Here is a 72,089-nt window from a genome sequence, read left to right as displayed (position 1 = left end):
AAGACCTTTGGACATAGCACTAATTCTTCATGTAGACTCCTTATTTTATTGTTTTCCTTGTTATTATGAGCAAGGTAAACATTAGCAAACATGAATATTACATGAACAAGAGTATATATCAACTACACTCAGTTTGTTAAAGTGTATTTAAAATTTAATGATCTTTAATTTTGCCATGCTTTTCTTGCCTTTCTGAACTTCTTTTTGCTAATTTTCATTTTATTTCAGATTATTCATTCACACTGGTTATGTTTCATCCTATTTCACTATAAAGAATTCACAAATTTTTGAAAAATATTTCCTTACCCCCCTAGACTCAAAATTCTTTCAGCAAATAAATATATGCCAAATATAGTAAAGTAAAACAAACCATACATGGACTCTGGGTGGAAAAGAATGTTATACCTAAATGGTTACCCACATATAAAAACATATGCATTTCATATATGTATATATTGGAGTGTGTCTGTCTGTGTCTATGTGGTACCTTTAGTTCAGAATTTTCTGGGGTCATGATTGATCATTGAAACTTTAGCTTTTATTTAGAATGGATATATTGAACAAATTAAATTTTCATGGTGAAAATTTTACGTAGTATCACTCCATTCAAATCTCACATTTCTCTGAATCGGACCTCTTCTCATTCCTTTTAATAAGTAGAATCCATACAATTCATTACTTTCATATGTCATTTGTTAAAGTATTATCCAATTAATCAGTATTTGTTCCCAGTTCTCTCTAAATATTAATCTGCTGCTACAGTTCTGTGTATATTAGTCCTTTTGTTTGATTTTTCTGGGTCCTATACTTATATCATCAGAGAAAATGGTATGAACTGTATAGTGAATTTGGGGCAAAATTTCAAATTTTTCCAGAATGCTTGGGTTCAGTTCAAGGTTCTACTAGCAAGGCTTCTGTGTGTGTCTCCCCTCTTAATACCTCCTACAGTTGTCATTTTTGCTGATGTAATGTTTGTGAGGTGAAATCTCAGAGCTGTTTTAGTTTCTATTTGTTGTATTAGAGATTTCTGCACCTTTGTATATGCTTTGACTGTCTTGTGTGAGAATGGCTTTTTATCCATCTGCTCTATATTTTTGATACCAGACTGATATGAGAAAAATTTGCTCCAAAGATTTTTTCCCCCAGTTAACTATTTCATTTCTTATTTTATTGATTGAGGAAACAGTTTTATATAATCAGTTGTTCATTTCATCTCTGGTACTCCGTATTTCACGTTTGGTCAAGAATACTTCCCTTAATCATAGTTCTCAGTGGTATCTCCTTCCTTGCTTTTTAAATTTGCTCATTTAAAATGTCACTTTTATATCCATTCTCATCTTTATTATGATATGAAATCCTGCTGTTTTGTAACTTTCTGTCATAGAGTGAATTTATCCTTTATTTGGAGTTCTTGGTTTTGATAAGTAGCATACTATTTTTAGTTGGTTCTGAGTTTTGTGTGTCTAATATTTTGTAATCAACTTTTTAGTGTTTGAAGCAGTATCAATAGTTTTTGGGATTGTTACTTTATATTGTAGTTTGGGATCTGTAACTTAGGTCCTTATCTCTTGCACTTTTTCTCCTTTATTTTGGGATTCTTTACATTTTGATCCTCTAGATCAATTTCATTATTTTACATCTATTTCTTTTGTAGTTTAATTGACATGATAGTGAATCTATAAATTTACCTATTTTCATTATTTTAGCTTACCCTAATAATCAGTGATAATTTTTCTAATTATACAAACGAATAATGGTGACATAGACTGTTGACTTTGGCTTTATCTTATATCTTACCGAAAAATGTGTTTTTATTTCATAAACGTAAACTCCTGTCTTTAAACAGGTACTGGTTACCATGTTGAGTCATCTATTTTTATATTTTATAGAATTTCTTTTGAATGAAAATGCTGTCTATTTTTTGGTATCTATTTGTAAGGCCTTGTAATTTTATCGTATTTAATATAGCTTACTCTACCAGTATTGAATCAATGTTCAGATGCATTGTTATATATCTAAGTTGTTAATAGTATATAATCTTCTAAATGATCTTGAAGCTTTTCCAATATTGTAATCAATTTTTTATTAATATTCTTACACCCATTGGTCTATACTTTAATATCTTTTCCTATATTTGTAAATCAATTTTTCAATGTTTCATAGAATTCACTTTGAAATCCATTTGGTCCTGAAGTTTTTTTCCTCTGGGAGTTCATTGTGGCTTGTGTAGTCTCATATTTTTGGTAAAAATAAATCTGTTACTAATTTTTATTGTCATGGGTGTGCAAAATACTTGCTGATAATTTTGCTTTCTAGTGTTGTGAATTCTTTTTTGATGTAATTTTGTTATTGTCTCTTTTCTTGATCAGACTAGCTGTTCAATAGCAATAAAAAACCTAACTTTAGGTATATTTTTACATCCATTTTTTGTTAAACTCTATTAAAAAATTTCAGAATATGTAATTTAATGTCAAGTTGTACATGTTTAATGATGAAAAGTTAATTTAAAATTTTCCCTAACTACTCCTTTAACTTTATCTTAAAGTCTTTTAGGTTGTCTCGTTGTAATTTCATTTGATGAAATTAGTGATGGTATTTTTGTGATTTATCTTTGATCTATATATTTTTCCAAATCCTGTTATATGAAAGTCCATTGAATCTTCAATGGTCTCTTCAAATGCACATTGAATATTATTTTGATTTCCTTACAATAGTTAAAGAATGTACTTAATATTTCTACTTTTACTAGTTTGTTAATGAGGTTATTAGCACCCCATTACATGATCACTGTTTTTGTTCCAATTCAGTAATTGCCAGAGATCAATCTCAGTCAACATTTGTAAAATTCACTTAACTACCTTGAATTTTTTCATTTATATTTTTGATAGAATTGTCTAGTTCTGAAAGGGACACATTCTTGTTCCATTAATAATAGTTGTGTGATATTTTCCATGGTAATTGTATTTTTCAGTTAAGTACTTGCATGCTATGCCACTCAGTGCCTATGTTATCACACACTGATATTTATTTTTCCTCTGTCATCTTTAAGTATAATGCAGTTTTCCTGCTTGTCTTTTTAAATCATGTTTATTTTTATTGTGCCCCTGTATGAGATTGATTGCTATTTACATCTAAAAATTTGTCAGAAACAAAATTTTGACACAGTGCCTAATTTAGACTCTCCATGAATATTACTATTAAGTGTTTTTTGTAAACAACATTGTGGTATTCTATTTTCTTATCTGTTCTTTACCTCTTTTCCATTTTGGGGGTAAATCTGTTCCATTTCTTTTCATGGCGATGATTGTTAATTTTGTATTTTCCTCCAACATATCGTCTTTAAGTTACAACTTGTAATTTGTTATTGATGTCATCTGTTCCCATGTCATTACCTCTCTACCTTGGTCTCATCTAGACTCTGATCACTGGTTCTCATTTCTTGCTAATATGCTATTTTTTATTCTCCCACTGAAGTTAACTTTTGTTACACCTGTATCTCTTCTCTCTAGTACTATTCTTCCTCTTAAATAACATATCCTAGTAGAGTTTAAAGTATTTTAGCACCAACGTTTTTCTGTATATATGTTTCTATCAAAGCTTCATTTGTTTCAGATGAAAGTACATTTCACATGATTCCTGCTTCCTCTAACACAACTTTTATGTTTGCATGCTCTTCTTTCTTGTAGCACAATCCAATTAAAATATCACTTTACCCATAAGTTCGATAAATATTCATCCATTTCATTAAGATCATCAGTTTACTCAGTTTTATTGGCATATAGTTGGGCAAAATTGCTTTTTATTTATTTTCCTTGGTTGTGCATTATCCTATCAGCCAATGGGTAATCTGATTTCTGTCATTTGTTCTTGGACCTACCCATTCTCTAGGATAAGATTACTTACCTTCAGACTGATTTTAACTCTGTGCTTTAGAGGACTTTTTACTAAATTTTCAAAAAGTAAAATTATGGTCCATAAAGGTTTCATTGAATGTTTCTAATTTTCACAATTGGTTGTTTTTCCCATTACATGTAAAACAAATTTTAGTTATTATTTTTAAAAATTATTTCCAAACTGGTTTTTCTCTCTCTGCCTTCCTTCCCTAACTACTTGAGAAGAAAGCAATTTGATATAGGTTATACATGTACAAAACATTTCCTTATTGTATTGTGACGCTGAGTACAATCTATTCCCCGCCCCCCCAAAAAAGGAAACAAAAAACATAAACCATAAAAAAGGAAAAAAATATATACTTTTATCTCTATTCAGAGTCTATCAGTTCTTTTTTAGGAGGTGGATAGTATTTTTCTTAAGTCCTTTGGATAATTCTGGGATCTTTGTTTTACTGTGAATAGCTTAGTCTTTTATAATTGATCATCCTACAATATTGGTATTACTGCATCTCATGTTGCCTTTGTTTTTCTTGCTTCATTCTGGATGAGTTAATGTAAGTCTTTTCAGGTTTTTCTGAATGCATTTTGTTAATTTCTTATATCATGATAGTATGCCATCACAATTTTATGCCACAATTTTGTTAAACTCTGCACTAATTATGCATCCCCTGAATTTCAAATTCTTTGCCACCAGAAGAACTCCTATGTTTTTGTACATATAAGTCTTTTTCATTTTTCTTGGATCTCGCAGAGTTACAAACCTAGTAATGATTTTGCTGGATCAAACGTTATGCATAGCTTTATATTACTTATCCTTTATTTCCACGTTACACCTCAGAATGGTTATACTAGTTTTGTTTTAATTTATATTTTTCTAATCAGTACTCGTTTTTACCATATTTTCCTACTACTGCAGGTAGCTTTGATTTCTTAAAATTACCAGATCTCATCTTTTGACCATTTATCAATTTGGGAGTGAGTTGTGTTTTTATAAATTTTTACTTAATTTATGTACTTGAAAAAGGAAACATTTCATAGAGACTTGCTATAAACTCCCCACCTCCCCCCCCACCTCATTTTCTGCTTTCCTTCTAATATTTCCTGCATTGGTTTTATGTGTGAAAAACTTATTTTTTTTAAATTTAATTTAATTTATTTAATGTATTTAGTTTTCAGCATTGATTTTCACAAGAGTTTGAATTACGAATTTTCTCCCCATTTCTAACCTCCCACCCACTCCAAGATGGCGTATATTTGGGTTGCCCCATTCCCCAGTCAGCCCTCCCTTCCCCCTTTTCCCTTCTTCTCTTGTAGGGCAAGATAAATTTCTATAATCCATTGCCTGTGTATCTTATTTCCTAGTTGCATGCAAAAGCTGTCTTTTTTTTTTGAACATCTGTTTTTAAAACTTTGAGTTCCAAATTCTCTCCCCTCTTCCCTCCCCGCCCACCCTCCCTCAGAAGGCAAGTAATTCAACATAGGCCATGTGCATATCATTATGTAAAACCCTTCCACAATACTCATGTTGTGAAAGATTAACTATGTTTTGCTCCTTCCTAACCTATCCCCCTTTATTGAATTTTCTCCCTTGACCCTGTCCCTTTTCAAGTGTTTGTTTTTGATTACCTCCTCCCCCTGTCTGCGCTCCCTTCTATCGTCCCCCCCTTTTTTATCTTCTTCCTCCTCCTTTCCTGTGGGGTAAGATACCCAACTGAGTGTGTATGGTATTCCCTCCTCAGGTCAAACCTGATGAGAGCAAGATTTACTCATTCTTCCTCACCTGCCCCCTCTTCCCTTCCTACAGAACTGCTTTTCCCTGCCACTTTTATATGAGATAATTTACCCCATTCTATCTCTCACTTTCTCCCTCTCTCAATATATTCCTCTCATCCCTTAATTTGGTTTTAGTTTTTTAGAAATCATCCCTTCAAATTCAACTCACCCTGTGCCCTACATATGTACATACATAGACACACACATATGTATATATATTCATACATACATATATATATTTTCATACATATATATATATATATATATGCATATTCCTTTCAGCTACTATGATACTGAGGTCTCATGAATCATACACATCATCTTTCCATGTAGGAATGTAAACAAAACAGTTCAGCTTTAGCAAGTCCCTTATCATTTCTCTTTCTTGTTTACCTTTTCATGCTTCTCTTGATTCTTGCGTTTGAAAGTCAAATTTTCTATTCAGCTCTGGTCTTTTCACTGAGAAAGCTTGAAAGTCCTCTATTTTGTTGAAAATTCATATTTTGCCTTGGAGCATGATACTCAGTTTTGCTGGGTAGGTGATTCTTGGTTTTAATCCTAGCTCCATTGACCTCCAGAATATCATATTCCAAGCCCTTCAGTCCTTTAATGTGGAAGCTGCTAGATCCTGTGTTAGCCTGATTGTTTTTCCACAATACTCAAATTGTTTCTTTCTGGCTGCTTGCAGTATTTTCTCCTTGATCTGGGAGCTCTGGAATTTGGCAACAATATTCCTAGGAGTTTTCTTTTTGGGATCTTTTTGAGGAGGCAATCTGTGGATTCTTTCAATTTCTATTTTGCTCTGTGGCTCTAGAATATCAGGGCAGTTCTCCTTGATAATTTCCTGAAAGATGGTATCTAGGCTCTTTTTTTGATCATGGCTTTCAGGTAGTCCAATAATTTTTAAATTCCCTCTCCTGGATCTATTTTCCAGGTCAGTGGTTTTTCCAAGGAGATATTTCACATTGTCTTCCACCTTTTCATTCCTTTGGTTCTGTTTTATAATATCTTGATTTCTCATAAAGTCACTAGCTTCCACTTGCTCCAATCTAATTTTTAAGGTAGTATTTTCTTCAATGGTGTTTTGGACCTCCTTTTCCATTTGGATAATTCTGCCTTTCAAGGCATTCTTCTCCTCATTGGCTTTCTGGAGCTCTTTTGCCATTTGAGTTAGTCTATTTTTTAAGATGTTGTTTTCTTCAGTATATTTTTCAGTATTTTTTTGGGTCTCCTTTAGCAAGTCATTGACTTGTTTTTCATGGTTTTCTCACATCATTCTCATTTCTTGTCCCAATTTTTTCTCTACTTCTCTAACTTCCTTTTCCAAATCCTTTTTGAGCTCTTCCATGGCCTGGGACCAGCTCATGTTTTTCTTGGAGGCTTTTGATGTAGGCTCTTTGACTTTGTTGACTTCTTCTGGCTGTATGTTTTGGTCTTCTTTGTCACCAAAGGAAGATTCCAAAGTCTGAGACTGAATCTGAGTCCATTTTCGCTGCCTGGCCATGTTCCCAGCCAACTTACTTGACCCTTGAGTTTTTCGGCAGGGTATGACTGCTTGTAGAGGAAAGAGTACTTTGTTCCAAGCTTGAGGGGATGCGCCGTTGATTTCAGAGCTATTTCTATACAGCCAACTCTGCCACACCAACACTCCTCCTTCCCCAAGAACCGCCATCCCGGACCTGATGCAAATCTTAAGCAGGCTGTTGCACTCCTGCTCTGATCCGCCACTTAATTCCTCCCACCACGTGGACCTGGGGTCTGAAGAAACTGCAGTTGTAGTTCTGTAGCTGTACCTCCCCCTGCTGCCCCTGGGGTGGTGGCTGAACCACAAACTCTTTTCACTCTGTCCCCTGCAGGTTTTCCTATTAACTTTCTCTGTTGTCTTTGGTGTTTGTGGGTTGAGAAGTCTGGTAACTGCCACAGCTCACTGATCCAGGGTGCTAGGACCTGTTCCGCCTGGCTCCTGGTCTGGCTGGTCCTGCCACCGCCCACGCTGGGCTCCACTACTCTCCACTCCGTGTGTGATAGTCCTCTTCCAGCGATCATACAGGCTGTCCTAGGCTGGATCCATGCTTCCCTCTGCTATTTTGTGGGGTCTGAAGTTCTAGAATTGGTTCAGAGCCATTTTTTATAGGTTTTTGGACGGACCTGGCAGGGAGCTCATGCAAGTCCCTGCTTTCCGGCCGCCATCTTGTCCTGTTCTATTTTATTCTATCCTATTCCTCTTAATCCTGGAGGATCATTTCTGCCCAGGAATAACCGTTTTGGTGGCAACATATTCTGATTGTATGGCTATTTCAAGAACCTCAATTTAAGGCCTTCATTTCTCACCAGGCCACACTCTAGCCTTTATCATACCCTTTTCTGTCCTTATTTATACATTTGAACATTCCCTAGCCCCAGCTTGTTTGTACTATGTTATCTCATTTAGAAGGTAAGCTCGTTGAGGGCAGAGGATGTCTAATTAAATTTATTTTTCTTGTATTTTGTCTCCTTTTACACCATGCCTAATGTGGAAAAGTTTTGAATGACTTTATATGTATAAGTGGTATTGTATTTTTTTTTTGCACTCTCAATGGATAGAGTGAGAGAGTTGCAGAGAACATAGCACTCAGTTTTTTAAAATGAATCTTTAAAAAATTTAGGGCAACTGGGAAATACATTATTTCTCAGTTTATGAAATTTATGGTATAAAGTTATTAAACAAACCTACAAAATGGCGGGGGTGGCTAAAGGACACATTTAAAATTTCTGTTCCTTTTCCTCTTTACATCAACAGTAAGCAATCTGTATCAGAGTTCACAGAACCTTGAGAAATTATGAGTATCATGACTGATTATTATATATAACTCCCTAGCCTGAATGACATACCACTTGTTTTTTTGCCTTTACTTCATTCTTAGTGTTCCTTTCCCCACAACTCCCATAATTACGGCTTGGGCCTTCTAATGGACCTCAAGAGGACTACTTAACTAATAAGTTTTATTCACATAGGGAACTTATTAGACTGACATCTTCAGTCATTTCTATTCCAATTTTCTAATGAAAACCCTCCATCTAGTGGTTACTATTCTCCCTGCAGATTCATCTTCTAAGACCACAATGATGACAAAAGATTAATTTCTTAAAGGTAGAAGAGGGACTAATTTAACCATTAAACCACTAATCATCATCTTTTATACCTACATCAAATACATTGAATACTTGTCCTTTCCTGTCCACAGATGAGCAGAAGTTAGCGGAGGAAATTTTATAGTATTGACACTGAGCTATACTTTTTTTCTTTACACTGGAACATAAGTCACACAAATCCTAAGTATTCAATTATTGATTTTACTAGAAAGACATAGCAAAACTGTAGTTCCACCTAGATTCACTGTCTTGCATGTGCTTAGTAATAGCAATAAAAACTAGCATTTATGTAGCATTTTAAATTTTGCAAAACACTTTTCATGTTATCTTATTTGATGGATCCTATCGTCAACCCCATGAGATAGTTAGTACGCATTTTACAGATGAGGAAAGACCTTTAGAGAAATTAATCGATTCTGCCTATAATCATACAGCTACAAAGAGTTTGAGACAGGATTTGAACTTCACTGACTCCAAATCCAGTCTCTCTTATACTTGAATTTATCAAGCAGAATATAGGAAGCATTAAGGTAATTTAAAAGCTTCTAATTGAACTCAACTTCAATTCAAAACTATTCATTATGAACTATGGATGCAAAGAAAAAATGTAGCAGGTCCCAATGTTGAGCCTGCTTACATTTTACCACAAAATACAGCATGTTTCCGTGTAAATAAGTACAAAATAATTTATCAAGAAAGAGAGCTCTACTAACCTGTGTGAATGAAAACAATCTCTAGTAGGTGACCCAAAATGGGCTCTGAGAAATTTGAAGGATTCTTAAGTATAGATGAGGAAGGAGTGCGCTGACAGAAAGAGACCGCGAGTGCAAATGGAAAGGAAGAGAAGTGTAAGGAGGCCAGCTTGGGCTCCATGGAAGGGTCATGGAGTGACCCTAGAGAAGTCACTTCTACAATCCTATGCTCTGATGATTATAAACCTGGGTGAGTGAAAGGATGCTGATACCCTTTAGAGAAATTGTGAGATCAAGGGATTTAGATGGTTTGGAGGGGGATATAAAATGAATTGTCTTTGGATATGCAGATTTCAGATGACTATGGGATGTCAAGGTAGAATTACCCAAGTATCTAGGAAACAAAGGTCTGGACTTAAAAATAGAAGTTAGGGTGTGTGGGTTTACAGCCTTTGTGTCTGTGTGTATGTGCCCATACGCACATAAAAATTTCAAACACCTATGAGACAGTTTTATATGAATAGACAGCAGCAAGTCCCACCTGTGATAAGACACTAACTATGATGCTAAACATGTGGTTTAACCTATTAGTACCCATACGATTCTCCAAATCTATAACTTGCAGACTGAAAACAAATCTGGATCTACACAGGGAACTTTTTTTCAATGGGAGTTTCTTATAACAATGAAATGGGGGAGTCTACAAAAAACTTCTTTAAAAAACTAGTTATCTCCATAGAGAATGTCATTAAACATGAGGGGAACTGATGCAGCAAATGGAAGCTCATAACTAGGAGAAATCTAGAAATTAAAAAACAGAACCAAAACAATGAATAAATAGAAGGCAATGTGAAATAACTCATTGGAAAAACAACTGACCTTGAAAATAGATCCAGCACAGAGAATTTTAAACTTATTGGATTAACTGAAAGCCATGATCAAAGAAAGAGCCTAGAAATCATCTTTAAAGACATTATCAAGGAAAACTGCCCTGATATGAGAATCAGAGTATCAAATGGAAATGGAAAGAATCCATGACTCAGTTCCTAAAAATACATCCCCAAAACTCCCAGGAATATTATAGCCAAATTCCAGGGTTCTTGGGAAGAAAAGATTCTAAGCAGCTCAAAAGAAACAATTCTAGTATAGTAGAACCGATAATCAGGATAACACAAGATTCAGCAGCTTGTACACTGAAGTATGAGGACTTGGATTATGATATTCTAGGGTGAAAGGAGCTAATATTAAAACCAAGAATACACAGCAAATCTGAGAATACTCCATGAGGGGAAAAAATTTGACCCTCAATAAGATAGAGGAATTTCATGCATACTTCAGAGAAGGAAATCAAGGATAATCAGGCATTTTGCTTTTTAAAAAAAAAAGTACCATAACCTCTAAAATACTGAACATATCAGCAACAAAAGGCATAGTAGCCAAATTTTGGAAGGAAAAACTACATTAATTGCAGAATAATAAAACTATAATACTAGAGGAAAAAATAAACTGGAAAGTTAAGGAGATGAATAGAATTTTAGAAAAGATAGATATGAAAGAACTTCAGAAAATACTGAATGAGAGAGAACAGAAAGTAGTATACCTATTTCTCAGCTGCACATGGGCACGACATTGACAGTAGTACACAGGAAACTCAGAACCCCATCCCAGATCTTAAACTAAATTATAAAGGACTAATCATCAAAAGATTCTAGTACTCATTTGAGAGTGGTGGATATTCTGAGGACATAATATGCAATAGGTAATGACAATTGCAATCTACTGTTTGATTAACCCAAATAACCAAACTTTTAGGACAACAGCTCACTACTTGACAAAAACTGCTAGGAAAACTTGAAAGCAGTGTGGCAAAAACTAGATTTACAGACCAACATTTCACATCATGTTCTAAGAGAAGGTCAAAACAGGTGTGATTTACACATAAAGGGAAATGTCATCAGCAAATTAGTTGAGCATGGAATAGTTTACCTGCAAAAATTGATGAAGAAGTAAAGAATTTATGGCTAAATCTGAAATAGAGAAGATTATGGGATGTAAAAAGATTACATAATTTAAAAAGTTTTTCACACAGAAAACCAATGGAGCAAATATTAGAAGGAAAGCAGAAAATATGGGGGGCGGGGAGGTGGGGAGTTTATAGCAAGTCTCTATGAAGTGTTTCCTTTTTCAAGTACATAAGTAAAAATTTAAAAAACACAATTCACTCCCAAATTGATAAATGGTCAAAGGATGAGATCTGGTAATTTTAAGAAATCAAAGCTACCTGCAGTAGTATGAAAATATGGTAAAAATGAGTACTGATACGAAAAATATAACACTTCCTAGCTGTGAGACCCTGGCCAAGTCACTTACACCTGTTTGCCTCAGTTCCTCGTCTGTAAAACCAGCTGGAAAAGGTGATGGTGATGGCAAATCATAATAGTACCTTTGCTAAGAAAACCCCAAAGAAGATCTTGAACAGTCAGACTTACTAAAACAACTGAATAACAAGGAACACCTACTACAGCTTGAGAGTACCCTCAGGCTATTGCTTGGAGGAGAAGTCACCTGGTTACAGGCCAAACCAAGCAGATATGTGGGAAAATGCCAGTCGTGAGATAACCTCTGACCCTCCTTTGCTCTCTGAGATCATTTAGACTCTATGAGCCTTAGTTTGCTCATCTGCAAACTCGGGATCAGAGCACCTCCTCACAGGGCTGCACTGAGGACAAAAGGAGACCATGCAATTAACAAACCCTGAAATTCACAGTCTAGCTACTCTCATTAGCCATGATATCTTTTGAAGACCTGGATAAGATCAAGGCCGGGGAAGGAAGGTCCTTCAGCCAGACTCACTCTCCCTTTATTTACCATGAGAGAAGTTCACTGGTTCTCACCTCACCTCTCCTCCAAGGGCAAACTGACAAAGCTCAAATAAAGGAGTAAAATGAATAGGTCCCTGGGTCCTGGGTCCTCACTATTACTAGGGTTTTTTTTTTGGTAGTTGGTAGATGGATGGAAGCTAATGATCAAGGAGATCTTTTGCTTCACCTGAGAGCTCCCCAGACCAAGGAAGATGGAGACCCACACTACTCAAACATACTGAAGAGGGACAGCTTTCTGAGATTGGGAAGAGGGAGGGGATAGTTTGGGAAGACCACTGGTGGGTTGTCAGCACAACACCTCTTCAATGTCTGCCAGTCAGACCACATTGGAGTGGACTGCAAATCCAGAATCTAAAGGAAGATAAGGAAAAACACTAAAAAACACATGGCAGGTTTTTGATCTATAAGTAAGTCCCTTGACTCTTCTGGAAATGAGCTGTCAAGAGATTCAGAAACGTTTGCCAGCAAAAAGGAGGAGGAATCAGACAGCAAACAGATTGAAAAGGTAAAAGCTTTGAAAGATCTGAGAGGACAGTAGATTCAGACTCCTATCTTCTCATCTTCCCTATTTTGGAAGAGGAAAAAGAAAGTAGAAGCTTGGGCACAGGGAGAGTGGAGGAGAAAAAAGGGTGTAATTCACTAGTTGGGAGAACTCCTAGAGGCCATGGCTCCATCTGAGAATTATTAACTTTTTACAAGCCCCTTAATTTCAGGGTTGAATTTAGGTCCTCGCTGGCAAGAAACTGGAGAGAAGGAAGAAAAGCCTTTGTGAGCTGACATCTTGAGTTCTCCAAGCAGAATTCTGGACTCCATTTTCATTCCAATTAAGGATTTTCCTAAGAGCCTTGTAATCCCACAGATGGGATAAAACGCCATAATAAACTTTTTTTTACATGTTATTTATATGAACTCTTTAAAAATCGGCTTTCAGGTGCTTCTCAATCTTGAATATAACATATATCCAAGAGCCACATTTTCTTAAAAATGTCATAATACTTTCAAACTGGATTTTGAAATTAAGCCAAAACAATTTTAACAACTATATAATCTTCTCTGCACATAATATAAATGGAACCTAAATGTTCTCTATGTTTGTTTGATGCATACTTAAGCATGAAATTGTAGTTATAAGTGATCCTTGTATAAATAAAACATACACAAAGTATGAAGAGCTTAATAGATAGCAAAGGCAAATCTGCCCCAAAGTCCTTACCATCCTCACTTAAATAGTCAACTCATAGATAGGATAAACAGTCTATTACCTTTTTGATTGATGGTGGTTTTACCTTCTGGTAAACTTGGAGCTCCTTCAGCTTTTTACACAGCTCTGATAGTAATCCTGGGACAGCTGGTTCAGAAATGCAAAAGGCCAAAATTTCTAGGCAAGGCTCCAGGAGCCACCTCTCCACAGACCAAAGGGCCATTTGGCTTCTCAGAATTGCATCCTTTACAGAAAATAGGTACTGCCAGCCATCTTTATCTATTAGGAAAACAGGAATCCCTGCAGTCAATGAGCAGAGTACTGAAGAAAGTTAACTCTCTACTCATCCTCAGATGGCATAATCTTGAGGCCCTTTACCATCCTAGCAGCCAACCTCTGAACACTTGCCACATGATCAGTGTACATTCTGAAGTGTGGCACATAGAACGGAATCTACTCAAGATGTGATCCAACCAAAGCAGAGGACAGAAGGATGATTACATTCTGAGCTTTGGACCCTGTGCCCTTGGTTTTTTTTTTTGTTTTTTTTTTATTTTTAGTTTACAATACTTGGTTCTACATAATTTTGAGTTCCAGATTTTCTTCCCTCCCTCCCCCCTCCCTCCCCAAGACAGTATGGAATCCCATATAACTTCCACGTATAACTTTGCATTGAATTAATTTACACACTAGTCACGTTATGGAGAAGAATTGTGATCAATGAAATGAATCATGAGAAAGAAGGAACAGGACCAAAACAAAACCAACCCAAAAACAAAAACAAAAGAGAGAAAAAGAAAAAAAAGGGGGAAAAAGGCTAGCATGAAGTGTTCCTCAATCTACATTCATACTTCATAGTTATTTCTCTGAGTGTAGATAGCATTCTCCATCATGAGTCCTTTGGAGTTGTCTTTTTACCTTGTGTTGCTGAGAAGAGCGAAGTCTGTCAGGGTTGGTCCTCACAGAATCCATATATCTGTGGTTGTGTATAATGTTCTCCTGGCTCTGCTCCGCTCGCTCAGCATTATGTTGTGTAGGTTTTTCCAGGTTGTTATGAAGTCCGTATCATCCCCATTTCTTATAGCACAATAGTATTCCATTACCTTCATATACCACAGCTTGTTCAGCCATTCCCCAATTGATGGGCATCCCTTTGATTTCCAATTCTTAGCTACCACAAAAAGAGCTGCTATAAATATTTTTGTACATATGGGTCCTTTTCCCGCTTGTGTGATCTCTTTGGAATACAACCCTAGAAGTGTTATTGCTGGGTCAAAGGGTATGAACATTTTTATAGCCCTTTAGGCATAGTTCCAAACTGCTCTCCAATTTTACCTAAATTAATCTATCTATTCAGTGCCATACCAATTGAACTACCCTGTGCCCTTGTTAATGAAGGCTAAATCTACACTAACATTCTTGGCTGCCCAATCATCCTGATGAATCCTGGTGAACCTGCAGTTCACTAAAATCTTCAGATCTTTTCCAGATGGACCATTTCTCCCCTCATCTTATGCTTATGAAATAAACCTGACTTTTTTGAATCCAAGTATGAAACTACAATTATCTCTACTAAAAACCACCCTTTCAGATTCAGCCACATGCTCTGGCCCGGGGTGGGAAACCTGCAACCTCAAGGCCACATGTAGCCTTCTAGATCCTTGGGTGTGGCCTTTTGAATGAGTCCAAGTTTTAGAGAACAAATCCTTTTATTAAGGGGATTTGTTCTGGGAAGTTTGGATTCAGGCAAAGGGCTGCACTTGAGGGCTTAGAGGGCCACATGTGGCCTTGAGGTCGCAGGTTCCCCACCTCTGCTCTGGCCAGTCAAGATCTTTTTGGCTTTTGCTCTTTCATCCCACATATTAGCCATTACTTCCAGCTTTGTGTCATTCACAAATTTGATATAAAAAACTATCTGTGTCCCCTGATTGGAAGGGATGGAAGTTGGAGTAAACAGCTCCCCAAACCTTCATTTAAAGAGAGGCCCCAGCCCAGTTCATCAGCTCTGCACTCCCTGGACTAGACTCCACCAAGTCCCTTTGTCAGGTAGGTTCCCCCTCCCACCGACTCCTGTTTTCAGCATCATTCTGTGTGATGTCTTCATTGTTAAACTGTAGGCTATATGAGGAGAGGGAATATTTTCAAAAATATATATGCGTGTGTGTATACACACACACACACACATTTGTATCCCCAGCACTTAGCACAGTGCTTGGAACATAGTAGGCACTTAATAAATGTTTACTGACTGACTGATAAAAACACTAAACAGTTTAGGACCAACCATAGATTTCTGGGTTCCTCTACTGGAGAACTCTCCTTACTAGATGACATCAAAACATTAATACCTACTGTTTTAACCTGGCCATTCAATCAGTTCAGAATTTATCAATTCATATTGTGACCTAGGCCACATCCCTCCATCTCAGCCACGAGAACAGTATGAGAGAGTTTATCAGATGCTTTCCTAAGATCTTGAGAGGTTAGAATAATCGAATGAATTTAGTGAGAGGAAGTTTGTAAGAGAGATAAATGTAATATGTACACTGTTTCAAATATCAACTCTGCAAATAGAGGATAGCAATTAAAAATACCCATTAAAAAGGCCTGGGTAAATGTTAGTGGCCTGCAAAGTCAATGAGGTAACAGGATGATGAAGCAGATGAAATAGCTCAAAGTTATGTCTTAGACTGCATTAGAAGAAGAAGGCCACAGTCAGGTTGCATTTTGCTATTGCTGGAGGAAACTGAATATTTTGTTCAGTTCTGAGCATCACATTTTGGAAGGACAGTGACAAGATGGAGAGCATCCAGATGAGTGTGATCAGGGTGTAGAGGAGAGAGGACCATGAGAGCATGACATACAATGATCAGCTGTAGGAACTGAAGATGTTTAGCTTGAGGAGAAGACCTAGGGGGACATAATAGCTGTCCTTCAACTATCTGAAGAGTTGTCATTCAGCAGAAGGCAAAAATTAAATGAGCTAGTATTTGTAAAAAGTTCCTGGCACACAATAGGTGCTATATAAAAGCTTATTATCTTCCCCTTTTTTCTGGACTTCTTGTCCCCACAGGGCAAAAACAGGAACAAGGGACAGAAGGAAAAAAGTGATAAATGGGAGGTGAAATTTGCCTCTAACCTGGGCTGTCCAAAAGTTGAATGGGTTCCCCTTGACTAGACTTCTTCATGCAAATGCAAAGAATGACTACTTGTTGGGGACAGTGTAAAATGAATAATGCCTGTGCGGGTAAGCACAGGTCAGGTTAGACGGTCGCTGCGATCTCTCTCAATGCTGGACTTCTGTGAGTCTTAGGCCTCTGTCCTAAATGCCCAATCTGCCACTCCTCTCTAATTCCCAGCTTCGTGTTTTTCCCTACTTGAGCTCTTGTTCCTTCTTTTCTATCTGCAAACTTTAGGAGGTACAGAAAGGTGTGGCTTACCTGGAAGCTCCAGTGTCTGGACAATCTGCTCTCGCTGCTGGCAGAGGGTGGCTTGGCTCGACACACAGTCCTCTGTCAGGCTTGGGAAGCATATCTGAAGGAGCTCTCTAACACTGTACCGAGGGTGACTGCCTGTTTTTTCTTCTGCATTGTCTATGGAAAGCAAATGAGAGTGAGGTGGAAGAGACAGCCTAATGACAAACTCCTAATGCATCAGTCCCAGAGAGAAAGGAGGAAAAGCAACTGACCACATTTAGTTTGTCCTGCTGGCACAAAAGGGTAGTTGAGAAGTTTGGCAATTTGCTGAAGAACAACGGGAAAGCCTCTAATGCCAACAGAGTTCAGGAGAACAAAGTCAAACTTTCACCCTGGGAGCAGATGAAGGGGAGGGAACGTGGTGAGGTTAGGTGCTTCTAGAAATTAAAATTTCAATGCTTTACTTTTTGATTTTCTCTCCTCCAGGGGAGATGAGGCTATCCATTATTTCCTCTTTCTTTGCTGTGGGACCTCAACTGCTGGTAGCTATAAAAACCCTCCCCATGTGGCCCACAATGACGACAATCCTGGCTTTGTGCCTATAGCCCGGCAATGACAGGCAGCAGTAGACCTGTAAACCTTGTGAATTCCTCTGAATTATGGCCAACTAGTTACTGTGGTACTGCCATCAGCAGGAATCCTGAGGGGTTTGTTGGGTTTGAATATAAATCCTTATACTGGTATGTCTCATTTCTTCTGTATTCCTACCATCACACCTCGCACACCTCTAGGGATGTAACAGATGCTCAACAAATGAGTGACAGATACAAGGCTATTGTTGCTAAAAACTGCTGCAGCCTAGACAGAGCTCACACAATTTTACTTGCCCTTTACAAAATAAAATACCAGTACCCTAGGAGGGTGGCTGGTGGGGAGAAGTACCTATTTAACGTAGTAGTAATAGTGCTAAAATGAGCAATTCTCAACAAAACAAAACGAAATGAAAACCAAACGGTATTTTAACCAAAAGGCCAGAAATGATTTGGTAGACAAGAAGGGACAGTTTTGCTTCTAGAGAGCAGCTGTTCACTTCACCACTCATTTCCATTCCCCTGACTCTGCATCTCTGAGGGTGAACAACTTATTTTTGAGGAGTCAGGGTTCTACTAACATGTGGAACATATTGATGAAATGGGTTTGGTTGGATTAGGGCTTAGTTCAGTTGTCTTCTATCCTCAAGCTCCCTGATCCTTCATTAGTCCACCTTGGAGCACCATTCCCTCTCAGTTTCCTTTCTTTCCAACCTTCAAGTTCAAAGCCTTTTCATTAACAGAAATCTAATAAAATTTAAGGCAATGTGTGACCACTATCTTTTCTCTTGGAAAAAAACCATTTCTTTCACAAAATCTTTCCTAAATTAGAGAGGATTCTACAAAGGTGATTAAGAACTCTACTTGTTTAGAATCACATAAATGAATGTGTTTATTTAGACATTAGGTTTTTCAAGGCCATTCATAACTATACAATTAGTTTGGACTACAGAGATTAGGATAAGAAGAGGACTGAGGGGCAATTTTTTCCCTCCTGCTTTCAGAGAATCCCATTTTTCTCCCTATAGAACAGAGGAGAGGAAATTTATCTCACTCGAAGTCCAAGGGACAAAGTATGAAGCATCCTTGCCTCAGCTCTCAAGGCTGTTGTGCAGACGTCGCTCAGCTGTTTCCAGAAGCTGCTTGCAAGTTTTCCATAGTTGGCACTGGGTGCAGGCTAGGTCAAATGCAGCCATAGCTGGGGGGCTGAGGTCTTCCAGAATGTCCCTCAAGGTAGCAGTGGGTTCCATTTGTGCGCTGCTTATCCAGAAATCTTCCTGAAGGATGGGGATGTGGTCTGTAGACATGCTAAGCAGTTTGTCAAATAGAGTAAAATACCATACCTGGAAAAGGAGTAGTAAAATAAAAAATATAGGACATTGAAATGAGCATCATTAACCAATTACCATTTGGTAAGCACCATGAGGCAACATGATAGGGATACAAAGACATAAAAGGAACAGTCCTTGTCTTTAAATAGCTTACATTCTACTGCAGAGAAACAACATATACAGATAGAAGAAACATACAGATATTAAGTATAAGGTAGTTTTCTTCTCTGAGGGAAAGGCACTAAGAGTTGGGGAGGGGGAGACAAAGAAGGTAGCAGATTGTGCTTGAGGTGAACCTGGAAAGGAGCTGGGGATTCTAAAAGGCAGAGGTGAGAAGGGAGAGCACTCCAGGCACGTGGACGTACTCCCACCATAACAAAACCCAGCCAAGCAAAGGCAGGGAGACAACTGTAGAAATACTGTGTGGGAGGAACAGCAAAGAGGACAGTGTGTGAAGGAGAGAACTCTGGACTAAGGCATCTAAGGTATATTAAGGTCAGGTTGTGATGTCAAGGGTAAGAGGTGTGTACTTTCCTGCACTGTAATCATGACTAACTGGGAGGTGCTCTGAATACAGTTTTATATACCTGCTATATCTGCAGCTAATGCATTAGCTTGGGTTTCCTGAATTTTCTCTTGGATTTCTTTTCAGATATACCTTTTCTCCCATTCAAGTAAATGGAACAAGATACAAATCAACTTTGCGTATTCCCTGACTGAGATAACTCTTAACGTCCCCACAGAATGGAGAAGCCTCCTCATATGTTTCAACAATCTGGCTAGCAGCTGTTGTGGGATTGTAAGACCAACACAACCCTAACAACAAGCACACCGCAAAAGCACAGGTTCTTTTGATCTGCTTAACTAAGGAAAGCTACGTGAAGGGATTTGACAAGCTTACTTTAATTCAGCATACAAATATCATTCACTTAGTTCAAGGGAAGAGACCAGCACTCTGAACTTCAGAACAAATTGCAAACAAACTACAAACATCAACAGACAGACCAAGTATAGATTCATAGTTACCAACATCTAGGTTCAGCCCGGGAGCTCAGAAGAAGGGCTGGCCCAGAGTCACATGCACCACCACTGCTGTGGGTAAGAGCTCCAAAGAAGAGACAGCCAACCCCTGGTTTTATATCTTTTTCAGCGTCAGGGGTGAGTCACACATGCGACTCAACCACGTGACCTAAAATCGTCGCAAAGAGGCGACTTAAACCCACGTGGTCTAAAAGCCTCTGCTGTCCCAGACATGTAAACTAGGCCCTCCCTGGAGTTAGCCCCACCTTGGGCCCCACCTTCATTGCCAATCCATACCCACATAGGTTTTACATCTAATAGGGCTTTGGGCCTGGGGCTTAGCACTTAGTAAGACTCAATGAAATACACTGAATTATTCAAAGCAAACAAAAGCTAAACTCTTCAAGGGCACTTGTTGAACTAAGTGCTAAGGAGCCCATTTTGCTTACCAACACATCATATTCTCCAGATAGCAATGCAGTTCATCCAAGTAAAACAAGCAAGTAAAGAGCAAACACCATATTTAACAGAGTGCCTTTTCCCTTTGGATAACATGGAAAGTTTAATTGAATGAAACTCCACTGTAATCATGAGTACCTGAAAACTACATGCATACAGCTTTATCTACCTAGTGTCTCTGCAGCTAATGCATTACCTTGTGTTTCCTGAGTTTTCTCTTGGATTTATTTTCAGATATATCTTTTCTCCCATTAGGGTCAATGGGGCAAGAAATAATTCAACTTTGCAAATTCCCTGAATGGGAAAACATTTAACTTCCCCAACAGATCCAGAAAGGTCCTGATACTCTCCACATACCAATATAGTCCATCCAAGTAAACCAAGCAAGTAAAGACCAAGCACCATATCTAACAGGCTGCCTTTTCCCATAGCATATGGGACCAGACCTCTTTCCTTGCCTCTCCCTCCTATCCTACCACCCTTTTTCCAGGTCTGCGATAAGCTCCCGACCCCTCCATTCCAGGGGTTTATCTCTGGGTTACTTGTCTAGCTAGACTTGCATTTCTGTGAGTCTCTGTCAACAAGAATAACTCACTGTAAATGAAGAGTGCTTGGCCTCACACACGTAAGGGACTTGAAGCTGAGGACTGATTGTGTGTCTATACTTTGTTTAGTTCCAGAAGCTGTGGTGCAACACCAACTCCTCCTCCTGCTACTGCTGCTGCCACTGCCACCACTCCCAATGCTGCTGTGAACCAAGAGTCTGTACACAAAGCTCTGTCCCCTGCAGTAAATGCTTCAGAAAATGCAAGTGCTGCAGATCCCCCAAAGCTCTTAGGCCTTGACCTCAATGGCAGTTCTTCAGACCAGTTAGCAAAGGTCCAGGAAATGGCTGCATTAGAAGAATGTGCAGAAGAGAACAGCGACAGTGGAGGAGAAGGCCAGTAAAGAGAAAGGTGGAAGACACTGATTACCTGAAGGTGATCACAGTCTAGGAGAACCTGGACATGTTGCCTTTTAGCATCATTGTGATAACTTTAAACAAGATATTATAATAGACCCCCAATTGGCCTCCCCACCTCCAGTCTCAATTCTCTTCAGCTCATCTCTCTACCAAAATAACCTTCCTCCTACATAGGTAAGACTATGCTACTCCCTTGTTTGCAAGTCTTTATGGCTGCCTGTTATTTTATTTTTATTATTTTTAATTTATTTATTTTTAGTTTTCAACATTCACTTCCATAAGATTTTGAGTTCTAAATTTTCTACCCTTCCCCAAGATGGTATGCAATCTGATATAAGCTCTACATATACATTCATATTAAACATTTTCACATTAGTCATGTTGTAAAGAAGAATTAGAAGCCATGGGAGGAACCACAAGAAAGAAGAAACAAAACTAAAAAAGAGAGCAAGTAGTATGCTTCAATCTGCATTCAGACTCCATAGTTCTTTCTCTAGATGTGGACAGAATTTTCCACCATGAGTCTTTTGGAGTTGTCTTAGAGCCTTGCATTGCTGAGAAGTTAGTCTATCAAAGTGAGTCATTGTATAATATTGCTGTCACTGTGTACAATGTTCTCCTGGTTCTGCGCTCCCTGTCATTTTAGAATAAATTGAGACTTCCTAGATGGTCATTGAAGCCTTTCCAGTCTGACTTTAGGTTACTTTTCTGGCTTTATTTCATATTGCTCACCATCACACATTTTGTTTCAGCTAGTCTGGACTAGTAGGTAGGTCCCATGGTCTCTTCAGAATAGACATGTGGGATGAGTGCAAGCGAAGAGCTGAGGATGACACTGAGGCTGGGAGCCTGGGTGACTAGGAGCACCTTCAATCTTGGACATGTTGAGCTATGGGGCATCCATATCCAAGATGTCCAGAAGGCAGCTGGTGAAATAGGAATGGAGCTCAGGAGAGACGAGGGCTAGGTATGTGCATCTGGGAACCATCTGCATAGAGACTGAACCCACGGAAGCTGATGAGATCCCCTTGAGAGAGAGGGAAGAGGTCCTTGGGGGATCCCCACAATGACACGGATGACTATCTGGCAAAAGAGACCAGGAAGGAGCATTCAGACAGGGAGGAGGAAAACCAGGAGGGGGTGATAAGAGTCAAGAAAGATGAGGATGGAGAAAATTAAATTTGCCAATGAAGAGATCATCAGTCACTTGAGAGGGCCGTGCGGTCTTTTCCTGCATTCGTGGTGAGATGACTTATTGATGACATATCCTTGGTGAGGCAGTAGACCATGGCAAGAGGAGGTCCTAGATCCCCTGGGGGCACCATGATTACACCAGATGTAAATTGGCAGTTTTGTTGCCTACTACCCAGTTCCAGGTCATAGATCTGCCAGGGTCTTCTGAGAAAGGGACTTGTTTAGGTCCTTATTGAGATGCCGCAGTGGGTAGAACACTGGGCTTGTAATCAGGAAAACTCATCTTTCTAGCTGTATGACCCTTGGCAAGTCACTTAACCCTGTTTGCCTCAGTTTCTTCATCTCTAAAATGAGCTGGGGAAGGAAATGGCAAACCACTCCAGTACCTTTTCCAAGAAAACCCCAAATGGGGTCACAAAGAGTTGGACATGACTGGACAACAAGAAGATTCTTCTTATCCTTTATAGTTAAATGACTTGAGTACAAATGATACCAAAACTGAATTCTCTTCTAACTATATCGTATTAGATGTAATTATCCAAAATAGACATAATAACGGAGAAAGCAGGACTGGCTCAAAGCTTATTGGCACCACAGGCAAAGTGAACATTTATGCCTTTAATATTTGCCATTTGGGGCACCCTTTAACATATACTACTTAGGGACCTTATGACCTGGTACTGGAAGAAAACAAGACGTTTTAGCTCTCTGCTGAATCCAGACTTAATAAAATAACCTGTCATTAAGCTAAAAACCCAAAACTCCAACAAAGCAAAAAGCACTTGGTTCAAGAGAGAGGGAAAGAACACAAGTTAATTAAGTTTCTCCCTAAGCAACAACTCCTGCCAATAGAACTACTTTTAGGAGAATGAGCCCAGAGCCTATACATGTTACATATATCCTATTTAATTTTTACTTGATTTTGATATTATTTCATTACAACTGCAAAGACATTGGTAAGAGAACTGCCTGAACTTACATCTCCAAATTAACCTCTTGTCCTGATAAAGTTATGAGTTTGGTCAAGTCAATGCCCCAAAGAAATGTAAAATAGTAGTCACACAGGTCAAATACCAGAAAAAGGCTAAATCTGTGCTTTTCCAAATATAAACGGAAGTTTTTAAGAAATTTTTGCCACCAAAAAATACCAGTGTGGGTCAAAATTTTATGCAACATTTGACCTCCTATTCCACTAATCCCTGTGATTTAGATTCCCCATCTGTCAAAATGAAAACTCACATTCCCTGCTCTCTCTCCTCTTTCTTATACTCATCTAGCTCAGCTCTAGCTCACTGGAGTCCCTTTCCTCCTCTGCCCTGCACTTTATGACCTCTGATCTCCCTACTGTGTTTTAATAAATTCCCCGTTATGGTTGTTTTCATCCTCTGACAGTTTTCATTTTCTGACATTCACAGAAATGTGGCTCTCTCCAGATGTGGGTCTGCAAAGGGCACAGAAGATTATATTTAACCTAAGTTTTGCCAGTTTAATCTAAAAGGCTATAAACTAAGAAGTAGATTTGGAGGATGAAAAGTGCTGATGCATGTCTACCAACTAGGTATCAGAGGATAGTGACAATGAGAACAATGGACAAAATACATACATATATATATATATATATATTCAAAAAATTATAGTAGTCTTTTTATGACAGTAAAAAAAAACAAAACCGGAAACAAAGCAGATGCCCATTAATTAGGGAGGGGGGGTGACAATAAATCATCACATATGAAAGTAATTGGACATTACTGTAGCATAAGAAATGATGTCCAGGTACTGTGCTAAATTCTGGGGATGCAAACACGAGCAAGCAAGCCAGTCCCTGCCTCTAACAAGGGAAAGCAAAATGTAAAAGGGAGCCATAAAGGGAAGGGATGTGAGCACATGACATGGAGATAGCCTTGAAGTGACTAGATTGAAATAAGGTGAAAGTTCAACACAACCCAGAGTGGCTTGTTGAATTTAATTTATTTTAGAGGAAGCTGGATTCCATTAATTGCAAGAGATGAGTGTAAAAAGAGAACATTATATTAATTCTGTAGACAGACCAGGCAAGGTTATGTTTTAAATTTTCTTAATAAAGCAGTATGTCAATCTGACAGCCATTTTGTATTACAATGTTCATAATTATTTGAAAATAGACTCTGAGGGGGGCGGAGTCAAGATGGTGGCTGCAAAGCAGGGACTAGCATGAGCTCCCTGCCGAGTCCCTCCAAAAAACTATAAAAAATGGCTCTGAACCAATTCTAGAACTGCAGAACCCACAAAACAGCAGAGGGAAGCAGGGCTCCAGCCCAGGACAGCCTGGATGGTCTCTGGGTGAGGTCTATCCCACGCGGAGCTGGGAGCTGGGGGCTGGGAGCAGAGCAGAGCCCAGCATGAGCTACTCGGACCAACCAGACCAGGAGCCGGGCGGAATGTGCCCTACCACCCTGAATCAGTGACCTGCGGCAGCTACCAGACTTCTCAACCCACAAACACCAAAGACAGCGGAGAAGGTTAGTGGGAAAAGCTGCAGGAGTGGAAGGAGTTCACAGTTCGGCCACTGCCCCGGGGCAGCGGAGGTGGGGCAGCTACAGCTGCAGTTGCTTCCAGCCCCAGGCCCACCTGGTGGGAGGAATTAAGTGGTGGATCAGAGCAGGAGTGCACAGCCTGCTGAAGAGCTAAGCCCAGTTCGGGTTGGGGGTTCTTGGGGAAGGAGGAGTGCTGGTGTGGCAGAGCTGGCGCATCACCCCCCAAACATGGAACATAGAACTCTTTAGTCTACAAGCAGTCATACCCCGCTGAAAAACTCAAGGGTGAAGTTAGTTGGTTGGGAATATGGCCAGGCAGCGAAAACACACCCAGATTCAGTCTCAGACTTTGGATTCTTTCTTTGGTGACAAAGAAGACCAAAACATACAGCCTAAAGAAGTCAACAAAGTGCAAGAGCCTACACCAAAAGCCTCCAAGAAAAACATGAATTGGTCCCAGGTCATGGAAGAGCTCAAAAAGGATTTGGAAAAACAAATTAGAGAAGTAGAGGAAAAATTGGGAAGAGAAATGAGAAGGATGCGAGAAAACCATGAAAAAAAAGTCATTGACTTGCTAAAGGAGACCCAAAAAATACTGAAGAATACACTGAAGAAAACAACACCTTAAAAAATAGGCTAACTCAAATGACAAAAGAGCTCCAAAAAGCCAATAAGGAGAAGAATGCCTTGAAAGGCAGAATTAGCCAAATGGAAAACGAGGTCCAACGGACCACTGAAGAAAATCCTACCTTAAAAATTAGATTGGAGCAAGTAGAAGCTAGTGACTTGATGAGAAATCAAGATATTATAAAACAGAACCAAAGGAATGAAAAAATGGAAGACAATGTGAAATAGCTCATTGGAAAAACCACTGACCTGGAAAATAGATCCAGGAGAGAGAATTTAAAAATTATTGGTCTACCTGAAAGCCATGATCAAAAAAAGAGCCTAGATATCATCTTTCAAGAAATTATCAAGGAGAACTGCCCTGATATTCTAGAGCCACAGAGCAAAATAGAAATTGAAAGAATCCACCGATTGCCTCCTCAAAAAGATCCCAAAAAGAAATCTCCTAGGAATATTGTCGCCAAATTCCAGAGCTCCCAGATCAAGGAGAAAATACTGCAAGCAACCAGAAAGAAACAATTTGAGTATTGTGGAAACCCAATCAGAATAACCCAAGATCTGGCAGCTTCTACATTAAGAGATCGAAGGGCTTGGAATGCGATATTCCGGAGGTCAATGGAGCTAGGATTAAAACCTAGAATCACCTACCCAGCAAAACTGAGTATCATGCTCCAAGGCAAAATATGGATTTTCAATAAAATAGAGGACTTTCAAGCTTTCTCAGTGAAAAGACCAGAGCTGAATAGAAAATTTGACTTTCAAACACAAGAATCAAGAGAAGCATGAAAAGGTAATCAAGAAAAAGAACAAGAAAAAGAAATTGCAAGGGACTTACTAAAGTTGAACTGTTTTGTTTACATTCCTACGTGGAAAGATGACGTGTATGATTCATGAGACCTCAGTATTAGGGTAGCTGAAGGGAATATGCATATATATATATATGTATATATATATTTATGTACATATATATCAGTGAATGTGTATGTATGTATGTGTATATATATACACATATACATATACATATACATATATATGTGTGTGTGTGTATATATATATATATATATATATATGAAGAGAGAGAGAGAGAGAGAGAGAAAGAGAAGACGCAGGGTGAGTTGAAGATGAAGGGAAGATATCTAAAAGAAATAAAATCAAATTAAGGCATGAGAGAGGAATATATTGAGAGCGGGAGAAATGGAGAGATAGAATGGGGTGGATTATCTCGCATAGAGGTGGCTAGAGGAAGTAGTTCTGTGGGAGGAGGGGAGAGGGCAGGTGAGGGGGGAATGAGTAAATCTTGCTCTCATCAAATTTGGCCTGAGGAGGGAATACCATACATACTCAATTGGGTATCTTACCCCACAGGAAAGAAGAGCGAAGAAGATAAAAAAGGGGGGATGATGGAGGGGAGGGCAGATGGGGGTGGAGGTAATCAAAAACAAACACTAGGGTCAAGGGAGAAAATTCAATAAAGGGGGATGTGTTGGGAAGGAGCAAAATATAGTTAGTCTTACACAACATGAGTATTGTGGAAGGGTTATACATAATGATACACATGTGGCCTAGGTTGAATTGCTTGACTTCTTAGGGAGGGTGGGTGGGAAGGGAAGAGGGGAGAGAATGTGGAACTCAAAGTTTTAAAAACAGATGTTGAAAAACAAAAAAAACAACAAAAAAGTTGTTGCATGCAACTAGAAAATAAGATACACAGGCAATGGGGCGTAGAAATTTATCTTGCCCTACAAGAAAGGAAGGGAAAAGGGGATGGGAGGGGAGTGGGATGACAGAAGGGAGGGCTGACTGGGGAACAGGCCAACCAGAATATACCCCACCTTGGAGTGGGGGGGAGGGTAGAAATGGGGAGAAAATTTGTAATTCAAACTCTTGTGAAAATCAATGCTGAAAACTAAATATGTTAAGTAAATAAATTTAAAAAAAAGAAAATAGACTGTGAAGCATTTTTTTGAAATATCTTGAATTCTTCAGAAGACATGCCATGTCCAGACAAAATAACGATAATAACATTAGCAAGTGACTTGTCTGAAACACTCCAGTGAACAAGCAGATACAATTAAAGACAGAACTTAACTGTGATTTATTCATGACTGTAAAGTCATTTGGGGAATTTTGTTTTAAATTTCCTCCACTGGAAGAAAATTCACTCCATTCCCAAGAAGTCAGTCATCTCTACATTTCCAGGAAGTGGCAGGTACTAAAACCGATATTCGCTCTGTAGCCCACCTGCTTTGGTCTTTTTAACTAATGCTTGCTTAACAACAGAAACTTTAGGTAATTCCCCAATGGTTAATTTGACTGTTTTCCCAAGCTAGAGAACTAGACCACCAAAATTTTACAGATTGAAGACTAAGTGGTGTGTTTTTTTTAAAAAGTAATTTATTTTTAACTTTACGACATTCAATTCCACAAGATTTTGACTTCCAAATTCTCTCCCCCTCTCTCCCTAAGCGGGCGTGCAATCTGAAAATAGGCTATACATATACATTCATATTAAATTTTTTAAAATATATTTAGTTTTCAGCATTGATTTTTCACAAGAGTTTGAATTGCAAATTTTCTCCCCATTTCTACCCTCTCCCCCCACTCCAAGATGGCGTATATTCTGGTTGGCCTGTTCCCCAGTCAGCCCTCCCTTCTGTCACCCCACTGCCCTCCCATCCCCTTTTCCCTTACTTTCTTGTAGGGCAAGATAAATTTCTACGCCCCATTGCCTGTGTATCTTATTTTCTAGTTGCATGCAACAACTTTTTTTTTGTTTTTTTGTTTTTGAACATCTGTTTTTCAAACTTTGAGTTCCAAATTCTCTCCCCTCTTCCCTTCCCACCCACCCTCCCAAAGAAGTCAAGCAATTCAACATAGGCCATATGCGTATCATTATGTATAACCCTTCCACAATACTCATGTTGTGAAAGACTAACCTATATTTTGCTCCTTCCTAACCTATCCCCCTTTATTGAATTTTCTCCCTTGACCCTGTCCCCTTTCGAAAGTATTCGTTTTTGATTACCTCCAACCCCATCTGCCCTCCCTTCTATCATCCCCCCTTTTCTTTAATCTTCTTCCTCCTTTTTTTCCTGTGGGGTAAGATACCCAATTGAGTATGTATGGTATTCCTTCCTCAGGTCAAATCTGATGAGAGCAAGATTCACTCACTCCCCCTCACCTGCCTTCTCTTCTCTTCCTACAGAACTCTTTTTCTTGCCACTTTTATGCGAGATAATTTATCCCATTCTATCTCTCCCTATCTCCCTCTCTCAATATATACATTCATATTAAACATATTTTCATATCAGTTATGTTGCAAAGAAAAATTATAACCAATGGAATGAACCATGAGAAAGAAGAAACAAAACAAGAGAGAGAGCAAATAGTATGCTTCAATCTGCATTCAGACTCTGTAATTCTTTCTCTGGATGTGGATAGCATTTTCCATCATGAGCCTTTTTGGTTGTGTTAGAACCTTGCATTGCTGAGAAGAGTTAAGTCTATCAAAGTTAGTCATCACACAATGTGGCTGTAACTGTACGATGTTCTCCTAGTTCTGCTCCCCTCACTCAGCATCAGTTCATGTAAGTCTTTCCAGATTTTCCTGAAGTCTGCCTGCTCATCATTTCTTATATCACAATAGTATGCCATTATATTTACATACCACAACTTGTTCAGCCATCAATTTCCTGTTCTTGGCCACCACAAAAAGAGCTGCTATAAATATTTTTGTACATGTGGGTTCTTTTCCCATTTGTATGCTCTCTTTGGGATACAGCCCTAAAAGTGGTATACACTAAATGGTCTGTTTTTAAAAGAGGAAATAGCTGCCTAATCAATTTAGACCCAAATTCCTGGGACCTAAATGAAATCAGAGTAACAATAATCCTGTTTATTACTTTAAACTTTAATCTCTCCATTGGAGGAGGTTCTAGTCTACAGGCCAAAGTTGGGGGGCAGGCGCGGGACAACACTCTGATAACCCGCAAGACAACTCAAGAAGGAGGAGAAAGGGCTACCTAGTGAGTGGGGAAGGTTTCACACGGGGGAAGCCCGAGACTGAGAGCTGGTCGAGAAGGGGCCATTCTAGACACGACTTTTTGAAAGCATAAAAGACAGACAGCAGTTGCAAAGCTCTGCCCTTGTCAGGTTTTTGCCCATTTTCCTCCTACGTGCCCAGCCCCAGGACAGGTGCGCCGAGGAAGGCACGCATGCAGGCTTACAACGGAAAAGTCGAGAAAAACATGCGAGGCCAGCGCCGGACGCCTTGCCCAGATCAGTGCCCGGAGTTAAGGGCAGATGATCCGGCGGTCTGGAGTGGCCTGAGCTGTCACTGAGGGGGCAGAGGGCGCGGGACTGGGGGCTTTCGGGCAGGCAGCGGCGGGGGGGTGGGGTGGGGGGGTTGGGGTTGGGTGCTGTATCCCCGCAGACCTGCCCTAGCCCATTCGTGGGTAGCACGAGCGGCCGTGAGGGGGCGGGGCCTGAGAGGCGGAGCCTGCCGGAGTCCTACCCCCCGCGGCCCCAAGGGAACCGGCTGGGGGACGCGCCAGCCCAGTGCTCGTTGCCTTCGGGGGAGCCGCGGCAGCCGAAAGCAGTCATGTCTGCGGTACAGGAGAAGGTCGCGGCGCTGAGCATCTCCGCGCTCTACAGCCCCGAGCACAAGCCCCCAGGTGAGTGCGCAGGGGCCGAGGGCTGGGCTGGCCGCCGGGGATCACTCACTGGCCTCCGCCGGCGGCTACGCTCGCTGCCCCCGGCCATTTGGCGCTGATCCGGCCGCCGCGCCGCGGGGGGCGGGGGGGTTCCTCTCCTGCCCGAGCCTCGCGCCGCCGCCTCCGCCCCACCCCCACTCTGGACTCGCGCTTTTTGCCACCCCCCCAGAGCTCGCGCTCCCTCGCTTGGGTTTCCTGGCCCGGGCTCGTCCGGCAGCCCGGAGGAGTGAGACAAATTCGGCGTCGCGTCCCCGCTAAGGACTCCGGGCAGGGGAGAGGAGGCACTGATCCCTGCCCCCAGTCAGGCTGCGTCTGCTCAGCCGCTTCACCTGAGCGCCCCCCACCCCACAGCCGGGACCTCCCAGGGCCCCCCCCCCCAACGATCTCCCCTCCTGTTCTAGGACGCGGGGGCGCCGGCCGGGACGGGGCTGGAGGGGCCCCGGGCCAGTCTGGACCCGTTATGGCCTTTCGGGCAGATTCTCCTGAACCTTTGCGACGGCCGCCCCCACCCACCTTCCTAGAAACCCCCCTCCCCCTTTCTGGCCGCCACCCAACCTCTCTCTTGTGCGGGGGTGCAGCTTAGGAACCACCTCGCCTCCCCGCCTTGCAGGCGTCCTCCCTTCCGCGTATTGAACTGTGCCTTGATGTTGATAATAATTGCGGGCTTATCGATAGGGCTCTGAAGTTTGCAAAGGATTTTATTAACTCCTTAATTAGGCTGAATAGATATTTTTTTTATGTTTGTCTCTAAAAGTAATGCGAATCCCTAACCCTTAGGAATAGTTTTATTCTATTTCCAGCGCCTCACTGGCAGTAGGTGCTTAACGAATACTTGATTGATCGATGAGGAAACTGAAGTGCAAAAGTCAGTGCTTTCTGCTGTGCCAAACAGCCTCATTAAAATAAAGCACTTTGTACTAAGCTATTCCTGCCTTGAATCTATTGGTATTCACCAGCACACAAAAATACCCCTGTATCCCACGAGAGACCATAAGCTCTTGGAGGGCAGGGACTTTTCGGTTTTTTGTCTTCATGTACTTGGTGCTCGTCGAACTGAATCAAATCGAAGATCCCGATAGGCTGGCTGTTTGCCTTGGTCAAGTGACTTTGTATTCCTCATTTTGGGGGAAGGAAAAAAATAATACTGAGCTAGATGGTCTTGAATGAACTTTCTCCTGCCTTATTCTAGCGAAAATAATGCCTGCTATTCTGTACAGCATGGAATAAATTGACATTCAGGTGCCCCAATTGCAAATATATCGTATTTCCAAATAGTAAAGAAATAGAATCACCGCTTTCCTTTTAACCAGGTGAACCGAGTTTTCTTTTCTGTCTCCGGTCTGGTTTAACCACATAGTTGATCTCTATCCCTAAATAAGTCTCTCATTTGCAGAGTACTCATTAAGATGAGGTTTTCATGAGGTTTGTTCCTTCTTATGGAAGTTATGGCCTTCCTTACAAGCTCACGTCTGGGACCCTAATCTGGTATTTGGCCCTTAATATTTGTTCACTATCAAAGTCGTTACCGGAAAAAAAAATGTTTTGTGAGTCTTGATTTTCTAAGAAATGTCTTTAATAAGGCATTTCTCCTATATTTTAAGGAGATTCAGCTGTTGTAAATGATAGAATTTAGTTACTGAAACACTTCTGCTGCATCCTATGCCTTAAAACTAATATGCTGTTTGGAAAGTTGTAAGAAATCTTCATGTTCATTCCCCTCCAAGGGAGGAAGGATGGTATGCTAACAAATCTTAACCTGATTTGAAAAATGCTGGGTCACTCCATTTGCCATATGTAGTACAGGGACTGGGTTTGGGGTTAGTAGGTAAGAGAAAATGTGTTATTTGGGTAGGTTTTTTTAGGCTCCCTCACAAGTGCCTAAAGGTTGAGCCTTTGGAAGACAGTATAGCCCCTGAAGACCAGGTACAGTGGGCCCATGCTCAGGACTGCCAGGTTGTGAGTGCTTTCTTGTGCCTGGCTTGTGCTGTGCCTCATGGGGCAATCATTGGCTTGTAGAGTGTGTTAATCACATTTTCACTTTTTGATACATAACAAAACTTCAGTCTGTGACTTGAGCAAAGCAATAGGAACCAGCAATTCTTGGTCTCTTGCTATTGGTTCAATGAGCAAGCATCTTTGCCTTTGTTTCTTCACCCTTTTAGAAAGAAAAGACTAGTAGCCACTCTAGTCTAGAGGGGCCACCGAGGGGCTCCTTCCTTGACTTCTCAGACTTTTTGATTAGCACCCTCAAGGAAAGTTCTTGTGTTTTAGATGAAACAGACCTCTCATTTTTTAAGGGGCTGAGAAATTGTAATTTGTAATTATATTTATATGTTTTAATATGATATAAAGTATGTTACAATATACTCTATAAATCTGAATGTCTCTCGTTTCCTTTGCTAGTTATGTTTTTCAAGTTCAGATTCTTCTGATTGTGTGCCTATGGGTTTCTGCTTTTTTGGAGCGGAGGGGGCTGGAAGGACCTGTAAAAATGCAGATCTTGGACTCATCTCTAAATGTAGACAGAATCTCTGAAAAGATGGCATGTTACCCATTAATGCAGTAATGTCATTCCTTGAATTTGAACAGTGTCACTTTTCTTGGGAACCCAGAGGGCTTCCCATGTGCTCTCTCTTCCCTGAGTAAGGTGAGGACCATGGCTTGCCTTTGTTGTGATTTCTGTGTGACTCGAACATGTTTAAATGGCTGTCCTTCCTAGCCATAAGTGCTTTTTTCTCGAGTCTTTCTTTCAGAGCTATAACATTTATATAAAGTATCCCAGTCTTTACGACAAACACCCCCAAATGCACACCCCTTTGTTGGCAGGGGCGATTGGTGAGTGCCCAGCAAAGGCTTTCATCCTCTCTTCCTAGTTAGGACTGGTAATCCACAGCGTTTCTAGCTTTGTATAAGCCGTTGTATGGTGAGTGCTGCCAGATTAGCCCCTTTACTGAGGGGACCACTTTTTTCATACCACTCAGTTTCTGTGGTCTGTGGGATTGTAGAAAAGGAAACCTTCAGGCTGAATTTGAGTCAGACTGGCCTCCTTCCCTGTTGCATTTCCCATTTTGGGCATTGATTTTATGGCTTATGTTGAGGTTCTCTGTGAGGCTTTTGTTTGATCTGATGCTTTTCTGATGGAAGAAGCAACATGGCATATTAGGAAGAGCCCAGGACTTGCAGTCCGGAGACCTGGGTTCAAAGTCTGGCCCTGTTCCTTCTACGCTCTGTGACCTTGGACAAGGCATTTCATTTCCCTGGCACTCAGTTTCCTTATCTAGACTGTATCCAATATTTCTTCTAGCTCTAAGCCCTAGGAAAGGGTAAATAGGAGAGAAGTATTTAGTTATAGCTAGCTTTGACCCTTGATCTTGGCCCAATTTATAATGCAGTGGAGGTTTTTATTTTCTTAATGTACTGTGGTATTAAAATGAGTACCTTCGTTGTCTGAGGCCCCCAGTGTCTGTTTTGGTATAATGAGGTTTGGAACACAGCAGTAATGTTAATGTTTTGGTTAGAGAGATATGTGGTTATGACTCAGGTGTTAGCAATGACAGTGTCCACATCAGTCCCTCTATCCTTGGAACTTGGGTAGAAGGAGCACTGACTCGAGAAGGCCTGGAGTCAAGGGGATTACATGAGTGTCTGAATGAGGAGCTGTCATTTCTGTGGGACCCAACCTGGGTGAGTTACTTAGCCTCTGGATCTCAGGTTTCTCATCTGTAGAATGGATTGGCCAAAAGGCTTCTAGATCTATGATCCAGTGACCTGGTAGGACCTTCTGGAAGGTGTCCTCTCTGGCCCAGAGGGTTCTGTAGAGTTGAAACCAGGCAGAGGTCCACATGGAGAGCAGAAGGAGCTGCAAGTCCAATTTCTGACCTCTCTAAAGGAAGGCTTTGGGAGGAGTTTAGTACTTCCCCCTCTAGTCAGAGGGGAGAAGGAGGCTGAGGGAGGTGGTATGCAGGCTGGAGATTAGGAGTGTTGAGCTTATCCTAAGAGGGCATCTTGTTCCCTGGAGTTGAAACCCAGGAGAGCAGCAGCTGGAAAGGGGAGAATACAGAATACAAAATTATATAGAAACCTGTCTTCTGACATGGTTAAATCTTGGCCTGCTTCCCATCTTGTGCTGTAGACATGCCTTAAATTTCTTGGGAGTGAAATCCTCAAACCATATAGAAAGTACATGTCATGGGACTGACACTGAATTGTAAAACCTTTGGCTAGTATGTATTTAATATGATAATGAAAGACTGGGATTGGAATTTTGATGGTAAATGTTCTTCTCCTTTATGCCTTGTTTCTGGCCTCCTGAAAAGTCCTGTTTGATGTGGGATATATCACACTAAGGTGCATTTTAGCCGAATGTGGGTTAATTTTTATTTGATATTAGATGATAAACAAGAGGAAGGCTAAGTAATTTTGTGGATGGGGTGTCTGTGCTCGCCTGTTGATGTGAGTGTTGAGAAAACAGGTTATCCTGGTGTGGGTTTGGGCATCTCCGTTGGCCAGATCCATTGTGCATTAGGTATTAAAGTATCTGCAGGAATATGACCTGGTTTGGCTCTGTAGGTGGTAGTGCTTGAGTTGAAACATCCCAGAATGCATTTGTTAGGAATTGTGGTCTAAGTGGGGAGAAGATCTGAAGGGACTAGACTGTTTTATTCCTGGGGGACTAAGGAAAAGCTTTTCTTCACAAGTGCCTGTCTTGCCCTAACCTCTTCCTTAATCTTATGTCCATCTAGCTAGCTAGCTATCCCGTAGAAAATCTTGCTTTTTCACCTTTAAGGAACAGGTTGTGAATAAACGCGGTTTATCCTTTGCCTGTTCCATTGTACAGATTGGGCCTTAAAGTAGACCCTGCCCTTTCCCCTCTCTATTTTCTCACTGACCTCAGATTGGTAACTGTGTGCACTCCATTCCCTGGCCCAGCCCAAAGATCCCCAGAGAAGTGTCACCCTGGGGTTACCGTCCCTGTGGAGAGTGCTAACTCTAGAGTCTATTTCAGTGGAAGTCAAAAATAAAGTGGTTTAAAAGCCTGGATTTGGAGAAGATTGAAGGAAGTGAAGTGGCTTGCCTTATTCTTTTTCCAGTCTTCTTTCTTTTTTCAGATTCTTTTTCCAGTCTTCCTCCACCTCGCAGTGCCTTCACACTTCTGTCATACGTGTCAGTTTGGGGAGCTGTTCTTCTAGAGTAAGTTAAATTCTCTTAAATAAAGGCTGCTGTATGGCCCGTCCCCAAAGTGATACAGTTGCCATTTACATTGTTTCAAAAGAAATGTAACAGACTTGTGCTACATTGATACCCTTGACCCTGCTGCATTCTTCATCTTGTTTATGGAGGGTTTATAGGAGGACATGAGTAACCAATCACAAAAAATACATAAGGTAAGTAGCCATGAGTGGGTTGCAATCTACACTATTGGACATCTTGTCCTCATTGCCAATGAGGCAGTTCCTCAAGTGCTACCCTTTGACTGAATCCAAACTTCACAGGACAAATCCTCTTAAAAAAGGATTTGTTCTGTGAAACTCATATTCAGTCAAAAGGCCACACCCGAGAACCTAGAAGGCCACAGGGCCCCCACCCCTGGATTAGAGTCATTGAAGCATTCTCCAGGATTCATACTGGAAACTGCTAGACATAGTTTTTCGTTTTGTTTTCTTTTGCTTTTTTGCTAGACATGGTTATGCAGGTATTCATGGCGAGTATTTATTTGGTATGGCATTGTGAAGTGTTTTCAGCCTTTAAATGTGGTTTTGATTCTTGAAAACCATCTTCCTAATGTTTCAGGATGTAAAGTTAGCCTTTGGTTGGGGTGAGGATTCTTAACGAAACAAGGAAACGAAACAAAAGAAAATAAAAATTCCAATTAAAAAGTTTTTGCATTACTAAAATTGGGACCATCAATTGGAGGGAAAAAAACTTGGCAACTTATGTCTTTGATAAAGGCCTGATAGGCAAGGGAATGATTTTCAATGTTTGATATATGGGGAATTGATACAAATGTAGAAGACCAAGTGACATTCCTCAGTGGATAAGTGGTCAAAAGATACTGACCAAGAATTTCTAAAAAGAAATTACACGCTATAACAAGCATAGGAAACATTGCTATAAATCATTATTAAGAGAAATATAAATCAAAACTGCCCTCATTTAGTAAGGTCTCATTAGTAAGTTAGTAAAGCTGACAAAAGATGAGAATAGTCAGTATTGGTAGTTTTGGGAAATCAGCCACATTAATACTCTGGTGGAGCCATAGGCCAGTCTGGAAAGTAATTTGGAATTATGCTTAAAAGGGACTAAAATGTTTGACCTAGAGATCCCCCTAGAAGGTACCTGCCCTGAGGAGTCAAAAGACACAAAGAAAGGTCCCACATCCGCCAGAAGATTCATTGGAGATAAGGGCTAGAGCTGCTTTCGTGGATACGGGAAAGTGCCTCTACCAATGCATTTTCTCTGCAGGATAGTCATAGTCATGTTTTTCTGTGGCAGCGAACAACTAGAAACAAAGGTGCCCGTTGATTGGAGGAAGGCTGCCCAAGTTGTGGTAATCGGATGTGCTGTGAATAGGGAGGAAATTCAGAGAGGCACGGGAAAACTTCAACTGAAGTAAAGGGGAATCAGCAGAACCTGGAAAACAACATGTACCATAACTCCAGTAGTGGGAACAACCAACCAACCCAGACACAGTGACCTGTCGTCCATCCTAATGACCAATCTGGAGGAAGTCCCCTTTGCTCTTTTTTTTTGGGGGGGGGGGGCGGGCAGAGGTCAGCATCTATGGACATGAAATAGTGAAGTGAATATGCTGTCAGACACAAGTGATGGTTTCACTAAATTTTTTTCTTCTTCTCATTCTTCGTTTTAAAGGGATGGCCCCTGGGGTAGGGAGAGGAGGATGTGATAGGAAAACAAAGGCATCAAAAAGAACAAGATTTTTTAATATAAATAGCTACAAAAAGTTAGTATTTTTTTGCTTGAAGTGTTCAAAATAATGTTAGCTTTGGGTATGTGAAAAGTTTATAGGTAAAGGGGTGTGTGTGTGGCCAGTAATTGTCCCTAGGTCTGGCTGTCCTTTCTTTCCTGAACTCCAGAGCAATGTGCTAAACTTCTTCAGAACTGAGCCCCAGACAGACAATTCAAACACAGTATGTCCAAAGCTGAGCCTCTACTACATCTCCCAACCACCTCTTCCTTCTGATTTCCTTCTGTCTATCAAGACAAGAATGCCTGTTCTCCAGTCTTTACAGGCTTGGTGTTGGTTGTAATTCTCATTTACCTCAGAATTAGTCACAAACATTTCTTAAGCATCTCCTCTGTGCCACTCATAGATAATGAGGACAGAGTCCTGGTCCATCACTACATTCCATATCTGCCCTGTCTCTTACACTCTGTCAGCTTCTCTCTGCTCCCTCTAGCCTCCTCTTTGTGCAGCCACAGGACTAACCTCGAAGCACTGAGCCAGTCTTGTTCTTGTGGTCAGAGATATTCAGTGGCTCCCTATTACTTACCAAGTCAAATCTAAGCCCTTTTGCCTGGCATCGAAGTTCTTCCATTGCCTGGCATCCTTGAAGTCCTCTTGCTTTACTCTCTACCGTAACCAAACTGGATAATGCTCTGAGTGTGCACACCCTATACATTCCAGCCTCAGTCCTGTGGTAACCCTCTTCCATGCCTGGAGTGCCTTCCCTTTCACCCAGTTTACCTGTTTAATTCCTCCATGTTTTTAAAAAATTTTTATAAGGTTTCTTTTTATTTTTTAAATTTATTTATTTTTAGTTTATGACATTGATTTCCACAAGCTTTTGAATTTTAAATTTTCTCCCTTTCCCTCCCCTTCCCCTCTCCCCAAGATGGTGTACAATCTGATATAGGGTCTCTATATACATTCACATTAAACATATTTTCACATTAGTCATGTTGTAAAGAAGAATTATAACCAATGGGATGAACTGCGAAAAAGGAGAACCAAAACAAAAGAGAGAGCAAATAGTGTGCTTTGATCTGCATGCAGACTCAGCAATTCTTTCTCTGGATGTGGATAGCACTTTCCATCATGAGCCTTTTGGAGTTGTCTTAGAACCTGGCATTACTGAGAAGGGCTAAGTCTATCAGTCAGTCATCGCACAATGTGGCTGTAACTATGCACAGTGTTCTCCTGGTTCTGCTCCCCTCACTTAGCATCAGTTCATATGTGAGGTTCCAGGTTTTTCTGAAGTCTGTCTGCTCCCCATTTCTTATAGCACAATAGTATTCCATTACATTCATATACCACAACTTGTTCAGCCATTCCCCAATTGATGGGCATCCCCTTGATTTCCGATTCTTGGCCACCATAAAGAGCTGCTATAAATATTTTTGTACATGTGGGTCCTTTTCCCAGTTGTATGATCTCTTTGGGATACAGCCCTAGAAATCCTCCATGTTTATTAAAGGCTAACTCACATGCTACCGCTCTATGCCTTTCCTTATTTCTTCCCACTACCAACCTTCTCTTTCCAACCTCCATAGATTGTTCTCCATAGTGGACTTAAATGCTGGACTTAAAGTTAAGATCATCTGAGCTCAAATCCTACTTCAGACACTTACTAGATTTGTGGCTCAGAGCAAGTCTCTGAGACTCAGTTTCCTCCTATGTTAAACAAGGATGATAATAGCACCTACTCATGAGGCTGCTGTAAGGATAAACCGAGACTCAGTGTTATAAAAAGTTAGCTATTATTATTGTTACTGCTCTTATCCTATCTAATATAATTAGGGCAGCTAGATGGCACAGTGGATAGAACACTGGGCCTGGAGTCGGGAAGACTCATCTTCCTGAGTTCATATCTGGCCTTAGACATTTACTAGCTGTGTGACCCTGGGCAAGTCACTTCATCTGTTTGCCTCAGTTGCTCATCTGTAAAATGAGCTGGAGAAAGACATTGCAAACCACTCCAGAATCTCTGTCAAGAACACCCCAAATGGGGTGAGGAGTCAAGATCAGATTGAAATGACCGAACAACATGATTGTTGTGTATTATAGTTATCTTCAGTTGTGTCTTATCCTACTAAGCTCCATAAGGGCAGGGACTATTATCTAAACTCTTTATTTAGAACATTGCTCTGCATATTGTAGGTGCTTAAATGTTTGGATGATTATTCCTAGCATAGAATTATAATCTCAGAACTACAAGTCAGAGATAACAGAGATCACCTAGTCCATCATCAAGTTCTGCAGCCTTTTAGGTCCTTGGGTTCGGCTTTTTGACTGAGTCCGGGTTTTACAGAACAAATCCTTTTATTAAGGGGATTTGTTCTGTCTGTGAAGTTTGGATTCAGTCAAAGGGCTGTACTTGAGGACCTAGAAGGCAACAGGTTCCCCAACCTTGACTAGTCTAATACCTATTTTTATAGATGAATAAATTAAGATGCAGTGAAGTGACTTAGCCAGGGTCTCCCAGCCTTTGTCAGGTCTCATGACTGTTCAGTATTCTTCCCACAATACTAGGTCTTCAACTCCCTTGTCGAAGACCAAGCTAAAAACTAATCTGTCCTCGCAGCTGGTCCTGAAAGGTGACTTTGCAGTTGTCCTTGGTTGTCTGCCCTTAATCTTAGTTGCTGTGTTCTTTTCACTGCCAGGCTTCAGCGTGGCACGGAAGTCCATTGGGGCCACATATATTTGGAGCAGCATTGTAAACACCCTTCAAACAGAAGTGGAAGTCAAGAAACGAAGGCACCACTTGAAATGGCATGATGACTGTTTTGTTGGTTCGGATGCTGTGGACCTTCTCTTCTCTCATCTAATTCAGAATAAGTTTTTTGGAGATGTAGATACTCGTGCCAAAGTTGTGAGAATATGTCAAGCATTAATGGACTACAAAGTGTTTGAAGCAGTCCCGACCAAAGTCTTTGGAAGAGACAGACAGCCAGTGTTTGAAGACAGTAGCTGTAGCCTTTACAGGTTCATGGCTGTGCCTGACCAAGAGGATGTTCAGTCAGGAAAAGAGAATAGAGTGTGTTCACCTTCCAGGTTTGTGGCGAGTTCCTCAGTCATTTGGGGGTGAGGTGGGGAGGGGGAGTTAGACTTTATCTCTCTTTTCAAAAAAAAGGGGGTAGTTGTCTTTTTGCTCCTTTTCATTAAGATCTTGGGCCTGTGAGTGATCTCTTAATACAATGAACTCAGTGAACTTTGTATTTAATAAACATAATATTTAAGGGAAAAGTTTATGAAAAATATTTAAAAAGTGAAATTATTTTTCATAAAATGTGTTTGGCTTTGGAAGGAGTTGAAATTTTACTGGGTAAGTAAAGCCTAAATTTGAATTTTCAGTAGGATCAGTGAAGTAGGGAGTCTTAAGTATTTTCGACTGCTAAGATGTACGACGGTAACAAATGTATTAGAAACTTTTTTCATTAGATCACATCATTTATCTTCGTAGCTTCCAAAGCCGCCAGCGTGAGAACTAAGATACCAAAGAAAGAACTTGGGAGGTGGGTTAGGGGAGAAGCACACTTTCTCTGGGGTACTTAGAAAATGCTCAGCCCTGGCTCAATCAAGGCAGCTCAGAAATTGGGTGAATGAGGCGATTGCTTTAAGCTTGAGGCCACTGCCCATTCCGCCATTCTTGTACTAGAAGCTGACTTTTCAGTTCTCAAATGAATAAAAACCCAAAAGACCAGTGAGCAGAGCAGGATGCAGTCAGTGCAGCTTGATGAAGGTGGTTGTATTCAGTCTGTAAGTACTGATTTCTGAAATTAGATCTCTTGCTTTAAGATGTGGGAAGACACCATTATTTAATTCATCTGCTTTGAAATCAACAAGTTTAGAGCATCTGTGGGAAAATCTGAGTTTAAAGCCTGCTAACTCCCCCCGTGTAAATATCTCCACAAATTTGTCTCCTCAAGGTAAGCTAAGATGATACATGTTGAGAAATCGAAAATGCCTTTAAATAGGATTCGAGTTATTTTTTCATTGTTAATGTCATCTGCTTGATATTTTCCTAGTCTTTTATGAGAAATAGCTCAGAGAGAACATTGTGTTGAAGTTGTTTGTATTTTTCAATTCTAATAGAAGTCTATTATCTCTTTAAAGCATAAATCAGTGAAGCCATTCTTGAAGAATACTGGCTGGTGCTATATTGGCTGGCAGAGTCAAAACTGAAGTCTGTTTTGCACGCATCTTTGTTAATTATAACTTAATGAACAGCAGTTAATTATAACTTAAGTGCTTTCTCAAATGTAAATATTTTCTTTTCAAATTCTAATAGGTGTAAGATCAACTAAAATGCATATCAGAATCCTATCCCAGTTTCAGTTTCAGATTCTTATTCTCTGGCTTACTAGTTTACTTGTCTGTCAGTAGAATGCAGCATCATGACTTTTCCTCCCTCTAGCAGAGTTGTAGAAACCCTGAGTGGAATAATCTGCAGCCAGTAGTTCAGAGCTAATTTTTAGTTTCAGTGAATCATTCTTTCTTCCAAAGTCTTTATTAGCATGAGTTATGTGACTTGATCTCTTATCTGACAGATTGGACAACTGGAATTCTTTACATTCTTTGTACAGTAGAAAGCAAAGTCTATTCTACTACATGTTAAACAAACCGCTAATTGTTCCCCTTCTTAGAAGAGAGCATTTTGTAAAGTTTATATATCTTTCAATGGCCACTAACTTATTGACTTGAGTCTGCTGAGGAAATATTGGGGTGACCATTTGAATTAGCAATCATTGGTTGTTGCTGTTTTCCCTGTGTAGTCATTAATGAAGTATGGCGAAAAGAAACCACTGGGCGCCTGCTACAGCTTATAGACCTCCCTCTCCTTGAGTCCTTGCTTCAGCATCAAGAGATGGTACCTGAGGTTCCTCATCCTGAGGCACAACCAGATGAGATCAACACCAGTAGCTATTTGGACCGATGCATTCTCAAGGCCTATAGTGACTCACGGTATGTAGAAATGTTGATAATTTTAAGAGTATTTGTCTGTGTGACCTTGGGCAAGTCACTTAACCCCGATTGCCCTGCCAAAAAACAAAAACAAAAAAAATTTTTAAGAGTATTTGTAAGTCATACGTAGAATTCCAAATAGTTACAGCAGCTTACCCACTCCTTGGCATAGTCACAGGTCACTGGGCATATACCTGTAATTTGATTTACTCTCATTGTCACCAACTTGCTTTGTGACTTTAGGTAACTAATACTCAGAGTTCTAAGTTTCCCCAAGTTCTCACTTTCTGATTTCTGTTCCACATATAGATAATTCCCTAATCAAGCAAAGAAAGTTGTGGTCCTTGGCCATCCAACTTCGTCTCTTACCATAGAGGTCAACCTGGCCTGTTCTTAGGCTCTGAGCAGCCTCCAACAACAGTGATGCTCTTAAGGCAATGAACTACATTGGCTGAATTTTTGAAAAATTATTTCTACAATCACAGTTCAGTTTTACCAAGATTCTTAAAGTAAGATTTGAACTAAGAGAATTTCATAAATTCCTAACAAGTTTTACATTTTATTCCAGGATTCATTTGAAAGTAAGTTCTTAGGTTATAGCATTCAACAGACTTATTAAAGCACTTGATACCTGGAAGGCGCATTGCTAGGTGAATCAGGCATGAAGGTAGCCCTTGCCCTCAAACAGCCTACTGTATTTTACTGGAATATCAGTCAATTCTTAACTTTTTTTTAGCCCAGTTAGGAAGGAGGAACCTGACAGTTTGTAATCAACCCTTTGAATGCCATATATCAATGAATTTGTTAACAGTTAAATAGCAAAAGATAGTTGACCTTGGTCAATTAGGTTAACTCTAACTTGGTATCTTTTAATTAACAGTATAGGGATAGTTAATAATAAAAATGCATAATTGAAGTCTTAATCAGAGTAACTTTCTGTATTTGTCTTATTTGGATACAGAATGTTAGTATATAATTTTGGACTGATCTAGGCCAGTGGTGTCAAATTCAAAAGAAAGCCACAGATTAACATTATCTATAGTGTATTGTATTTTTATTTATTTCATTAAACATTTCTAGTTACATTTTAATCTGGTTCAGTCCCACTTAGAAAGTTGCACCTCCCCTTGAAATTTGACAGATACCTCCAAAGATCAATCCTTTCATTTCATAGATGTTACAATCGAGGCCCTAAAGTTAAGTGACTTTTTAGGAGTCAACAAATTTACACCAAAATCAAGAAACATTTATTGAGTACTTACTATATTCATGGCCCTGTTCTAGGCTATGGGGATATAGAGACAAAAATGAAAATTGGTCAGTACCTTTTAGGACCTTGAATTCTACAAAGCTTACAAACCAAATTAATGTCAGAACCCAGATTTCTTCACTTGTGGTCCTTTTTCTCCTACTGACTTTGACACATAAAACATTCAAATGTACAAAAATATTATTTTACTTTTCGTACTGGTGCTTTTAAAAAAATTACTTTCTATTTCTGTCTGAAGTTAACATTTTGAATAATCATTTGACAATTAGCTTTACAGAAAACTTTACCTCTCCTCCTAGCAAAAATAAGGACCATAAATTGTACCAGAAGCTCTAGAAAGAAGCAGCCTGACACCATGGAAAGAATACTGGACTTGGACTCAGTATCAGGAAAATCTAGTCATAGCTCTAGACTTTGGGTTTCAGTTTCGTCATCTGTAGAGTGAGAAAGTTGGCTTGTGACTTGTAAGGTCCTTTCCAGCTGCAGAATGTTGGGAATTTTCTTTGTGTTGCCATCTCTTAGCATAGGTGGGAGTATCTTGATCTAGTCTAAAGGCCTTGTCTGTTCCAGGAGGCGCACAAGTTTTCCAGCAGAAGTGTACAGTGGAAGCTTGTAGAATATCCGAGCTTTTCCCCTATCTCAGTGGGCCCATGATGTCACCAACAGAGCCACCCTCAGCCTGGCCATTTTACTCTGTCCATGCCATTTGTGCCCACATGCTATAGACACTTGAGGAGCATGGGGCTGTCATTGGTCACATTACTGGCCATTATTGCAATGTGGCCTCATCTGTTTTTCTGAAGTCCTCCAGCCCTCTGTGGACAAGAAGCACTGTAAGCAGTAACGTGTTGCTGCGCGTGTCTTGCTGCCTGTTTTATGTTGACCATCTGTCTCTCCATTGCTCCTCGGGTCACCTGCAGTTTTGATTCTTTGGAGGCTGTGACACAGCATCACTAGAAAAATACTGATATTTTTTAAAAACAGGTTTGGGCTTTCGGGAGTAAGTCGGCATTGCTAAATCATTGCACAATTTCCCAAATTCATTCTAGCCTACTCTTTTCCTCCTTTTGATTTTGGTTAAAATTCGTTATCCAACTGTGGTGTCTGTCTGAGATGGATGTTCTGGTAGACCCGTTCAGCCAGCTTTCCGTAGAACTGCATTTCACAGACTCGACCTTAAGCGTTCTTCATCCACTTATTTTTTCTTTGTGTTAATTGTTTAGAGCAGTGGTTGTTAAAAACATAATTTCACAGGCTTTGTAGGGTTCCAAGGACTGATGAAATCAGCATGATGTCATTCACTGAACCTTTAGGAGAACACTTTCTCTTGCAGAGAATCCTTCTTCCATTTGTATTCAGACATTTTCCATGACACTGGCCCATGTCTGAGTCTTGTTTTGCTTTGTATTGGCATTGCTTTGCTTGGTATTAATATTCAGTGGATCATTCAGCATAGTAGTTACTTAACAAATGCTTGTGTTATTTTTTTAATAGCGAAAAAACCCAGTGGGATCTCAAATCTTTTCTCCTTATGCCCAATAGGATCTCAGGTTTAGAGCTAGAAAGGACCGTTGAGGTAATCTCGGTACTCTCACCTAATCCCCTCTCGTGGTAGACTGGGAAGTGGAGTGACTTGTCCCTGTGGTCTTCTGTAAAGTGTTGAGAGGACCTCCCTGTTCCTGTCTTCTTCATCAGGATATGCCTGAGTTCCTGATGTCTGGAGTATTCTTTGAGTTCTTAGAGAGTTGTTAATGTAGTCATTAGTTATTGGCATCTTCTTGATTTCCTGTTTGCATGAATACTGGCCATGATTTTCTCCTGGCAGCCTCCTGGTGCCCCCAGAGCATAGATTTGCTCTGCCTCTAGTCAGGGGGATCCTATGCACTCTCTTTCTCTTTCTTGATATTTCTGCTTCCTCAGGCTTCTCATAAAGTACCATCCTGCCCTTCCAGCTATGGTAGGCCCATTGTCATGAATGAACAGATGTTTATTACATTATAAAAATGTTGTCAGAGCTTCCTTATTTTTATCAGTGTTTTGCCCTCTCATTATATTTTTAAATGCTTATGGTCTCATCTGGTTTAGCCAGACATCTGGCCAACTTTCCTGCAAACTTGCTTTATTCCGCCATGGCTTCCTTTTCTCATCTCCCACCATTCTCTTGTGTACATTCTTCTAGTGGGTTTAGTTGCTGACCTCATGCTGCACACTGCTGCTCCATTTGCTTAGCTCAGGCAGTCCTCATCCTCATGGCAAACTTTATTTGAACTTGCACAGAAGGATTCAGTGATAGTCTTTCTCAGAATTTTTTTTAATAAAAATTGGTTTCCCCACTTGAGGGAAAAGGAGCATGACTAACTTGTTTAAGCTGGATTACAACTTTTTAAACTGCATGCTATGCTTTTTCATCTTACCCTTTTAATTTGGCAGGTTTTAATCTTTGCTCTAGCCAGTTGAAGAAGTTTGACTGTGCATCAACAGTGAGTTCAGAAATGACTCCCACACTGCTAACCAGTTGTTTTCTGTCAAGGTATAGGCAATTTCCTTTCTCCCTGATGTTCAGTGCCTTCTTACTCTCTTCGAATAAAATATTCATAATATAAAAGCAGCATTTTTGATCATCTCCCCTTATATTTACCTTTTGCCTTGATGTCACCATCTAAAAATATATTAATTTAATTTTGGAGGCCTTATAGAGTTCTTCATAGGTTCATCCTTCATACTTCATTCATTTTTCTCCTTTTTATGACAGATGAAATTAGTATTTAAGCTACATTTATCTTTATGGTAGATATTTTTTCCTTATTTTCATAAGTACTTCAAAGCAAAATGGCCAAGTGTCCTATAAAATGCCTGTTGCTATTTGAAAGGTGATAAAGCTGTCTCTTTATGAGCCTTTCCAAGAAGCTGTGAACTTCCTTCCGCTGAGCTCTCCCTTCGTTATTTCCTGACTTCAGTCATAGTAAGACTATCAGTATTAAGAGGATCCCGCTCCTTTTGTAGGATGTTGACTTAGAGATCTCACACTTGGAGGACCAACAGTGAAAATGTTTCTTGAGAAGGTCAGAATGGTGTGGTTCTTGGCATCCACTGTGGGCTTTTTAGCCTCTCTGCTGCCATCCTTGCAGAAGCAGAAGAGGGCGGCAGCCTAGGACCAAGGCACCTTTGCACTTTTCTTTGGCTGTCCGGCAACGTACCAACCAAGGATTTAGCACTCAGTGGCTTGGCTGTTGCTGGTGAACCTCTCTAAACTTGGCCAGGCTGGTTCCCAGACAGCAGCCAGTCTGCATCAGGAGCAGATGGCCATCCTTCCAACAAGAACCTGAGCTCCGCTGGCATAGCAGCCCACCGTGAGGTGGTCTCAGGAGAAGAAAACTCTTGTGTACTTACTCAGTCTTGTAGTTTTTAACAGTATCTGCTTTTCTAGGGATGATGAATGGCTCTCCGCAGCGACTGACTGCTTAGACTACCTTCCAGACCAGATGGTGGTGGAGCTAAGCAGAAATTTTCCTGAGTCACCAGAGAACAGAGATGTGTGGAAAGCACGCTTATTTTATGCCATTAGTAAATACTACAACAGTAGGGAACCTCTGTTAAACCACTTATTTGAAATCCACATGGAGATTACAGAACTCCTAGGTAAGCAAAAACTTGATAGTCCTTGTATTTTTGTCTTTTACAGGAGAAAAAAATCAATTTCTGGATGAATGGTTTTTACTTAAACTCTAAAGCTGACATTGTAGATAGACCTAAATCCACTTAGAAAATGGCCCATTAAAATTCCTACATTTTAATAACAGCTCGTAAATTTTGGTGACTGAATTAGGGGTGATTCAAAATGATCTAGATATTGAACAGCCCTTAATGAAGCAGAAAGCACATTTGATATGGCAAAACTAGCTCATTGTACAGTCGTAACTTCCAATCATAGTTAGTAGTGGCTGGGTACCATTCATTCTGTGTTTTTGAACATACCACATAAGCTGGTATTGCCTTCTTATGGATAATGGATTTATACAACGTATTTAAGTAGGGAAAGAAGGTTGGACAGAAATCCGGAGACCCTAGTTGGAATTTTAGCTGTTACTGTGTGGCATGGGATAAGTCATTTGGTGTTTGTAAACCTCAGATTCCTCATCTGCAAAAGGAAATAATATTTCAACAGGGTTGTTAGATACTTTCATAAAAAACTTTTATAGTACTTTGGTAAAACTGTAAAAATAGTACTGTAGGAATGTGAGGAGTTATTTACATAATGCATGATATCTTAAACTATTTTATTCTAAAGGCAGTAACCCCCCCAAAAGACCCAGCCCAAGCATTTCAATAAAAACATAAAAATAATGCGCTCCAAATTCTTCATACCTCATTTTTAAAGGCATGTATTTAATAACCAAAAAAATCCTGTGTGCTTTTATGTTTTGCAGCTGATCTTTTTCTTTTAGAATGTGGTTGCCAGTGTTTTTATATAATTGGTACAGGGTATTTAAAAGTTATTGGTGACATTCGCCTAAGCTTGGGTGACATAACACTCACCATCTGGCTTTCCATCCTTGAGTGCTGCTGGATGGAGTAATCTCAACTAAACTCTCTCTTCAGTTACTCCCCCCAAATTAATTCTCTGTCATTTCCCACCTTCTCTCCTCAAGCCTCCCCCCACCACACTTCCCTCCACCTTGAGCTGGAGAAAGTAAAAAGCCATTCACTTTGAGTCCCCTCCTTTCCCCTTTGCTGTCTTAGCCCTAATTTCCCTTTCCTTTAGTCCAGTCTTTTTTTTTTTTGAATGAAAAATCCATTTTAATATTTCAATTCTGAGTCAGGTGAGAACTGACATTCTGGGCTTAATGGGGTGAGGAAGGAAGAGGCAGCTCTTGAGAGGCCTCAATTGACTGCAAAACTGCGGCTCACAACAGGAAACAGCTCGAAGAAGCCCTTAAAGAGAGTGAGGGTCTGCAACACACTGGAAGTACATGCCATCTCATGGATGGAGTGCATGGCCAGCTGGGGGCTGCCCAAATCAAGCACCCGCAGCCCCAGACGAGCAGCCAGGATGGGCCCAATGGTTGAGCCACAGCGGGGATCATTCCGAACCATGAACTCCTTGTGGAAAAAAGGTCGGTGGTTTTCTTCATGTTTATCTGGGTAGTTGGGGTGCACAGCGTGGGCCATGTCGGCACTGATCATGTAGGATTTAGGCACGGCCTCCTCAAATGCCGTCACATTCTGCGGTGAGGCTGACATACGCCGAAACACCAACTCCGTCAGCAGCGACTCTGCTCCTTGTGCACTCTGGGATCCTACCTCCTTGAGGTCATACAGTGCAATTATTCGAATGTGAGGCTCAGAAGCAAGAGAAGCTGGGGCTGAACAGGAGTCGATCAAAGCCTGGAGGGCACAGAAGCAGCTGTGCAGGTTGTCCAGGCGGGGGGCGAAGATGAACTCCTCATAGGTGCCTCCTAAGACTGCAGGCTGAGTGTCTGCAAGACACAATTCCGTTTCCAGGATGTCTTCAGGGTTCTGCTCCAACTGGGCTGAAAGCAGAGACATAAGCACTGACTGGTGTCAGTCCACCTGGGTAGCAGGAGACCCTGAATCAGGCATTCCCTTCTCCAGCTCCTCCTGGACCGCAGTGGCCAGAATGGGTATTAAGTGGGTCTCAGCGTTGGGACTGAAGTTCTCATTGACGGTCTGATGAAGATGAATCGCCAAGTGTGGGATGCGCGGTATTGGCCTCTCCATGTGCACCAGCCACTGCTCAATCTGGTCTGAGGTAGGATTCTTGACAATGACTTGTCCAGCCAAGGTGAGGTCACGGTCAAACTAGGTGCTCCAGATGCCACCCCCATATGTTTCTACACCAACCTGCAGGAAGCCTGCCTGATTCTTTTGGGACCTGTGCTTCACCCTAAGGGAAGGGCTGTCCGTATGGGCCCCAATGAGGCTAAAGCCATTGCCTGGGGAATACTGGCCCCCCGCTCATTGCAAACGCGATGATGGTGGAAGAGTTCCTGGTCACAAAGTACTTGCTTTCAGGCTGAAGGTCCCATTTCTCGGTCTCTTTGAGCTCTTGGAAGCCGGCCTGCAGGAGTCTGCTTGGACATTCGGCCACCACATGAAAGGGGGAGGGTCCTCGGTTCACAAACTTGATCAGCTCTCTGGCTGTGGCCTGAACGGCTTCCTTTCTGGCCAGAGACATCACTGAAGCCTGCATGACTCCTGCCTCTGGCTTTTACCATCCCGGCCAGACCTCGACTCCCACAGCTGCTCCAGCTCCCGGCTCCGGGCCCCGCCCTCCCATTCCGGAGCCGGGCAGTCTGGAGCCCTCTGCTGCCTGGGAGAAGCTAGGACAGCCGGGTGCGTGGGGTCCTCCTGCCAGGTCCGGGCTAGTCCAGTCTTTAGTCCAGGCTTCTTCACACCAAAACCAGCAACCCCTGGACCCCATCACCTCCTGCCTCCACCAGCCCCCAACCTTTTTACTAGTTCCTTCCCTAAAACATACCCAACCTCCCTCACCCTTAAAAGACCCTAATATGATTCAGCCATTTCCCTCAAGCTGGCATTCCAGAGCTGTCATCCCTTTCACAGTGGAACTCGGGAACAATGGCCCAATTTTGTATCCTCTTGCTGTTCCGCCCTTCTGTCTGTACCACTCTCCCCAGTGGTGTCCTCGCCCCCTTGACCTATCTGTCCGTCACTACCTTTAGGCTTTCGTGGTTCTTCTCCCAAGCTTCACTCTGACATCACCCTCTCCCTCCTGAACTTAAAAACATATTTTTACATGTAAACATGAGCCCTGCAGCAAAACACAAAAAGAAAGTTCAATATGAAACTTACATCTTAATTTCATACACAGCTTCTTCAAAGTATACAAGGAATTCTACATGTTCCCTTCAAACTTGTCTTGCTTGTACGTGCTCTCTTCTAGACTCTTCTGTGCATTTTTAAAAATGGTACAATGGCCTTCATTTTGTGCCATCGTTGCTACTGACCCCAGGTCGCTTGGCCAGTCCCCTCAATTAAAAACATAGGAAAGAAAGGGGAAAACAAAACAAAACCCTGTGACAAATAAGCCAAGTGAATCCACACCGTAGCAGCCATGGCCAGAAGTATGCCTCTGGTCCTCTCTGCTCATGGACATTTCTGCCTGGACATCCTGGGGGCATCTCAAACCCTACATGCCCCCACGGAAGAGAACTTATTCTCATCCCCCCATCCCCCTTTCCCTGCAAAGTTCTTTATTTCAATGGCGCCATCCTCCAGTTGCCCTGGAACTCATCCTTTCCTCGTCTCTTGGCTGTCAGTTGTCACATGTGGTTGCTTCTACCTCAAGACCATCCTAACCCAGGGCTCTTCCTTCCTCCAGGACATCTTAGACACAGCTGCCAAAGGGATTTTTGTCAGCATAGGCCCAGCCATCTCTGGCCTATCTTTTGAGCCTTACTATACATTAGTCCCCTTCCTACATGCCATGGCCCAGCCAAACTGCCCCCTGGCTAACCTTCCATGTACAACCCTCTGTCTCCCATCTCTGTATCTTAGCACCAGATCACCTCCCCATTTGGATGGCACACTTCCCTCTCCCTCCTAGAACCCCTGGCTTCCTTCCAAATTCAGTTCAAGCACCGCCTTCAAAAAGTATCTCCTAATTCCACCCTTGGCGCCTTAAGGTAGCTAGTGCTTTTCTCTAAAAAATTATTTTAGGTTTATTTCATATATGTTTTGATATGTAAATGTTATATCTCTTGAGAGAATATAGGGTCTGTATAAGAGCAGGGAGTTATTTCACTTTTGTCTTTGTATTTTCAGTGCCTAGCAGTACCTGGCACATAGTAGGTGCTTAATAAATGCTTGTTAATTGATTAAATGATTACAGTTTCAATGACTTAAAGGTTTTCTCTTTTCTCTTGAGGGAGAACTATCTAGCATGATGAAATTCCCAATCATAGAAAATGCTTTTAAAAACCTTATATAAGCTAAATAAATGTAACTTTAGTAGTGGTAAGTTTTTCCCTGGTACAAATCATCATTCTTTAAATTCTATCTTAACTATACGTGTGCATGCTTTCCTTTTGCATCACTTGCTTTCCGAATATAGATGTGGTTTTCTGCAACAATTATTTTCCAAAAGAATGCATAACAAAATAATTCTTTTTATGCTGGGTATAGCTCAGGGTGGACTAATGGTTGTGTTATTGAAGCCAAAATTATGAGATCAGCCCCTACTTGATTGCATGAACACAGATGCTACCACTAACTATGAATTGTAAATTGCAACCATGGGGTCATTGGAAGGAGGGACTATTATAAATCTATCATTTCTTGGAAAAATAAAATAAGTCCTTTGCTGATAGTAAATTAATAGCCTCCTCTTCATATATTAAGTATCCTCTGGTAGACTGGGAAAAGTATGTCGATTTGGATTTTAAGTTTAGAGTACGGTAAAGTACTTTTAAATTTCATTTGGATTAACTGGGAAAAACTGATTAAACAAGCTCTCTAAAGGGGGGTTAGTACCATTGCCAGAGGCACGGAATCAAACTACTTTAAGTCTGTTTTTTCATGGGGGTTTATTAAGGAGCCACAATTCTGTTGTCCTCAGCCCCGTGGATACTCTCTTAGGGTGACTCACTGGACTTAGCCTTTTATCCCAGAGTTCCTTGATGTGATTGGGAAGAAGCTGTAGAGACAAGATGGATGTGAAACCTGTGGGTTCACAGGTCACCGTAGCTTGGTGCCCACAGAAGACTCACTGGGAACTCGGGCTCAGAGCAGGCTACATCTGCCAACCATCCTGCACACCAAAAGAGCCCAGGTCCTCAGCATGACCAGCCAAGAGCACATAGAGGACTTCCCCAGCCCATCCCCCTTGGAGGAGGAGGAGGCTGAGAACACTAGGGCTTGGGCATTGGGAGATTCTGTGAATATTTGCTGAGTCAAGACAGACAAGGTTGTGAGATCGAAAGTGCCTTGGTCCTTTCTGCCATTCCATCTCAGTGATCTTTTTTACTTCTCTCCCTCTCCCTCTGTCAGAATTTAGGTAAGCCATATCACAGTGTCAGGTATAACATGTAATAAAAACTTAGTTTCACTTCACTCCTTCAGAGATTTAGAACTGCTTTGCTTTGATAGCGTGGCAGCCTGACAGCACCAAGCCTCTTGAGTGTCAGTCCCGGTGAGACTGGGAAGTCTGTTAGTGTTGTGACGTGGGACAAATCATTTTGCCTGTCCAAGCCAGTTTGGCGTGTACGGTGGAAAGAGCCCTGGTTCTGGCGTCTAATGATGATAATAACAATAAACAATAAAAGCCCCCATTTACATAGCGCTTACTCTGTGCCAGGTGCTGTGCTCAGCTCCTCACGACAACTCTGGGTGGGAGGTGCTTTTATCATCCCATTGTACAGATGGGACCTAGGTTCCAAGCCTGACTCTGGTGTTTACTTGAACAAGCCCCTTAACTTCTCAGAGCCTCAGTTTCCTTATCTGTACAGTGAGGGTATTGGGCGAGATGGCCTCAGAGATCCCTTGTGCAGATCTTTGTTTCATTCTGCTCCTGGATAGTGGTGTGAGTGGGGATACCAATGATCATGACTCCTGTAGAGGGCGATTGTGAACAATGACCTTTGTACTCCAAAAAGGAACTTCTTGTTGTTAAAGGCATTGCTTTTTAGGGGTAAACGTAGTAGTTTCACTTAGGAGATGACTTGGTTTTCTTCTCACCTTCCTGTAGTTTGTAAAACTAATTTTCTGCCTTGGTTAAAGTGAATGGGAAGACAGACAGAGCATTAGAAGCCACACAGCTCTGCCTGAAGCTGTTGGATTCCAGCAGGAGAGAGGAACTTAGAAGACTGTTGTACTTGATGGCTGTGGCAGCTCGTCCTTCTGAATTTAAGTTGCAGAAAGAGGTAAGTCAGGGCCTGTGGGTACGACTGGGCCTCCACCTTCTTCACCAAGTGAGAGGAAGGCAGCTACTTCAGTGATCATGAATGCAGAGCCAGGAGGCACTAATCCTCTTCTCTCTGTGTGCTTGGATTTTTTGTAGAGTGAGAATCGGATGGTTGTGAAAAGAGTGTTTTCTAAAGTGATTGTAAACAACAAAAAATTATCTAAAGACAAAATAGACCTTTTGGTGCTGTTTTTAGTGGATCATCAAAAAGATGTTTTTAAGGTAAGTTCTGAAAGAGGCTGGACTGAGCTGAACCCTGCTAGAGAGAGTCGAGACGAAAGGCTTGAATGCTATCCATTCTGTCTCTTAAGATCCCAGGACTGCTACACAGAATCGTCAGTGACAAACTCATGGCCATACAGAGAGGAAGAGATCCAGATAGAGACATAGGTAATTTGGAGGTGACTTTCTTTGTGGGGCAGTAGAAGCTGAGACACTGCACCAAATGAAAGTGACTTACTGTGGGGAGGTTTGTGTTTATTGAATTGTAAGTTTCAGATATTTACTCAGTCAACATTTATTAAGTACCTTTCATGTGCCAGGCACTGTGCTAAACACTGTAGGTATAAAGAGAGTCCCTCCCCTCAAGGAACTCACAATCAAATCGGGGAGACGGTAGGCAAAACAAATATGTACAAACAAGCTACATGCAAGAATAGATAGGAAATAATTAACAGAGGGAAGGACCTGGAATTTGGAGGGGCTGGGGAAGGTTTTCTGATGAAGAAGAGATTTTAGTTGGGCCTTAAAGGAAGCCGGGGAGGTAAGTCAGTACTCAGAGCAGAGGAGGGAGAGCCTTCCAGGGAAGGGAGGACGGCCAGAGAATAACCGGAAACAAGAGAGAGCTTTGTTTGTGGAACAGCCAGGAGGCCAGTGTCGCTGGATTGAAGAGTATGTGTTGGGGAGCAAGGTGTAAGAAAACTGGAAAGGTGGTAGGAGGGGGCTAGGTATGAAGGGCTTTGAATGACAACTAGAGCATTTTGTGTTTGATCCTGGAGGTAATAGGGAGCCACTGGAGTTTACTGAGTAAGGGGAGGACCTGGTCAGACTTGCTTTAGGAAAATCACTTTGGTGGCTGAATAGGGGATGGATTAGAGTAGGGAGAGATGAGGGAGGGAGACAGACCCACCAGCCGTGATTGCAGTACTCCAGGTATGAGGTGATGAGGGTCTGCACCATCGTGGGGGCAGTGTCAGAGGAGAGAAGGGGGCATCTTCAAGAGATGTCAGAAGTGAAGTTGACAGGCCTTGGCAACAGCTTGGATATTTCGAGGGAGTGTGGGGTGAGATAGTGAGCAGTCCAGGATGTTTTTGAGCCTGAGGAACCTGGAGGATGGGTTTTCCCTCTACAGGAATAGGAGAGGTGGGGGTTGGGGGTGGGCACTTAAGGGGAAAGGTAATGAGTTCTGCTTCAGTCATACTGAGTTTAAGATGTCTACTGAAAATCCATTTTTGAAATGTTTTAAAGGCAATCAGAGATGTGATATTGGAGGTCAGCAGAGAAATTGGGTGAGGATAGATAGAGTTGAGAGTCAGCTGTATAGATAGTAATGAAATACACAAGAGCTGATGAGATCACCACAGGAAGTGTAGTGCAGAGGGAGAAGAGAAGAGGGCCCAGGACAGAAGGGTTCTGTGGGACACCTGGGGATATAGGGAGTGGTCTAGATGAGGTTTCAGCCAAAGAGAGGGAAGAGAACCAAGAGGAGGGTCCCAAAACCCTAGAGAGAAAGAGTGTCAAGAAGGAGAGGGTGATTCAGGGAGAGTTCAAGGAGAATGAGGATTGAGAAAAGCCCATTGGATTTGGCTCTTAGAGATCATTGGTGACTTGGCAGTTGGGTGGGATAATAAGATCGAAAGCCAGATTGTTAAGGGGTTAAAGAGGACAGCAAGTGGGGCACCTATCGTAGGTGGCCTTTTTGAGGAGTTTAGCCACAAAAGGCCTAAGAGACGAGAGTGGGGAGGGAAGGATCGAGTGAAGGTGTTTTTTAGGATGAGGGAGACATGGGCATGTTTGTAGGGAATCAGCCAGTAGACAGGGAGAGATTGAAAATAAGTGAAAGAGTTGGGAGGATGGGAGCCGTCTGTTGGAGGAGATGGGGTGGGATGGGATGGCTTGAGCAGGTAGATGGAGCCTTGGTGAGGAGTAAGGCCACCTCACCGTGTGGGACAAGGGTAAAGGAGGAGATGGTGGCAAAAGGTACTCGACTGATCACAGATGAGGAAAAGGGGAGAAAGGGGAGCTCCTGGGGACTGATCTCAGTTTTTTCTGTCAAACATGAGAGGAGGTTCTCAGCTGGGGCAAGGGGGAGCTGGAGCCATGGGTGGTTTGAGTAGGGATGAAAAGGTTTAGAAGAGCAGGTATGGAGAGCTTGTGGAGTTGGAAGGACACGGACACAGCCCCACCCCCAGCCCCACCCCCAGGAGAAATGGCTCAACCAGACCTAGTCAATCAAGGCACAAGTTTAGGATTTGATGGCTGAAGGCTTAACTTGTTTCTAATGAGATGAGAGAAGTTTACATATTATTTTATGAAATATTGCCTGAATGGCATATTTCTATAGGTAAAAAAAAAACGAACTTCCTTGAAAATTTCTCCCTTTTGTTTAAGGTTATGTTTTCTGCCAGAGACATGACCAAAGTGAGTATTACAGCAGTGCCCAGAAAACCACTAAGGAAGAGCTTTTATCTTTGCTAAAAATGATTGATGAGGACTCCAAATTATCTGCCAAAGAAAAGAAGAAATTGCTGGGTCAGTTTTATGAGGGTCACCCAAACATCTTTGTTGAATATTTTGGAGACAGAGTTTCAAATATTTTTATATAATTTGTGTATATGAGAGTGATTGTGTATATCTGCAAATAAAATGTATGATCTATATTGTGAGTTTTGAAATGTTGCTTATTTAAATATGAAACTGTGATAAATAAAATATTTGCTTTTATACATATACCTTTTGTGTGTCTGAAATTTTTCATGAAGTCATGAAGTAATAAGCAGGATGTTTTTGGCCATGACTTTTTAAAGGTGAATCGATTTAGAAATACAGCTCCCCAAACAGAAGGTAAAATAGCCAAGACATCCCCCTAGCTGCTCAGTGGTAAGGATGGTCATGGGAACATCCTCCTAAGAGCTCAGGCCAAGACATATCTTGACAAGGTGCACAGAACTGAGAATGGAAAAGAATGGGATCCAAGTTCCCATCTTCAAGACATCTTGGAGGGTACAAAGTGCTTTGTTCACAGGGTACTTGTAAACGTCATAGTCACATCTTCCAGTATTTATTGACTACTCTTTGCTAGACACTCCTGCCTGGAGCCAGAAGCACCAAAGTGCCCTGGTCCCCAATATCAAGCAGCCTGTGTTCTGTGGAGGTGGGTGTATTGGGGATCCTTGAAGACTTTGGCCTTTGTTTCCTTTGATTAATTCAGTGTCTTTGATTGAGTCTTACTAGGTGCTAAGCCCTAGGCCCAAACCCCTATCTATTAGGTGCTAAGCCTATGTGGGTATGAATTGGTAACTAAGGTGGGGTTCCAGGTGGGGCCAATGAAGGGAGGTGCTAACACCAGAGCTAATCAGAGGAGCCTAACTTCTGGTGGTTCAGATGATGTTTGATGATGTCTGAAACTGTATAAAAAGGGAGAACAGAGCTATTTGTTTAAGGCTCTCAATCCTGGAGGCCCGGAACTCTGGGCAGCTGCTGTAAGGGCCTTCTGGCTGAACTCAGATGTTGATGGTTTTCTTGGTAACTATGAATTGTATTTGGTCTGTTGATGTTTGTAATTTGTTTGTATTTGCTCTGAAGTTCAGGGTGCTGGCTTTTTCCCCTGAACTAAGTGAATGATATTTGTATGCTCAATTAAATTGAGGTTGTTAACCCCTTAATGTTGCTTTCCTTAGTAAAGCAGATCAAAAGAACGTGGGCTTGCAGCGTTCTGTGAGCTGGTTGTTGTTGGTTTTACACCCCCCGCACAGCAGCTGCTAGCCAGATTGTTGAAATGGTGGGGAGAGCCACCTGGTCCCAGACAAGTAAATACAAGATATCAAATGTGTGTACATATACACACAAAATAAATACAATTTGGAGGAAATGAGAAAAGGCCTCTTAAAGAGATGGCATTTAAGGCAAGGCTTGAAAGATTCCAGGGGAGGGAGAGCTTACCCAACATGGGCTTGTGCCAGGGCACCAGAATGGGAGGGAGAATGTCATCTTCCAGCTGAAGGAGGCAAGTCTGGCTGGAACATAGCATCCAATTAGCCTGGAAGGACAAGCTGGAGCCAGATTTTGAGGAGCTCTCAAGGCCAGATGAAGGCATTTCATTTTCTCTTAGAGGCAATGGACAGCAACCTAGTCAGATAGGAGCAGTTTTGGTGGTTTGTCAGAGGTGGAGAACGGATGGTTTGAAGAGGGGAGGAGTGGAGGCAGAGAGATGAAGTAGGGGGCTATGGCAGGCATCCAGGTAAGTGATAAGAGCCTGCACCAGGGAGGTTTGGTTGTAAGATGGCCAAGGCTTGGCCACTTATTGCTTATGGGGAATGAGGGTGACTGGTGTACAGAACCAGGGAATTTAGGAGGGGAAAAGATGGGTTCTCTTTGGGACATCCAGGCAAAGAGGGCTAGCAGACATACAGCAGCAGAGCTGGAAGGAGCTTCTGACACCAGCCAGTATAATCCCCTTCTTTGACAAATGAGAGATGATCTTGGGAAAATTATTTCAGAGTTGGGACTCCAAGCCAAGTTTCTTTATTCCTCGTCCTGTCCTTTACCTCTATTACTAGTGTTCTTACTCTTATTAGTAAGAGTATTACCCATTTTTAACTTGCTGCTCACACCACTTAGGAAATTGTGGTCCTGGGCCTAGAACTCAGGTGTTCTGACTGATAATACAGTTCTTGTCCATACCCCAGGCTGTAGAGTTCTTTCTAAGAAACGAAAACCAGAGGCAAGTATGAAAATGAAACATGCTAACAGGACTTTTTAAAAATTGCCTTTGATTTTTTTTTCCAAGAAGCTATTACAAAAATACTCATATCTCAGCATTATGAAGACGGAATACTCAATTGCTAGTCTTGTTGCATTCTTAAGATTCCAATTAATTATAAAAATAACTAAAAATCTGGTAAGATTCTAGAAAGCAGGTGTAAAATAGGCGACAAATTGCTTTAAAATATTAACCTTAAAATTTTTTTAAAAAAGATAAATCAAGACTTTTCTCTATGAAATAAAAAAGAACAAAGGAACTGAAATTAAGAAGGGAAAACATCATTTTCTTCCTAGCTATGATACATCACACACGTCTCCTTTGATCTTAATTATGCCACCGGTAGAAGTAGCTTCCTTCTATAGTTGTGGGAGCAGCCTGATGCCCTCAAGGGACCTTCCTGTCACTGTAATACAGTTAGTCCAAATTCAAACTTGGGTCTGTCCTGATTGTCATTCCTACGCCTCTGTATACCACAGTTACCTCCCTGACAGGGTATGATGATAGTGCCTGACGTTAAGCTCTCATGTTCCTTAGTCCTTATGGAGCTGAGGCTTGGACTTTATATTAAAATCCAACAAGGTACATTCATGCCTCATCTTAAAAAAGTATCATGTACTTGTCTGTCGAAAGGTAGATGTTTACAAAGCAGAAATGATTGTACGTGACTTTGCAAGCCGTTAGGTAGTTCCCTCCCCTGCCAATGGATTTTTAATTTTTTTTCTTATATCTATATATTTAAAATTTATTTATTTAACATAATTAGTTTTCAGCATTGATTTTCACAAGAGTTTGAATTACAAATTTTCTCCCCATTTCAACCCTCCCCCCCCACTCCAAGATGATGTATATTCTGGTTGCCCTGTTCCCCATTCAGCCCTCCCTTCTGTCACCCCACTCCCCTCCCATCCCCTTTTCCCTTCCTTTCTTGTAGGGCAAGATACATTTCTACGCCCCATTGCCTGTGTATCTTATATTCTAGTTGCATGCAAAAACTTTTTTTTTTGTTTTTGAACATCTGTTTTTAAAACTTCGAGTTCCAAATTCTCCCCCCTCTTCCCTTTCCACCCACCCTCCCTAAGAAGTCAAGCAATTCAACACAGGCCACATGTGTATCATTATGTATAACCCTTCCACAATACTCATGTTGTGAAAGACTAACTATATTTTGCTCCTTCCCAACCCATCCCCCTTTATTGAATTTTCTCCCTTGACCCTGCCCCCTTTCCAAAGTGTTTGTTTTTGATTACCTCCACCCCCATCTGCCCTCCCCTCCATCATCCCACCCCTTTTTTTTTATCTTCTTCCCTCTTCTTTCCTGTGGGGTAAGATACCCAATTGAGTATGTATGGTATTCCCTCCTCAGGCCAAATCTGATGAGAGCAAGGTTCACTCATTCCCCCCTCACCTGCCCTCTCCCCTCCTCCCACAGAACTGCTTCCTCTTGCCACCTTTATGCGAGATAATCCACCCCATTCTATCTCTCCCTATCTCCCTCTCTCAGTATGTTCCTCTCTCATCCCTTAACTTGATTTTATTTCTTTTAGATATCTTCCCTTCATCTTCAACTCACCCTGTGTCCTCTCTCTCTCTCTCTCTTTATATATATATATATATATATATATATATATATATATATATATATATATATATACACACATATATATACACACATACATATATACATACATACACATTTACTTATATATATGTGTATATATATATATATATATATATATATGCATATTCCCTTCAGCTACCCTAATACTGAGGTCTCATGAATCATACACATCATCTTTCCATGTAGGAATGTAAACAAAACAGTTCCACTTTAATAAGTCCCTTGCAATTTCCGTTTCTTGATTACCTTTTCATGCTTCTCTTGATTCTTGTATTTGAAAGTCAAATTTTCTATTCAGCTCTGGTCTTTTCACTGAGAAAGCTTGAAATTCCTCTATTTCATTGAAAATGCATATTTTGCCTTGGAGCATGATACTCAGTTTTACTGGGTAGGTGATTCTTGCTTTTAATCCTAGCTCCATTGACCCCCAGAATATCGTATTCCAAGCCCTTCGATCTCCTAATGTAGAAGCTGCTAGATCTTGTGTTATCCTGATAGTGTTTCCACAATACTTGAATTGTGTCTTTCTGGCTGCTTGCAATATTTTCTCCTTGACCTGGGAACTCTGGAATTTGGCTATGATATTCCTAGGAGTTTTCTTTTAGGGATCTTTTTCAAGAGGTTATTGGTGGATTCTTTCAATTCCTATTTTGCCCTCTGGTTCCAGAATCTCAGGGCAGTTTTCCTTGATAATTTCTTGAAAGATGATATATAGGCTCTTTTTTTGATCATGACTTTTAGGTAGTCCAATCATTTTTAAATTATCTCTTCTTGATCTGTTTTCCAGGTCAGTGGTTTTTCCAATGAGACATTTCACATTGTTTTGGTTCTGTTTAATAATTTCGTGATTTCTCATAAAGTCATTAGCTTCCATTTGCTCCATTCTAATTTTTAAGGAATTATTTTCTTCAGGACCTCTTTTTTCATTTGACCAATTCCGCTCTTCAAGACATTCTTCTCCTCATTGGCTTTTTGGGGATCTTGTGCCATTTGGGTTAGTCTATTTTTAAGGTGTTATTTTCTTCAGTAATTTTTGGGTCTCCTTTAGCAAACTATTGAATTGTCTTTCACGATTTTCTTGCATGACTCATTTCTCTTCCCAATTTTTTCCTCTACTCCTCATACTTGATTTTCCAAATCCTTTTTGAGCTCTTCCATGACTTGAGACCAATTCATATTTTTCTTGGACTCTTTTCATGTAGGATCTTTGACATTGTTGTCTTCTATCTGTATGTTTTGCTCTTCTTTCTCACCAAAGTAAGATTCTATGGTCTAAGGTTTTTATGCTGTCTGCTCATTTTCCCAGCCAATTACTTGACTTTTTATCTCTTTGCCAAGATAGAACTCTGCTTCCAGAGTGGAGAGTGCTCTGTGTCAAGCCTCAGGGGTTTTGTGCTGCTGTTTTCAGAGCCACTTCTAGGCACCTCTAAATTTTCAGTTTTTCTGAGATGGTTTGGTCCAATTAGAGGTGTTTGCACCTCTCCTGGCCTGTGCTCTGCTCTGTGAGTGACCTCAAACACTCTTCTCTGATGTGTAACTACCAGAAGGACTCCCTCTCTACAGCCACAAAAAGCTTTGCAACACCAGTGCTCCTCCTCCCCCCAAGGAGCACCACCCAGGACTGTGACCCAGATCCAAGCAAGGCAAACCAAGAGATTCCTGCCTCAGTGCCAGTAAAGAGATCCTTGCATTCTCCCTCTGATCAGCCACTTGATTTCCCTCCACAATCTGTGGGTCTGGAGCTCAGGAAGCAGCCACCGCTGCTTCTGCCACTGCTGCTGCTGCAGCCACATCTGCCACCCTGGGGGCTGGGGCTGGACCACACCCTTCTCTTATCCAGGTCCAACAGGGTCTTCCCACTGACCAGCTAGGTTCTCTTTGGTGTTTGTGGGTCAAGAAGTCTGGAAACTGCCATAGCTCAGTGATTCAGGGGCCTGAGGCCTGCTGCACCTGGTCTGCTCTAACCTGGTCTGTCCCATCAAGGCCCATGCTGGGCTGCACTCCATTTCCAGCAGGGTGCAATAGACCCTTCCCAGCAATCATCCAGGCCATCTTGGGCTGGAGACTTGTTTCCCTCTGTCATTTCATGCATTCTGTAGCTCTAGAATTTGTATACAATGATTTTTATAGGTGTTTGGAGGGATTTGGGGAAGAGCTCAAAGAAGTCCCTGTTTTCAGTCTGCAATCTTGGCTCCACCCCTGATTTGAATGTTTAACACATTTCTCACCTCTGGTGGTAAATGATTTGTTCACAATGACCCTGGCAAAAATGCTTACTTAGTGTGACTGAAGTACATACTTCATTGCCCATGTGGAGAATGTAATACATTGGTAAAAGTGACAAACTAGGGGTAAAATACACACACACACACACACACACATACATACATAAATACAGATACACACAAATGCATATATACGCACACATGTGTATATGTCAATATGCACATATGTCCCTAATGTATGTATAAATGTGTATATGTGTGCGTATATATACATGTTTATTTGTATATGTGTGTATGTACATATACACATACATGCATATACACATACACCTAGATAATATTTAATAAAAATCTATTTCATAGATTCTATTGAGATAGCACATCAACTTATATCCCCACTGAATTTCTTACCTCAGGTCATACATGTGTAATCCTGGGGGATAATATCAGGTTATATTAAGTAGAAGTATATACACCCTCACATTAAATAAGGCATAGGGTAGCATGCTTTCCTAAGTTTTGTTCTTCACTTTGACCCATATTGTTTCCTTTTTCTTTTTTTGTTTACAACATCTCTAATTTGCATTCTTCTTAGATTATAGGATCAGAGATTTAAAGCACAAAGGGACTATTAAAGGACATGGAGTGCAAGCCACCTATTTGTCTCAACAATCCAGTTAGCAGCTGCTGTGGGTGGTGTAAAACGAACAGGGGGGTGGAGCCAAAATGGCAGCTGGAAAGCAGGGACATGGGTGAGCGCCCCACCTCCCAGATCTTTCCAAACACCTATAAAAATGGCTCTGAAAAAATTCTACAACTACAGAACCCACAAAATAGCAGAGGGAAGCAGGGCTCCAGACCAGGACAGCCTGGATGGTTTCTGGGTAAGGTCTATTGCACACAGAGTTGGGAGTGGAGCAGGGAAGAGCCCATCATGGGCTTCGCCCAGACCAACCAGACCCGGAGCCAGGTGGAACAGGCCCTAGCACCCTGAATCAGTGAGCTGTGGCAGTTACCAGACCCACAAACACCAAAGACAACAGAGAACGTTAGTGGGAAAAGTTGCTGGGACAGAGTAAAAGGAGTTCGCAGTTTTTCCACCACCCAAGGGGCAGCAGAGGTGGTGCAGCTACAGAACTACAGTTGCAGTTGCTTCTGGCCCCAGGCCCACCTGGTGGGAGGAAGTAAGTGGCGGATCAGAGCCGGAGTGCAGAGCCTGCTTAAGATCTGAGTCAGGTCCAGGTTGGCGGTTGTTGTGGGAGGAGGAGTGCTGGTGTGGCAGAGCTTGCTGTGAGAAATAGCTCTGAAAACAACAGCACATCCCCTCAAGCTTGGAACAAAGTACTCTCTACTCTACAAGCAGTCATACTCCAAGGAAAAACTCAAGGATTAAGTAGTTGGCTGAGAACATGGCCTACATTAAAAGCCTTCAAGAAAAAACATGAACTGGTCTCAGGCCACAGAAGAGCTCAAAAAGGATTTGAAAAAGCAAGTTAGAGAAGCAGAGGAAAAAACAGGAAGAGAAATGAGAATGATGGGAGAAAACCATGAAAAACGAGTCAATGACTTGCTAAAGGAGACGCAAAAAAATACTGAAAAACATACTGAAGAAAACACCTTAAAAATTGACTAACTCAAATGGCAAAAGAGCTCCAAAAAGCCAATGAGGAGAAGAATGCCTTGAAAGGCAGAATTAGTCAAATGGAAAAGGAGGTCCAAAAGAGCACTGAAGAAAATACTACCTTAAAAATTAGATTGGAGTAAGTTGAAGCTAGTGACTTTATGAAAAATCAAGATATTATAAAACAGAAACAAAGGAATGAAAAAATGGAAGACAATGTGAAATACCTCATTGGAAAAAACCACTGACCTGGAAAATAGATCCAGGAGAGAGAATTTAAAAATTATTGGACTACCTGAAAGCCATGATCAAAAAAAGAGCCTAGATATCATCTTTCAACAAATTATCAAGGGGAGCTGCCCTAAATTCTAGAGCCAGAGGGTAAAATAGAAATTGAAAGAATCCACCAATCGCCTCTTGAAAAAGATCGCAAAAAGAAAACTCCTAGGGATATTGTTGCCAAATTCCAGACCTCCCAGATCAAGGAGAAAATACTGCAAGCAGCCAGAAAGAAACAATTTGAGTATTGTGGAAACCCAATCAGAATAACACATGATCTAGCAGCTTCTACATTAAGGGATCGAAGGGCTTGGAATACAATATTCCGAAGGTCAATGGGGCTAGGATTAAAACCAAAAATCACCTACCCAGCAAAACTGAGTATCATGCTCCAACGCAAAATATGCATTTTCAATGAAATAGAGGAATTTCAAGCTTTCTCAGTGAAAAGACCAGAGCTGAATAGAAAATTTGACTTTCAAATACAAGAATCAAGAGAAGCATGAAAAGGTAAACAAGAAAGAGAAATCACAAGGGACTTACTAAAGTGGAACTGTTTTGTTTACATTCCTACGTGGAAAGATGATGTGTATAATTCATGAGACCTCAGTATTAGGGTAGCTGAAGGGAATATATATACATATATACACCCACACACACAGAGGGCACAGGGTAAGTTGAATATGAAGGGATGATACCTAAAAAAATAAAATCAAATTAAGGCATGAGAGAGGAATATATTGAGAGAGGGAGAAAGGGAGAGATAGAATGTGGTAAATTATTTCACATAAAAGTGGCAAGAAATAGAAGTTCTGTTGGGAGGGAAGAGGGGGCATGTGAGGGGGAATGAGTGAATCTTGTTCTCATTGGATTTGACCTGAGGAGGGAATAACATACACACTCAATTGGGTATCTTACACTACAGAAAAGAAGGAGGAAGGAGATAAAAAAGGAGGGACGAGGCAATCAAAAGAAAACCCTTTTGAAAAGGGACAGGGTCAAGGGAGAAATCTGAATAAAGGGGGATAGGATAGGGAGGAGCAAAATATAGTTAGTCTTTCACAACATGAGTATTGTGGAAGGGTTTTGCATAATGATACACATGTGGCCTATGTTGAATTGCTGGCCTTCTTAGGGAGGGTGGGTGGGGAGGGAAGAGGGGAGAGGATTTGGAACTCAGAGTTTTGAAAGAAGATGTTCAAAAAAAGTTTTTGCATGCAACTAGGAAACAAGATATACAGGCAATGGGGCATAAACATCCATCTTGCCCTATAAGAAAGTAAGGGAAAAGGGGATGGTGGGGGGAGTGGGGTGACAGAAGGGAGGGCTGACTGGGGAAGGGGGCAATCAGAATAAATGCCATCTTGGAGTGGGGGGGAGGGCAGAAATGGGGAGAAAATTTGTAATTCAAAATCTTGTGGAAATTAATGCTAAAAACTAAAAATATTAAATAATTTTAAAAAACAACAACAACAACAACCAGCTCACAGAATGCTGCAAGCCCAGGTCCTTTTCATCTGCTTTACTAAGGAAAGCAACATTAAGGGGTTAACAATCTTACTTTAATTCAGCGTACAAATATCATTCACTTAGTCTGGGGGAAAAAACCAGCACCCTGAACTTCAGAGCAAATACAAACAAATTACAAACATCAACAGATAGACCTTGTCTGATTCAAATCCCAATATGTAGTTACCAGAGTTTAACAAAGTCCCAACATCCGGGTTTATGAGCTGGAGTGCTCTTAGCTACAGGTGCCTGGAGTCTCCACATCAGCGTGCCACCAATTGTGAGAGCCCCAAACAAATAGCTCTGTCTTCTTTTTTTATACACCAGAACTTAGGTGCCTTTGATTGCCTCTGGTGTTAGCACCTCCCTTCATTGGCCCCACCTGGAGCCCCACCTTAGTTACCAATTCACACCCACATAGGCTTAGCACCTGATTGGGGTTTGAGCCTGGGGCTTAGCACCTAGTAAGACTCAATCAAAGACACTGAATTAATCAAAGAAAACAAAGGCCAAACTCTTCAAGGATCCCCAATACACTATTTTACAGATGAAAAACCTGAGGTTGGGTGACCCGTTCCAGATCCAGAATCATATAACTAGTAAGTGTCTGAGGCAAAATTAGAACTCGTCTTTCTCACTGCAAGTCCAATGTTCTATCCACTGTGTCAACTAGTTCTATTTCCCAAAGTAAAAAACTTTTTTTTCCCCCCAATGTGAGTTTCACTAGCCATTCAAACTGAAAGCACTGGAAGCTTTTGTAGGCATTCCATCTGAGATAATCATTGATCTGAATCACTTATTCATGATCAATAGGCTAATGCAATTCAAATTGACCCACCTTGCTACAGAATACATTTTGACTTGAAGGCTTGTTTTTAATGTAAATCTGATTCTAGAATTTGTGTTTTATCCAATCCAACCTAATCAGCATTTTTAGGCTTATATTTTTGCAAGGAATGTGGGAGACAAAGTGCAAGTTAATTTTCCATTCTACTGGTTGGGGATCCTTTAAATAGATGAGTAAATACATGATAATCTGAGGCTAAAGAGGGCATTAAGAATAAGGGAGTGTCATAAAAAAAATTCCCTGAAAGAATGGGGCATATGACCTGAACCTTGAAGGAAGTCATAGTTTCTAAGAAGTGAAGATGAGGAGTGGGTGTATTTAAAAGGCAGAAGAGAGGAGTGAGTGACCTCCATGTATTGTCAATTAATTTTGGGAAAAAGAACAGAGGTAGGTGGTGGAATGCCAAGAACAACAAACAGACCCATTTAGAGGAAGTGGGGGGAGTGGGAGGGTTGCTAATGACATTTATATAGTTATTAATTTTTTTTTAAATTTTGGACAAGGAGAAGACAACTTTGCATCTAATATAAAGTAACAAACAAAGCTTTTATTCCACTTGTCATTCAAATTTTAGGTTCTCTTTTTAATTCTATTTAACTTTTTTGTTTGGGAATTGCTTAACAAAACCTTATTGAATCAAAGAATAAATGCTAAAAACATTTATTTTCAACCACATCCCTTTTTACACCTAGCCTAAAAAGATAATAGAATAAGGTTTTGACCCACTAAAATCTATTCTTTGCTATTATCTATATAAACTCTTTAAAAAACCAATTTATTTATCTTTAATTTCTGGAATAAAACAAGCATTTCTGTAACACAATAATATTAATACTAAGGTGATTGTACATGAACTGCAATCTATTATGTTCAACTTGTTATTCCCTTTAAATATAAAATAAAGGTACTATGTAATTTTTTTTTCTTCCACCTCACCCCTGTCTTAAAGATGGCTACCATTAAACACAAATATGCATTGTGTGATGGGGTGATGGAACTTGAATCATGAATTTTCCCATATATTTCAGCAACCTAGTCCTGGAACTTCCCCAGGCATTTCAGCATCCCAGATCACTGTTGTCTTGCCCAAGGCATCTGGCCCATCCCAGCCCACCGAGATACTGAATAGTCCTTTCACTGTGACTTTGCATCCTACCCCAGGTCACTTAACACTTTTCACTGTCAGCACCTGGCCCACCTGAGGCTATTTACTGTTGGTTAATCCCATTCAGATCATTTTACTGTTCCTTTCTTACAAATAAGTATCAATCTCACCTCCATCAAGGCACGGATTCATTAGGAATAAAACTACTACTTTGACTGGAAGAAGGCTTAAGTGCTGGAAATTTTTCCAGGCATAAAATCCCTGTACCTTGATATTTTCAGGTTCTCAGCAACCTCAATCCTCATTGTATGTATGTATGTATATATGTATGTATGTATATGTAAAATCATTCTATACATACTTTTATTTATCAGTTTTTTCTCTGGATGCTAATAACATCCTTCTTCACCAGTCCTTTGTAGTTAATTTGGGTATTTAATTTAAAATATCAAAATGACTTAGTCACTTAAAGTCATCCTTGAAACAATATTGCTGTTATTGTACTGTGATACTGAGTAGCCAGCTATTGCTAGAAAAACCTTGCCCCCAGCCCCTGACCGCAAACCCCAGTCTGCATAAGAAAAAAAAATCAGACTGAGTTCCTGCCGTTTGGCAAGTGTCCTAGGCCCCTAAGACTTTTCCGAGGAAAGTAAGCTAATTACCAGGAAAAGCCTAACGATCATCCTTTGTCTAACTGAGTGGGCTCAGAGATGTCTCTATCTTATGTCAACACACTTAGAGCATCCCTTGCTCTGTCCGTGGCCATTAAGGATGAAAGCCTCGGCCCTAGACGTTATCTTGAATTATATGGCTTCTGCCTTATCTTGAGCCTTCCTTGTTGTGGGAGTTATGGCAAGATGGACACAGGGATCCTGGGTTGTAATTTCAGTTGACACTTTGTCAGCTATCTGATATGTTGTATTTACAATCTATTCAGGAGGTTCCTCTAATGTATCATGGTCATAAAAAGTGAAGTAACACAGGCTTGCTGAGTCTGCAAAATGACATTTCAAGAGATAATTAACCACTGAATCCTGTATTCTCTATATAAACTACCCTTTTGCTTCAAAACGTGGCCATTGATTTGTGGTGCAGTACCCCAATGGCCGCCGGCTAATAAATTCTCCACTTAAAACTTATACTCTGTGGCGTGTCTCACTCGCTCCTGGTATAACAGTACATAGCGTTCTCTTGGTTTTGCTCATTTCACTCTTCATTATTTTGTGCAAGTCTGTCCATGTTTTTCTAAGATCATCAAACCCATGATTTCTTAGAGTGTAGTAGTATTCCATCGTAATCATACACCACACTTGTTCAGACATTCCCTAAATGACTGGAATCCTGGCATCTTAAAAACAAGTTAACCAATTGTGCATTTTACGCTCATGAGGAATAATTTCAAGAATTACTGACCGGGAAAATCATATCCTGACAGGAACTAAGCTACCTTACTTGAATCCCTTCTATGTGGTGTAGGGATTTGGTGCATGCCTAGACAACCTAAAATGGGATTGTCTATTCTGGGGAAGATTCTGGGAAATCTGTTTGGAGGAGTCTGAAGAAATGGCGCATGATTGGCTATCCTGTGTTGGCCTGCCACAAGGTTGGCAGCAGTCTTTATCCACTGGTTGTGTAACCAGGCCTATTTGCATCTTTAAAACTTCCTGACACAGAATCTATGTGCCTCCCCTGCCCATGCCAACATTCATATCTATAGGTGAAAGACTTCACTCTGAGTGTGCAATAAAGGGGAAGGGCCTGAGGGCACCTTGATCCCTCCATCACCACCATTACATTGTATGAAAAGAAAGAAGAAATAAGGAAATCAACCAGGGATTTTTGGCCTTTTCCTTCATTCCTACCCTGGTATTAAATGCAAGGGGAATACATAGTCTTTGATCTGCCTTGGTAATGTAAGTCAGAAATCTGGAAAGCCAGTAATCCAGGCTGGTTGTTACAAACAACGGGACAGGACAGGTACAGGAGTCCAACTTAGCTTTGGAACTGAACTTGGTGAGATTACTGTAAACCTAATCCCTCCTTCCCTCCCCAGCACAGGTCAAACAGGGTCTTATCTCCCTAGAGGTGTAGGGGAAATTTTTTGCATACCTTTTTCTTTGTTTGTATATCTTTGAAATAAATATCACTTTTCAAATGCTAAACCAATTTTAAATATTTAAATGGAACTGAGGTGCCAGTTACTAGGCAACATGGCTCGTGCTCTCTCTCTCTCTCTCTTCCTCTCTCTCCCCCTCTCTCCCCTCTCCCTTCCTTCTTTCTTTCCTTTCTTCTCTCTCCACATAGAGTATCACATCCATATCTGCCGTGCCTAAAGGGAATGGGAATTTTAATCTCTGAAACTATTTTTTTATTTGTTTTCATTTTTCCCTTAAACCTTAACCCCAAATCACTCCAGCTCTCATTTATTGGCCAACAACAGGTCCCAGACCAAGCCCTACTTGGTAAGTGTTTGAGCCCTGACTGGTTCAGAATGAATGTAAATAAAATTGTTTCTGTTTTTGGCCAGAAACCCTGAGGGTCTTCCCCTCCCAGATCTATTTTTTTTAAGAGACCATTCTTTGCCTCATTTTTTATTAAGCTATAATCACTGAATGGGTACTGTCTCAGTCAAAGTGAGACCTGTTAAAGACCTTAAAAAGGCAAAGGTCCCCCCACTGCATCCAGCTCCAGTTATCCTGATCCATATCTGGACACAGGACCCAGATGGCTCAGGAGGAGAAAGCAAGGCTGGTGACTTTGCACAGCCCTCCATGACTTAAATACAATTCACTTGCAAGTCAAGACATCTCCTACCTAATGTCATGGTCCTTTTTGAGAATGAAAGACTAATAGCAGTAAACCCTTGAGAAAGGAATGAAATATAACAGGCCTGGCCTAGAGGAGAGTGACCAGAGCAACCATGTTAAACGTGTAAAGTGAATTAGCATTCAACAGAAGTTATGTTTCTTTCATCAAGTGTTAAAAGTTAACAGAAAATATTTTTCTTTGGAAAATTCCATAAAATGACAATCTCAAAGTTGGAAGCAACTTCAAAGATCATATGTTACAATCCATACCTGAAGAGATTAACCTCTATAATAACAGACAAATTATCACCCAACCTTAGTTAAGAGATTTCCAGTGACAGGAGCATAAATATACCGTGAGGCACCTTCTAATTATAAGGAATTTTTTTTCTGTTTCAAGCCAAAATTTATTTTTTTCTGCAACTCCCAAGTATGGCTTATTTTCATAAGAACGACTCGAATTTTCCTGTCAAATGGTAGCCTTTAAGGTTCATAGAGACAGCTATTAATACTCATACCTTCATGTGCTCCCCTCCCCACCTCAATCCAATCTTCTATTCACCATGCAAAATATTTCTATAACTATAAACTGGGAATAGGGATATTTAGGAAGCGATAGAGTTATATCCATCTAATTCAATGAGGCTATTTCATAATAATGAAATATTCTAGGAACTAACATGAAATTACATTTTACCAATAAAACTTGTTTCATTACTAAAATGTGTCTATTCTTTCTTTATTTGATTAATTTTAACTTCTAGCCTAATATTTTATTATTATCATAATTGTCATTTCTCTTTAGTTCAAAACTGTTTAGGTTTCTCCTTGAGAGCAGTAGAGGATGTTATTCTTATGACTCAGACTCACTTATAGACACTGAAAAACAATCAAACTATGCTTCCAAGCTGATAATTCTAAGGAAGCTGATGTATACATACAAAATATGATAGCCACATTAACTAAATAAGAAATACAGAACTTAAATGTGCAAATTTCTGAGGGGAAAATGACCATACCAAAGGAATAAAGGTAAACCAGGTACCAGATGGATTTATGCATTAATTCTATCAAATACTTTCAAAAATAACTAATTAATCTTATGTTCCTCAGGGTACTGGGGGTGGGGGGGGGGACGACGATGACCAGAAAAACACTGAGAGAATTCACTCAGGGAAACACTATTAGATGAGACAATTAAAGTTCTGACACTTATACTAGGGAGAGATAAAGTTCACTAGTGATTATTAGCACTTAGCACAGTGCCTAGCTAGTAGTAGGTGCTTATTAAATGTTTATTGAATGAATATTAATTATATCACTGAAGAGACTGGACTAATAGCATACAGTGTAGCCTGCAGGAATCAATGTAACTGGACATATAGTGGATAGCCCATCCAGCAGAAAATGATAGTTACCCAATGAAAAAGTTTCAGAGAGCATGAACCTTCATGGAGGAGGAAGTGTCAGCTACGGTATCTACTAAAGGGATGTGTCTATTCTTGAAGCCCAATACCAAATTATGCATAGGGTGAATTTTATGAGTCTTTGTAAAGAGA

At 40.8% G+C, this 72,089-nt stretch overlaps 1 protein-coding gene and 1 pseudogene across 2 annotated transcripts; one reads left to right on the top strand and one right to left on the bottom strand.

The window, feature by feature from the left end:
* Positions 1-30,260: 30,260 nt before the first annotated feature.
* Positions 30,261-56,412, top strand: LOC118833251 (DEP domain-containing protein 7-like). Of its 2 annotated transcripts, XM_036740608.1 has the most exons (10): positions 30,261-30,360; positions 40,021-40,411; positions 41,156-41,286; positions 42,133-42,322; positions 47,020-47,231; positions 48,506-48,706; positions 53,352-53,494; positions 53,632-53,757; positions 53,847-53,925; positions 56,146-56,412. In XM_036740608.1, the coding sequence occupies exons 1-10, from the start codon at positions 30,288-30,290 to the stop codon at positions 56,358-56,360; spliced, it is 1,761 nt and encodes a 586-aa protein (XP_036596503.1). In that variant the 5' UTR covers positions 30,261-30,287; the 3' UTR covers positions 56,361-56,412. The 2 variants fall into 2 exon arrangements, with proteins under 2 accessions (XP_036596503.1, XP_036596504.1); XM_036740609.1 differs by lacking the exon at positions 48,506-48,706.
* Positions 49,148-49,802, bottom strand: LOC118833252 (annotated as a pseudogene).
* Positions 56,413-72,089: the final 15,677 nt, after the last annotated feature.

The sequence above is a fragment of the Trichosurus vulpecula genome (assembly GCF_011100635.1).
Source record: "Trichosurus vulpecula isolate mTriVul1 chromosome X unlocalized genomic scaffold, mTriVul1.pri SUPER_X_unloc_6, whole genome shotgun sequence".
Classification (NCBI taxonomy): domain Eukaryota; kingdom Metazoa; phylum Chordata; class Mammalia; order Diprotodontia; family Phalangeridae; genus Trichosurus; species Trichosurus vulpecula.
The sequence above is the reverse complement of the archived record's forward strand: the minus strand, read 5'-3'. Positions and strand labels throughout refer to the sequence as shown.

Bases quoted from the DNA above. Each gene is read 5' to 3' on its own strand.
- LOC118833251 (XM_036740608.1), top strand. From the start codon at position 30,288: ATGTCTGCGGTACAGGAGAAGGTCGCGGCGCTGAGCATCTCCGCGCTC. The intron at 40,412-41,155 runs GTTTGTGGCGAG...TCTTGCTTTAAG, and splicing joins AGAGTGTGTTCACCTTCCAG to ATGTGGGAAGACACCATTAT. The intron at 53,926-56,145 runs GTAATTTGGAGG...CTTTTGTTTAAG, and splicing joins AGATCCAGATAGAGACATAG to GTTATGTTTTCTGCCAGAGA.